Genomic DNA, 65,373 nt, shown 5'->3' with positions numbered 1-65,373 from the left:
CATTATGTATGTATAAGACAATAGAGTGACTGATTTTACTGATTACTATTCTGCTTCAATGTGCAAAACCTGGAAGCAACAATAAATTGAATTTCTTTGGCAGATTATCTTTAATGTCCTTTTGCTGATGGAGAGACAAATTAGAAATCAGAAATTCTGTGACTCAGTAACTTATTGCACAAGAAGGCTTCCTCCCCCTCAGTGTTTCAGAATAACTCTAATCTAATCTTTGCTCTTCATTTCCTCTGAGCAGAGTACCTGGGTTAAGACCAAAAAGTATTGAAAAACAGTGGCATGATGACTCTTCTTGACACACATAATAATGTGTCACACACATTATACTGAACGGAATTAAAAGATTACGATCTGCCGGATGTTTGGAGATGCAAGAAATCCCTCTGGACTACATCATTTTGTAATATTTTTGCAACTCCTATATTGAAGAGGCTTTGCTTCTTTAGCCTTAGCTCAGCCAAAGACTTTACAGTCAGCAACACAACTTCCTGTAGTCTTTTCTGTTCCTTGTTTGCTGGAAATGTCTCGGCTGAATTGACTATGGTTTTGACAACAGTTCTAGCCGGAATGGTTTGGTTCCTACCAGCAAATCCTTCATATTCTCTGACGTTATAGTAAAATATATTGGAAAACAAAACAAAAACTACAAACGTAAACACAGAGGAAATGAAACGGTGTTCTTAAATTAGAGCTGTGTCCCATTGTCTGGATTGTGCATGGATTTTCCAGGAAGTCGCTTCCTTTTCGCAAGGGGCAGTAGTGAAACCCTCAACATGTTGCTGCACTACAACTCCCCAAATCCCTGAAGCCTGGCCTTGCCAGAGGCAGCTGATACTCAGAGGCGGAGCTAGCTGCTTTGGCACCCAGAGTGGCACACATAATGTGCAACTGGGGGTGGGGCACCCACTGCACCCCCTTCCTCCACCAATGCTGAGACTAGCAGGAGTTGTAGTCCCAACAATATATTGGGAAGAGGGGAGAAACTACATTGAACAGCCCTACTTGCACATTCTATCTTGCTGCTCTAACTTAAGCTTTACAATACCACACAAAGGACTTTTGTATTATCTTCTGGTTCATGCCGCTGTACCTTTTACACAATACAAGAGACTGCAAAAAGCCATGTCTTTGGAGATACAGTGGTACCTCAGGTTACATACACTTCAGGTTACGTACGCTTCAGGTTACAGACTCTGCTAACCCAGAAATATTACCTTGGGTTAAGAACTTTGCTTCAGGATGAGAACAGAAATCGTGCTCCGGCGGCAGCAGGAGGCCCCATTAGCTAAAGTGGTGCTTCAGGTTAAGAACAGTTTCAGGTTAAGAACGGACCTCTGGAACGAATTAAATACTTAACCCGAGGTACCACTGCAATTGCCTTCAAAGTAAGTAGCCTTTAGACTTAAGAAATATCAGTCCTGTACTAGGAACCAAGTTTTAAGTTAGCACAGAAAGGCTGTACACACACAGTATATTGATTTGCATTTCTGTTCAACGATCTTGCATTGCTGCCATCATAATCTTGCTTTGCTTTTCATCAACAATATCCCCAACTCAATAAACCCACCTTTTCTTCCAGAGAGCTCTGCCACTGTAGAAAATGTCCTGAACCCCTGACCTACCTGGTGGCAAGTCAGTATGTCAAGTCCCCAGTCCAGGGTCAATCCATGTGTCCAAAGTCCTGCAGGAGTCCTGGAGTATCCAAGCTGAGGTCCATCAACATGAGCAGTTGAGCAGAGACAGCACCTCAGCTCTGGTGCCCCTTTGCATGCTGATTGCAGCATCTGGGCTTGATGAGACAGGTGACCCTCACCTGTCCCAAGCCTACTTCAGGTCATGAAGTGGACCCCTCCTCTTAAAGCTAGTGAGCCCCACCTGTCTGGCAAGTAAGCTGGACTGTGAGCCTTTGCCTGCCACAGCCTCCTAGAGCCCACTGCTCCCTACGCCTCAGAGCCTGACATGTTTGAGGAGACAGGGGCCCCTCTGGATCTGGTGATGGTCCTGCTTTTTTGATTGCTGTGTACTGACTGTCAGGTTGTGCGTGCAGGAGCCAGGCCCTGTGACCAATAGGACTTTTTAGGACTGGGGCCTTCCCAAGTTTGTTCTGAAGAGGCAAGGCGTGGCCTTACAGGTGAGGCCAATTGGTAACTCACAGCACCTGGTGGCAGGAGCTGGGAAGGGATATAAGGTCAGCATTTCCCTTTGCTTCTTTGCTACAGCAACATGCTCCCTACATTGCTACATTTGGCTTCTTGCTTCCTGATCCTTGAACCTTGGCTCTTTGACTCCCTGCTTCTTGATCCTTGCCCTCGTGACTCCTTGCTTTCTGACCCTTGGATTCCTGGCTTCTGGACCCCCGTTCCTGCTCCCATCCTGCCATCTTGCCCCTGGTCCTGATGTCCCCTGCCGGGACTTCGATCTCCCGTGAACCGGACCGTGACACTGATCTCCATCCCCTTGTCACCTTCTCTCACCCTGTGAGTACTTCCTACACCGACCTCTTTCCTCATCCTCAGCTTGCCCTGGTGTGTCCCAGTCCTGGTTACACCCCTTGCCATGATGCTCCTCCTCCTCCTTGTAATTCTGCCAGTTCAGTTCATGACAGAAAATAGTAAACATGGCAATTATGACAGAGGTGGGTAAAATAGGAATCCCCAAACTTCTCACCTGCTGTTTTAGAATCACTTGCTTTTTCTATGTAGTTCACATACATACCATCTACAGCATATTTTCTTGTCCCTGAAGCCCTTCTTGAGAAACTGGTTTAATTCCAAAGATAGGAGTTCGTTGCAGATTGATTCTGCCTTTTCCCTACAGTATGTCCATTTTAAAACAGATGGAAACCAAAATAGGCGAGGTCCTTGTTGGGATTCGCAGGATACTGAATAAGTCTGCAGGCTTCAACAGGATGATGCAATACTCTGTGAAGTGCTGAGTCAGAGTGACTCAGCAGGAGTGTGATTAATGTGATTAGCAATCACCTGTTTTAAAAAGGAAAGCCTGTTTAACAGTGGGTGTGGTTGCTGTAGTGGTTGTGCTGTAGTGTGGTGGTGCTGTGGTGGAGAGTATTCGTTTGTAAGTACTCTGTATGGACTGTCTCTTTTGTAAATACCTGTATATACCTCACATTAAAAGACTGCACTGGGAAAAACCTGGGACTCTTAGCGTTTCTGCTGAAAGCGCCGCGAGGAATTTCGCGACAGTCCTGGCAATGAGGTGTGGGCTGACCTGCCCAATAACATTGTGGGTGGGCATATGCCAAGATTGCCACCACCACTTTCTCCTTTGGGGGAAGGCTTTCAAATCAAAGGGAAGGCTTTCAAGCGTGGATCAAACAACTGCACCTATTCTGATGGCAGGATCTAGGGTAAATCAAGATTGAAAGCAGCATGTTGAGGATTAGCTTGAAAGATTCCAGATGAAGAAAAGCTACATTTTCTGTGCTACAAATGGATATGAGTGTACATGAGCAATTGTTCTGAAAATTGAGAGAACTGTCCCTAGGAAAGAAGCTGGATAAATTGCAGGCAAATAGCCCTATCCATAGGTTTTTGTCTTGAGATTTGATTGGGGGGGGGGGAGGATATAATATAATATCAGGAAAGCATTCTAATTTTGTCCATAAAGCAAAAGCAAGGTGAGCAACAGTTTTCAGCCCACGTAATAGTGATGGCCAGAATAACAACAGATGCAGGCCAACATTGTAGCACAGCACAAACAATTGATTAGCTATTCAGGATAATCCAGTTGCACAGGCTTGGTTGACTTCAAAGGTTGAAAGCAGAGGCATGAACGGGGCGAATTTCTAGACTGATTGTACAGTTATGGTTTTTTAAAATCATACTTCCACAGTGTGCTACCCTGATTGCAGGAAGGAAGATGCTGGAGGGATGCATATTCTGTAGAGCTATTCCACGTCTATCTGCAGATTGCAGGAAATTCTTCTCAATGAGAAGGATCTCGGGGGCTTGAGAGCTCTTGTCTTAATTTTCCAACACTCAAGGACACCAGGAGACAAAGATTTGCTCTGGGGGCATCGCTGTTTATGAAGCACATCAGTTTATTGCAGAAAGTAAAAGGTTACGATAGCTGTAAAAATGCTAGGCAAAGCAGAACCCAATAGTTCAATATGACGTGTAACTAAGATGGTTTGTGTGTTGTGTAAATCCACTAAAGGCTTTGTAAATGGCAAGCTTGGGTGCTGTTTCACTTTCAGCCAGTCGAGCTGTGCTATTCCCAAGCGGAGCTGAAATCTAAGGTTCATAGACTTGGATTATTTGTCAATGGAAATCCAGGCGCCACTGCTCAGTTGCTTTGCAGGCATGGTCCATCATTGCCGGTGCTTTCAATTGAAATGTGTGGTGATGCTGAAGGTAGATAGTAACTTGCTCTTAGTTAGGGATGGGGGGGGGGGATTGATTACATTCACATTTAAAGGTGAACCTACCTGATTCAATCTTTCTGAAACAGCCAAGTAATGTTTTAAAAAATGCATGTACTGGAGTGAAGTGTACATATTAGTGAAAATAACCTACATAAATGTATTACTTTAGGAGAAATTGGTTTGTAAAAATGTGCACATTAAGCCAAATAGTATGCAAAGATCTGTATATTAGGAGAATTAGCACTGAAATGCTGCTGAATTTTCATGAGGACTTTTTATATAAAAACAACAACAACAGCTCACAAACTGATGTGGAAATGTTGAAAACTGGAGTGGAAAAAAATGAGGAACTGAAATGGACAAATTCACCCACCCCTCCCTTACCCTTAGATATCCCATCTTTGGCTCTGCAATATGTCCCACAACATCCTCTTTTCTCCAGAGTAAGTAATAAACCAACCAGACCTAGGAATGTCATTATTATAATTATTATTTATTAAATTTATATACCGCCCTTCAACTGAAGATGGCAGAGCAGTAATGTAAAGGAGTCCACTTTCCAGTTACTGATTCCCATGTGCTTTAGCATCAGTCTCTTACACATTCTATTTTCATTAGCAATGCAAGTGTCAAGTATGGAATATCCAATCCCATCTTGTGGATTGGCCTTAGAAATTTATCTGTGACCAGAAATGTTTGGAGGACAACCCTGGTTTGGGTTCCTTGTTTCCTGCCTGCAAAACTCAGGAAAGATACTGATTTCCCTCAGAATGCTGATATCCTGGATATAAACCCTGCTTCGTAACAAATAAAGGTGCTGTTTCGACACTTCTGTCTCCAGACACTCCTGTCTCGCTCGCAAAGCTAATCTTGCGTGTGCGTAATGAGCCTTAGACAAGCTGCCAATATTACTAAACAAGGGGCTAAGATAACAGTAGCCAGGTTTACAAGATTTCCACTTAACAATGCTGCCATTGGGTGTGAAATAATATGCGCTAGCTGTCAAATCCATCTGTTCAGCTACACAGCCTTTGCATGCAAATCAGTCAGTCTTGCACATATAGAAAGGTGGCTTTGAGACAAAGATTTGACAGTTTAAATTGAATTGGGGTCGTGCAATAGGAATGTCTAAATATGTTTTTATAAAGAGGGGTTTTTAAGTTTCTCATCGCCGAGTTTGGAGAACGGCGCAGAGTGGTATGCGGTTGTAATTTTTGGAGGTTTTGACCATATTTGAAGGTTTTGACCATTTTTCACTTCTCAGTAAGGCAAGGTGACCTTCCAGATGTTGTTGGACTACAACTCCCATCACCTCTAACCATTGGCTATGTTATCTCACGCTGATGGGAGTTGTATTCCAACAACTACCAGAGGGCAACAAGTTCTCTACCCCAGAGATATGGATTGAAAAGTCAAGCCAGCCTCAGGTCAGTAGCCTAGTTAGGAACACAAAGGACCTTCTCATCAGGCCTGGTATCAGAATGGTTGGATAAGAACCAGGGCCTGGGGCCACTGCGGATGACACTGGTGCTGAATAGAGAAACTCGCCGCTGAGAGGCTGCAACACCTCTCCTTCCCCTTAAGAACCTGTGGTATCTGGCATTGCATTGCATAGGGATGTTACGTTGGGGTTGGAGGCAATTGGCCCTTGGAGGAAAGGAGAGAGTGGAAGTCACTCCTGACTCAGGGCTAGGCCCAAGTGGATTTTTTTTTTTTTTTAAAGAATAGCACAGCCAGGCACATCAGCACCTTTCTACCATCTAGTAAGCTCAAGGAGGCAGCAGCAGCAGAGAGTACTTGGATTTCCTCAAAACAGGTACCAGAGCTGAATGCCTTATGGCAAGTCAGACCATTTTTCTGGAGTACAGTATTGCATACACTGGATCAGGGGTAGGCAAACTAAGGCCCAGGGGCCAGATGCGGCCCAATCGCCTTCTAAATCCGGCCCACAGACGGTCCGGGAATCAGCGTGTTTCTACATGTGTAGAATGTGTACTTTTATTTAAAATGCATCTCTGGGTTATTTGTGGGGCATAGGAATTCGTTCATTTTCCCCAAAAAACTATAGTCCGGCCCCTCACAAGCTCAGAGGGACAGTGGACCAGCCCCCTGCTAAAAAAGTCTGCTGACCCTTGCACTGGATGGACAGCTGTACTCCAGGTTTTTGGACAGGGAGAGTTGACCGGCGCAACCAGGAGATGTTGGAAGATGAACTGGGACCTACTACTGCCTGGGAAGCCCATGCTCCACCACTGTGGCACTTGAAAGAGCAAAGCTATGAAAAAGCAGTTGTCCACACAGAGATGGAAGGGAGCAAGCAAGACGGATTTGGGGACTTCTGTTGGGTTGGCAGAGGAAGCAAGTGCAGTACAGTGGTACCTCGGGTTAGGTACTTAATTTGTTCCGGAGGTCCGTTCTTAACCTGAAACTGTTCTTAACCTGAAGAACCACTTTAGCTAATGGGGCCTCCTGCTGTCGCCACGCTGCCGAAGCACGATTTCTGTTCTCATCCTGAAGCAAAGTTCTTAACCTGAAGCACTATTTCTGGGTTAGCGGAGTCTGTAACCTGAAGCGTATGTAACCTGAAGCGTATGTAACCTGAGGTACCACTGTATTGGTTTAATTCTACCTTACATTCATTATGTTTGATTGCCAAACAAACTGTTGACTTCTTCATTACTGCAGAATCTTTACAGGGATCCTAAATAATATGAATAGAGGTGTGAAGGCCCATAAAAAAATCGACAAATTGGGCAGGTTGATTTCCCCCTTGGTTTTTCCAAATTGTTTCCAATATATTATGGCAGGGGAGGGCAAAGAAATGTTTCTCTCCAGCGCTGTCCTCCTGCTGTGCCTTCACACCTCTAGATATGAAATTAATAAGTTGCTGGAAGAACAGTCCAGAAAAAATGTAACCCCACCCCCATCAAAAATCAAAAGTGCATACAAATTTTTGCAAGGAGAGCACGTGACCTTGTGAGCAAGAAAGAGGTGTGTGTGATTCTCTAAAATGCTTGCTTTCATTGGGTACAGGTAGCTTCCGAAAGAGCTGTAGAAAATGTTCATTGAGAGGTTAAGAACAAAAACAAAACTGAAAAAATATGGTGAAATAAATTGACTGATGTTGCCCTGGGTAAAACTGCAGGGGAAAAATATCATTGTATAAATGCAGAGAAAGGAAGAAAAAAGCAAGATGACTTTGACTTTATGTGTTTTATCTATTCAGTTTTGATATATGGTGATGTGCTGAGTAGTCCCTGGGACTTAAGTATCCAGTGCAAGCAATTTATGTTGATTAAATGGCCCGCTAGCTACGAAATGGTGCAGTGCCGAGTCTCCTGGAATGCATAGAGCTATCCTGAATGTCGCCCACGCTTGCATTAGAAGGAGAGCTAAAGGAAATATATATTGTTGCATGCCACCCCAACCTCTGAGTGGCACAAGATTCCAGGGTTTTCCAGGGGTTTTCGTTTCTTTGGAATGAGAGACAGCCGAGACTGTGATGTCTTTATGAAATATGGTATATAGTTTATTGACACACATATACAACCTAAGCCTACAGTGGAGCATTAAGACCCCAAGAGGGTCTTGCTTCTTCCATAGCCACAGCCGTAGATTCCAGCAGCAATCAGGCATGGCTCTGTCTCTCAGCTACCCAGCTTGCGGCCTGCCAGCTTCTAGCTCACTCATATAACTCCCAACTCTAGCCTTTGTGAGTTGTGTTACTGTGTTCCGTGGGGCTATTGTCCTTTGTCCTTGTTCTCTTTGCTGTCTGATGCTAGAGAGAGAGGGAGGCATGTTGCAGTGCTCCGTGTGTGTTTATATGTAAATAAAGTAGATTAGCCAAAATGCTGAGTTGCTGAGGTCTGTTACGCAAACTGCGAACACTCTGTGGATCCCTAAGTATGCTGGTGTCTATTGGCATCGGTCGCTGTGATGTTCAGGCTGAAGAAAGCTTTTGAAGCTGCCGAACGATCGACCAGGAGGGAGGGAACATGCCAGTCGGGCATGTGTCTCTGCCAGGGTCCTACTCGAGTGTAGGCTGAACTCCTGACAGAGGGGACCCACCCATTTGCTATCTGGCACAGAGCCACTTCCTTTGTTATCTTAAGGCCCCATACTTTGTCGTGCAGTGAAGTCAAAACGCAGAGTCTTCACAGTAAATGAATAAAACTTTACTGAGGCAAACCGGCTTCTTCACACAATCTATACAAACAAAAATAAATAAGGAGCCCATTGAGCCCATGTATTTATCCTTCCTGGCTCCGTGTGACTTCCTGTAAATGAAACAATATTTGTATAAGGAATGAGTCAGAGTGAATCAGCTAGAAGAATGAATCTGCACTTTTCAGCATTTTCCAACACTTTACTGCTTCTGCTCTCAAATGACCTTTGTCACATGACATACTTATAGGGCCATTACCTCACCAGGAAGCTAGCCTGGCTATTCCAGCAATTGAATCTGTGCTGGATCCAGGAATTAGAAGGGGGCTCAGGCATATAGCCTACCTCTGCACAAACTTGTAACGCTATATTACCTGATTCTGTACATGTTGGATTCCGGAAAGGAGACTTGTATAGAACAAGTATAATAAAGAAATAGTCTCCTACTTTTATTGATGTGTATTCATTGCCTATCACCTATCTAAGGAAAAGGCTAATCACAGGAAAGTCATCTCTCCCTTTAAGTGCTGTCCTGGACTTGCTTTCTGCATGCTTTTCACTTACAAGGTTCTGGATAATTCAAACCAAAATAAAATCCTGACCTCCTTTCTGCCCGATTGCAATTGTATAGCTTTGGCTTAATACCCTATTACCATCTGGAATCCAGTTGTAAGTGAATCTATGTACATTATATAACTCGTATTGGTTTATACAATGAGAAGGGGGGGGGGGGATATAATATATCCTTAAGCCTTTTTAAATTGGGATAAGTCCAGTGCGAGAAATTTGTTCCTATTATCTAGTCTTGCTAAATTTGGATAAATGCATGAGCACGATTTACAACAACAACAACTGTGTCTTTGTAGATGTCTTATACAGTAGTACCTCGGGTTAAGTACTTAATTCGTTCCGGAGGTCCGTTCCTAACATGAAACTGTTCTTAACCTGAAGCACCACTTTAGCTAATGGGGCCTCTTGCTGCTGCCGCGCCGCCGGAGCCTGATTTCTGTTCTTATCCTGAAGCAAAGTTCTTAACCTGAAGCACTATTTCTGGGTTAGCGGAGTGTGTAACCTGAAGCGTATGTAACCTGAAGTGTATGTAACCTGAGGTACCACTGTATGAGCATTCTCTATACTTTGTTGCTTGTTAATGGGCAGAATAATTTTCCTGTTATCATGTATGGAACTCTGCACATGCTCAGAACCCATTTTATTAACATTCCATTGTTGGCTGCAGGCACCGAAAGCAGGTTGTGGGAGACTAAACCTTGGTGGGTCCTAGTTAGGGATGGGTGCATCTCTTAATTGTGGTTTCTCTTAGTTTCTCATTTTTCCAATCTTAAATTTGGGTCTCCACATTTCCACATCAGTGTTTGACTATAGTACGTTCGCAGCTTACGCAGGGTTATGTTCTGATGACTGTTCCCAAAGCCAAAATTGCATAAAGTCAAAATCCATTAGGTAGGGTTGCCATATTTCAAAAAGTAAAAACCAGGACACCCTGAGGACCCCAAAATCGTTGAACTTTTTTGGGGGGGCACTAAAATTGTTCAGCTTCTTTTTGGATAAAAGCTGAAAGTTGTTGGACAAACTGCAATGCACTCTATGTGGGGCTACCTTTGAAGGTGACCCAGAAACTACAACTAATCCAGAATGCGGAAGCTAGACTGGTGACTGGGAGCGGGCGCCAAGACGACATAACACCGGTCCTGAAAGACCTACATTGGCTCCCAGTACGTTTCCGAGCACAATTCAAAGTGTTGGTGCTGACCTTTAAAGCCCTAAACGGTGTACCTGAAGGAGCATCTCCACTCCCATTGTTCAGCATGGGCACTGAGGTCCAGCACTGAGGGCCTTCTGGCAGTTCCCTCACTGTGCAAAGTGAGGTTACAGGGAACCAGGCAGAGGGCCTTCTTGGTAGTGGCAGCCGCCCTGTGGAACACCCTCCCACCAGATGTCAAGGAAATAAACAACTTTCTGACGCTTAGAAGACATCTGAAAGCAGGCCTGTTTAGGGAAGTTTTTAATGTCTGATGTTTTAATGTATTTTTAATCTTTTGTTGGAAGCTGCCCAGAGGCCAGATGGGCAGGGTAGAAATTAATAATAATAATAATAATAATAATAATAATAATAATAATAGTTGTTGTTGTTGTTGTTGTTGTTGTTGTTGTTGTTGTTGTTGTTGTTGTTATAAAAAGGCCCTTTTCAGAATTTCCCCCTGGATGTCAATTCTGCTTTTGAAATCCCAGTAATGTCTGGGAAAAATCCGGACATATGGCAGCTCTACATTAGGTTCAATGGTGGATGGGAGTGTCAAAGTCATTTTTCCCAGAATGTCACCCCCTTTCCACCCTTTCTTAATTTTTCTCTTTTTCCCATTTTGCCAGCCACATAAAGCTGAATGAACAAAAGTTAAATGCAAGTAAGTTGTGGGCTTACTGAATTATTATTTTTAAAAATCCTGAAAATTCATCTACACTTCAGTGCAGATTTCTCTTAATATACACATTTCTGCAAAGCAATTTTGCCTAGCATAACGGATTCTTGTATGTTATTTTCACTAATATATGTATTTTTATGCACACTTTACCCTAGTATGTGCATTTTTTTGCTCATATTGTTTGGCTGGGGATCTGCATTGCAAAACTCAGAGAAGTGCAAATTTCAAAGGGTTCCACCTGCCCTGTGGAACTCCCTGCTAGCAGAGCTTTGGCAGCAATCACCCCTGCTTACTTTCAGCCATCTGGTGAAAACTGTATTATTCAGACAGGTCTTGGAAATCTATATTTCTCTTTCTTCCCAGCCAACTTTTATGGGTGCTTTTCTAATGTTTTGATGTCTTTATAGTTGTTGTTTTTAATCAAAGTTACTGTAATTTTCTATATTTTGTACTGCCTTGCTGCATTTCTATGAAATTTCTGTGATATACACATATTGAAATAAAATAGATAAAAATAAAATCCCAAAGCTGACCCAAGCAGATGGACATTCTATGCATCCCCTTACCCTGAATCCTGATGGGGACTGAAATCAGACCCCGCCTCCCCTGTAGATCTTAAGAATAAAGTTGCCAGGTATCAGAGGAGCTGTTCCTACAGATATATGTGGGTCATGCCTCTATACAGCTTAGTAACCCAACACCTTGAATCAAGTCCAGTGCAGGCCTTTTAGGACAGGTGATACATGATCCCATCTTGCTATCTTCACTAGGGGTGGCTTTCAGATTGTTTTCAAGTGCAGCCCCATGTAAAAGCACATTGCAACAATCCAAACATGGGATCCCGAAGGCCTGGGTAACTGATAGCAGGCTATTCTGATCCAGGAATGGCCACAACTTGCAAACCAGCTGGCGCTGTAAATAGACACCCTTTTCCACTGACGTCACACACAATATCTCAATAGCTCCAATAACAGCTGTGGCTCAAGGAGTACACCGGCTGAGACCCTACCTGCCTGTGCACTGTCTCGCCAGAGTGGTGCCTGCTCTGGTTATCTCCCTCTTGGACTACTGCAGTGTGCTTTACGTGGGGCTACGTGGAAACTACAACTAATCCAGAATGCGGCAGCTAGACTGGTGACTGGGAGTGGCGGCTGAGACCATATAACACCAGTCCTGAAAGATCTGCATTAGCTCCCAGTGCGTTTCCGAGCACAATTTCTATATGAAAATCCTTTCATTAGCTTGGGTGTGGGGATAAATAATAAAATATCCTAGTCCTAAAACCATGTCTTTGATTGGTAATGTGTTTAAGTATTTTTAAGTCCATTTGAGTCCTATAGGACAGTATCTTTCCTGTTCTCCTTCTGAGTATTTATTGTGATGGCAGACGACTCAAATGCAAACAGCATCTTAGACCACAATACTGACCGCACTTACCTGGGAGTAAAGGTAAAGGTAAAGGACCTCTGGGAGTAAGCCCCATTGAACTCAACAAGACCTACTTATGAGTAGGCATGGTTAGGATTGTGTTGTTAGGCCAAGACTTGAAAAGATACAAACCCTCTTAGCATGAAATTTCAAAGCAGATGTGTTAAGTGCTATAGAAAATGTCAACAATGGTCGGGTTTATAAATCATTAAATAATGAAATGCATTAATATTTCAGAGCAAATATATATATATATATATATATATATATATATATATATATATATGTAAAAGTTGCATCTGACATCACATGCACATTACCTCTCAGTTGTATTTTACATGCTGTATTCAGTATTAATCCCTCCGCCAGCTTAATCACATGCATCACTAATTCAATTAGTATTCATCTGGAAGGAAACATCCTTTGGCATTTGTAGCATTTGAACTTCGAGGGCTATGGGTTTAAAAATAGCTAAGGAGGGGAAAAGCCATTCTGAACAACTTGGGGAACGCCTAATAATATTGCTATTTGAAATTATTATTTAACGAATACCCCCCCCTCCCGAAAAGAGCCACATTTTAAAAGGGTATAGGATGTCAAACAGATCAACCAAAGGCCTGGTTAAAAAGGAACGTTTTTGCCAGGCGCCTAAAGGTGTATAATGAAGGCGCCAGGCAAACTTCCCTGGGGAGAGCATCCCACAGACGTGGAGCCACTGCAGAGAAGGCCTGTTCTCATGTTCCCACCTTCTGCACCACTCGAGGAGGAGGCACACGAAGGAGGACCTCAGAAGATGATCTCAGGGTCTGGGTAGGTTCATATGGAAAGATGAGGTATTGCGGTCCTGAGCTGTTTAAGGCTTTATAAGTCAAATTCACTCTAGCACTGATCCAGAGATGGTTACAGTGGTACCTCAGTTTTTGAACGCAATCTGATCCAGAAGACTGCTTGAGTTCCAAAACGTTCGAAAACCGAGGTGCAAAGGGCGGTCTGCAAATTCAATAGAGAAAATTGGGGGGGGGGGAACTCGACAGAAGCTATTCAACTTCTGAGGCACGTTCAAAAATGGAAGCGTTTGAAAACCGAGGTACCACTGCATCACGTATAAAAATGTGCTCTGCATGTGTGGTTGAGAGATCAGAGGTGGGTAGCCCTACACCTCTTGCTGCCAAAGCGAATAGCCATACACTGCCAAAATCATTCACTGACAACCCACCTGAATTGCTCCAACGTCTACATGAGAACAAGGCAAATGGGACTGGCTGCAGTCCTGTAAACTGTGGAATACTCAGTGGAATACAGCATCCTGCGAGAAAGAAACAAAAGACAGTGCCAGCCTCTATATCAATCATGGCGGCCATATGCCTTCCTGTATAGTGCAAACCCTCTTTTCGAAGGGCTTCTTTATCTGAAGGGCTGTCCAGTTCCAATTTGGTTTAAAGATAAGGAACCCCAAGTAGGGAGAGCCGCAGGGACCTTGAAGTTGCCTGCTCAGTCATTCCCACCATGCTCAGATGTATTGCATTACTATTTATATCACAGCCATTGTTCCTAAATGTGCATTGACACCTTTATGCTGACACATTCTCCTCTTCTTCTCTATGGTCTTAGCTCCTGTGTTTCACGGGCTCCAGGCTAGGAGAGAACCCTGCCTGAAACCATGGAGAGCAGCTACTGGTCAGTGTAGATAATATGGAGCTAGATGGACCAATGGAATGATTCGGTATAAAATCAGCTTCCTGTGTTCCTGTGATCGTCGTAATGTGCCTTTTTTTAAATGCCCGCCCCCCAGCATTTCAGCTGTCTAGTTCAACATACTGATTGAAAAAGAAAAACCTAAGCAGCAAAGCACTGACATTTCCCCCAACTTACCATTTGCGGTGAATATGAGGTCCTTGATTGCCATCTGCTGGTAGCAATTTCAAAATTATCTTTCAATCTGAATATGTTGTAAAGGCATGGGTGGGGAAATAAGTCACACTTTGTAGTCTTTTTTTCTCTGATACACTTTCCCCCGGAAGTTGCAAGTCTTGTACACTGCAGCCACTTCGCCCAGTAAGTCATGTGTACCAGCATGAGTCTGACCAAGCTGCGGGGGGCAGTGGAGGACAGGAGTGCCTGGCGTTCTCTGGTCCATGGGGTCGCGAAGAGTCGGACACGACTAAACGACTAAACAACAACAACAACCAGCCTTGATGCTTTTAATAAAACTCCTGTCTCAATTGATAGTGATAGCTAACCTTCCTTTGAAAGAATAATACTTGGTTCCTGTGATCAGAAGGATCCACCCAGGATAGGTGACATGCAATAGCAGTTTAAAAATACAGCACCAATCATTCCTGTGTTTACAGATGGCACTACTAAAACCTAATCAACAGTTCAAATGCAGATGCTATATAGATATCACTATTCATATAAATGTCTGGCAAGCCCTGATGCCCTGAGGGGCTTACACTCTAAAACAGGGCCAAGCAACTGAATCAGGACAGTAGACCGGATCCTTAACTGTGAGTGCTGGGGAAGGCCGCTCCCTCCTGCAGGCCCACTCCATCAGACCCAGGGGGCGGGCCCCAGACTCACCACCGTCATAGCATTAAGGACACTGGTGCCGCTGTGGCAAATGTCAAAAATGTTTTTATATATTTTAAAGTGTTTTAAAAGTGTTTTTACTTTTTACTTTGTTGTACCACTATGAATGGTGGTTTTTATTCATGTATTTTTATTTTGTTTTGTTTTATTTTGGTTTGGGGTGGGATGGATGTTGAATGGGGTGGGGATTGGTTTGCTTTGGTATAATTGTTTTTGGTTTGTTTTGTTTTTCTGTTTTGTAAATGGAGGCTAGTATGGGGCTTGGGATTGCTACTGTGGAGGGGCGAGGAAGGTATGGCGGTGGGGGCAGATGTCATAGGCGAAGGGGATTGAGATACGGATATGCTCGTACCCCTTCCAATCTGCGCCCCATCCCGAGGGACGAGGGTAGGGTGAGCAAGGATTACTCACCTCCATCACTGGTGCTGTGCAATGCCAGGTCTATAGGCAACAAAACCGCCACCCTGCGAAATTTCTTTACCTCGCAGGGGGTTGACCTGGCTTGTGTGACGGAGACTTGGGTGCGCAAAGGGGAAACAGTTACCCTATGAGAGATGGCGCCCCCGGGTTTCTCTGTCCTCCACCAGTCGCGGACTGTGGGCCGGGGGGGGGAGGGGTGGCATTATTAATCCGGGAAGATTGTTCTTTTAGGGCTCTACCATTGCCATTGATCCCCGGCATTGAATGTGTTGGTCTAGTGTGGGGCTCCGAGGTGAGCTTGGCTGTCTGGCTGGTGTACCGGCCACCTAGCGCACCAGCAGCCACCCTGTCAGGCCTACTGGAGGCGGTGGCCGGCTGGGCCTTGGAGTTCCCTAATCTATTGGTATTGGGGGATTTCAACATCCATGCTGATGACACTCCCTCCTCACAGGCTCTGGACCTGGTGTCTTCCATGGTGACACTAGGGCTCTCCCAGTTTGTTTCGGGCCCCACACATCAAGCAGGCCACACGCTGGATTTGATCTTTGGCGTAGGTATAGATGTGGTCATGTCTCCTTCGATGAAGGTGCCATGGTCTGATCACTATGCTCTGAAAGCCAGGATTGACTTTCCACCCCCACCCTGCTTAGGTGGCGAGCTGATTTGGGCTTGCCTGCAGAGGCTGATGGACCCTGATAGATTCCGCCAAGCCTTGCGGGACCTTGCTCCCCCTGGCGACTCATTGACTGAGCTTGTTGAGGGCTGGAATACCCAGCTCCTGGCAGCCATCGATGAGATCACACCTAAGCGCCCTCTGCGACCCCGCAGAAACCGGGCTCCCTGGTTTACCGAGGAGCTCCGAAAAATGAAGCGGGACCTCAGACGGCTAGAGCAAGTATGGCGGGGTGCCCGTGATGGAGCCTCAAGAACATCTTATAGGGTTTTTATGAAAACCTACGAAATAGCAGTGAAGGCTGCTAAGAAGTCTTACTTCTCGGCCTCCATTGCATCCGCTAGCTCTCGCCCGGCACAATTATTTCGTATAATTAGGTCTTTAGCATCCCTTGAGGGACAGCCAAATTTAAATAATAATTTGACACACAGTTGTGAGGCATTTGCGAGCTCTTTTGCGGAGAAGGTCCTGTTGCTCCGCCATGACCTCCCTGCCAATTTGGATACAATAAAGGAACTGGAGGCCCCTCGACTGTCCTAGGGTCCAGTATTGGACCACTTTGACCAGATATCCCCAGCCGATGTGGACAGACTCCTCCGAGCTGGAAAGCCCACCACCTGTCCTCTTGACCCGTGCCCGTCCTGGCTGATTAGAGCGTGTCCAGACGAGGTGTGGGCCCACCTAGGGGATATCATCAATTTGTCCCTTGGCACCGGGACATTCCCAGGGGAATTGAAGGAGGCAGTGGTGCACCCGCTCTTAAAGAAAACATCATTAGATCCTTTAGATCTATCCAATTACCGCCCGGTTTCGAATCTTCCATTCCTGGGTAAGGTGATTGAGAGAGCGGTTGCTGAACAGCTTGGTGGGTTTCTGGATGAAACATCAGCCCTGGATCCATTCCAGTCTGGCTTCCGTGCTGGTCATGAGACCGAGACGGCTCTGGTTGCCCTAACAGATGATCTCCCTAGGCAGCTGGATCGAAGCAGGTTGGGGCTGCTGATTCTTCTAGATCTGTCAGCAGCTTTCAACATGGTCGATCACGAACTCCTGGACAACCGCCTTGACGACGTGGGGATTCAGGGCATAGTCCTTCAATGGCTGCGCTCGTTTCTCTCTGGTCGGGGACAGAGGGTGGCGCTTGGGGGGGGAACTGTCATCGCGCCACTCCTTGGTGTGTGGAGTGCCTCAGGGTGCAATACTCTCCCCAATGCTTTTCAACATCTTTATGCGCCCCCTCGCCCAGCTTGTCCAGAGTTTTGGGCTGGGCTGCCATCAGTATGCTGATGACACCCAACTCTATCTGTTGATGGATGGCCATCCTGACTCGGCCCCAGACACACTGATCAGATGTTTGGAAGCTGTGGCTGGATGGTTACGTGGGAGCTGGTTGAAGTTAAATCCTTCGAAGATAGAGGTCCTTTGGCTGGGAAGGGACGATATGGGATTGGGGGGGCAACTCCCATCTCTTGTGGGGGTGCAATTAGTGCCAGCCCCGTCCGTTAAGAGTTTGGGTGTAATCTTCGACACCTCCCTTTCCATGGAGGCGCTTGCAGCTACAACAAAGTTGGCATTTTTTCATCTCCGCCAAGCTAAGCAGTAGGCTCCTTACCTCTCTCACCCTGACCTAGCCACTGTGATCCACGTGACAGTCACCTCCAGACTGGATTATTGTAACTCGCTCTACGTGGGGCTGCCCTTAAGACTGACCCAGAAACTCCAGCAGATGCAGAATGCCGCGGCGAGACTCCTTACGGGGTCTTCGCTGTGAGATCACATTCACCCGGTGCTATACCAGCTGCACTGGCTCCCGGTGGGGTACAGGATCAGGTTTAAGGTTTAATTGTAACTCGCTCTACGTGGGGCTGCCCTTAAGACTGACCCAGAAACTCCAGCGGGTGCAGAATGCCGCGGCGAGACTCCTTACGGGGTCTTCGCTGTGAGATTACATTCACCCGGTGCTATACCAGATGCACTGGCTCCCGGTGGGGTACAGGATCAGGTTTAAGGTGCTGGTTTTAACCTTTAAAGCCCTATACGGCCTAGGACCCTCGTACCTATGGGACCGCCTCTCCTGGTATGTCCCACAGAAGAACTTACGGTCTTCAAATAAAAACATATTGAAGGTCCCAGGCCACAGAGAGGTTTGGCTGCCCTAAACTAGAGCCAGGGCTTTTTCGGCTGTGGCTCCAATCTGGTGGAACACTCTTTCACAAGAGACTAGGGCCCTGTGAGACTTGACATCTTTCTGCAGGGCCTGCAAGATGGAGCTGTTCTGCCAGGCCTTTGGTCGGGGTTCAGTCTGACTCCCTCTCCCCTTTCATAAGAACATGCATGAAAGTGGCCTCCCAATTTTTCTCACAGGCCCATATAAGTTCAGCACAAACAGTTGGGCCTGGTGAGCATTTAAGGTCCCCAACCCTAATCTGCGGGTTGCCATCCGATTGGATTTTATTCTGATCCTGATCTGATTTGAGGATGTATTTTAATTGATTGTCTGATTTTATGTTAATCTATTATACATTTGATGTTAGCTGCTCTGAGCCCGGCTTTGGCTGGGGAGGGCGGGATATAAATAAAATTTATTATTATTATTAATTCCCACCCTGTGTCAACTTTAACAGGTGGGGAGGGCTGAATTGGCAGTTACGACAGGCCCCTTTGAAGTCCGTTTGCAGGTGGTTTGGGTTCATATCGCACTTGCAGATCAACATTTTCTCTCTGTAGACAGAGATAAGGTAAAGGTTAAAAGTAAGATAAAAGACCCCTGGACGGTTAAGTTCAGTCAAAGGCAACTATGGGGTTGCGGCGCTCATCTCGCTTTCAGGCTGAGGGAGCCGGCGTTTGTCCACAGACATTTTTCCAGGTCATGTGGCCAGCATGGCTAAACCGCTACTGGTGCACAGAGGACTGTGACGAGTGCCAGAGTGCATGGAAACACCATTTACCTTCCTGCCGCAGCAGTACCTATTTATCGACTTGCACTGGCGTGCTTTCGAACTGCTAGGTTTGCAGAATCTGGGACAGAGCAATGGGAGCTCACCTCATTGGGGGGTCTCGAACCGCCGACCTTCCAATCAGCAAGCCCAAGAAGCTCAGTGGTTTAGACAACAGCATTACCCGCATCCCTATAGACAGAGATGAAAAGATGTACCTTTAACCCTAATGGATTGCTGCTGTGGGTCACTCTGCCAAGAAAGAAGCACTCAAAATATGGCATAATGTCATGACAGCGGCTGCCTCAAAAATTGCTCCAGGATCTCAAAATGGCTCCACTGGGTGGGATGATGGTATTGTGAAAAGAAAATGCAATGGATAAAGGAGGAATAAATGAAAACTTTTCTGAGAGTGCAATTCTAAGAGGGTGAAGGGCTGTGTACTAGATCTATCTACTAAGTCCTTCAAGCTTGCAACAACCAAGGTAGGATGTATGGGGGTCGTATCCTCACCATATATTTAAAGCACTCTTATACCACTCTAGCAGCCATAGAGAATCCTAGGAACTGGACTGTATTGAGAATGCTGACCTCACAGAGCTACAATTCCCAGAACCCTTAACAAACTAATCTTCCCAGGATTACCCATGACAGTTAAAGTGGTTTATAATAGTGGTTTAAATGTATGGTGTGGATGCCACCCCTCTCTCTTTCTCGCTTTGTGGACTTTTTTATTTTTCAACTCCTCCTGAGTAGTCACAGAATCTCAACAACAAAAAATTGTTTTTGAGCTACTTTTAAGGAAATTTGCCAAAAAATCAATATGTCTGGATTTTTTTGACATTGGGAATTCTGCCCAGGCGTGATTTCCGAAGGACGAATCCAAGATATATCTGGGAAGACCTGGACATACGGCAGCCCTAGAGAATGCTCAGTTGTGAGATATTGAACCCAGTAGCCCCAAGGCCATCACCTTCTTGCCCCACTACTCACACCCAGAGAATTTCTAATTTTCAACCCTAGCACTGGCTATCACTGGTGGAAGAACTACCAGTGGTAGTTTTACACCCATAGAACTATTCAAGGACCTAGCAGAGGTTTCTGTGGTAGATGTCTTCCTTCACTGGCAAAGCTCTTTATCTGTGGAGATGCATCTTCACTCCTCCTTAATGACCTGCAGTCACTGTCACCGGTTCTGGGATTTTGGATTGCAGTGTTTATTTACTTGCAGGTTTTACTGGGTCTTCCACTACATGCTATTTTCAAAGAGGTTTCCCACATCTTCCTCTGTGAAATATTTTTTTTTCTGCCTCTGCAGGGAGATGATTGGGTAAGAGCGGCTTATGTTTTAACTCTTTCTGTTGTCTGTGACTAATAAAATCAGGAGAAAAGTGTTCAGACTTGATGAATGCGATTATTAAGGTATTAAGGTCTTGCTTTCTACTACACAAGACCTTTGAGATTCATGGTATGGGTGGTACTTGCTTGCTTAGAGCAAGAGCAGTATTCAGTTCTGAAAATCCCTTGCATAACAAGTTCCTTCCCTGAGTTTCTTTCAACTTTGGTTTTGCCCTCATGCGGAATTCTGCTATTTCAGTTTGCTATTTCAATCTACATTCGACAGGCTGCTTTGTGAAATTCCAGGAACCTGCTTACAGCGATGCTGAACATGAACTTGAAATTGGCTTATCTTCTTCTAGCTCTATGCACAGCCATCATATTCATCTTGGTCTGGGCTTTCCAAAACAGAGGAGGGAAGCCCATGCTTTGTGACAGCCATCTTCAGGAGATGGGACTGGAGGAAGGAGGCCATGGAATCTACAGCCAGGTATTTGCTGATTTAACTCCGGAAGAGTTCGTGGAAGTGAAAATCTACCTGCAATACAACCTGGGGGTGCCATTGGTAGAACCTCCTCAAGCCAAGCCATCGGACAACTGCATTTTTTCTATCACCCTTCAGCTTCCTCCCAAAGCTGAAGTGCTGCAATTCCTGGACCACCAAGGGATCAGGCCTGCACGGCAAGCTCTGGCTGTACTCCATTTTGGAAACCAGGAGGACCCAAATGTCACAGAGTTTGTGGTTGGTCCTCTTCCAAATCCAATGTACCACCAAGATGTCACAGTGCAGAAGTATGGAGGGAAGTTGCCTTACTACAGAAGGTTTTTTTTGGAGAATGAGCTGAGAGAGATCCATACTTTCTTGAAGAATAGGGAATACCCCAAGGCTCCAAACTTTATGCAGAAAGTGCTTTATTACAATGGAAGCAATTTCGGATACTCCTATGGAATACCACCTGGACTAAAATCAGGAGACCGGAAAATCTGGGTTGCTCATTTCCAGAATGTACCTGGTAGTTATCTGCATCCAGTAGGATTTGAAGTCCATGTGGATATTCACAGCCTAGATGTTTCTCACTGGAAGGTGCTAAAAGTCTTCTATAATGGACAGTACTTTGAGGACATGGAAGATATTGAGAGACAATTCATTATGGGACATGTTAAAGTAGCCAAGGTGAAAAAGGCTCCTTCTGACGGAGGATATTCCTCATTGAAGCAGAGGGTTCCACACCAGAGACTAGGCCCCTTGCACTATGAACCTCGTGGTCCCCGCTACCGCATCTGGAATAACCAGGTTTTCTTCATGTCCTGGAGTTTTGCCTTTGGCATAGATGCTAATAGGGGACCACAGGTCTTTGACGTAAGGTTTAAGGGTGAGAGGATAGTCTATGAGTTAAGCTTGCAAGATGCATCTGCCATCTATGGCTCCAACAATCCAGCACCCATGCAAACCAGATACATGGATGTTAGCTTTGGCATGGGTGCACGTGTCTCTACACTCACCCAAGGTGTGGATTGTCCTTACCTGGCGACCTATTTGGACAGGAACATTTTTCTTGATTCCTCGTTGCCTGTCACTCGCAAAGGCTCTATCTGCATCTTTGAGCAGAATGTTGAGGTCCCTGTGAGACGGCATTATGACCGCTCAGAGCCTCCATTTTACGGAGGGTTGGTTGATTCCGTTCTGGTCTTTAGGTCCGTAACTGCAGTAAATAATTATGATTACGTTTGGGATTTTATTTTTCACCAAAATGGAGCTATCGGTGTCAGGGTCCATGCCAGTGGATACATTCAATCTGCTTTTTACTTCGGCAATGCCTTGGAATTTGGTAACAGGGTGCAAGAGTGGACCCAGGGAGCGATTCACACTCACAACATTAATTTCAAGGTGGATATGGACATTGGTGGTAAGTGGATGTCTCTTCTGTGAATTTTCTGTGCTTGCTTGCTAAGAGCCAATTGCTGCTTTTTACACAGGTTCCGGTGTTATTTTGCACCCCTGTTTCTGTGATTATTTTGTTAGATTTCATGGAGCATTTCGTTAAATTTGCCTTTAAGTATTTGATAAAAGGCTGCCTTTTATTTTCGCTTTCTGAGAGCTAGAAGTGGCATGATTCTGTATCTGTAGCTCATACATATGTTCTCCTTGTTACAGTTTTCATGAATGGCTTACCAGTGGTTTCTTCATTTCCATGCCTCTCTGTCTATGAAAAGCACCAGAAAACACACATAAACTATCACTGAAGGCTCAGTGATGGACAGTTTGCAGAAAATCTGAGATGTTCCTTATCTCCAACACCTGAAAGTCACTACCACAGACATAGAGTTTGGGCTGTCCTGTGGCTAAGACCAGCTTGCAGCTTGCACCCTAATGCTGCAGAAACCTGCCAGCTTTCACTGTGCAACCCCACATCCCACAAAAGTTCTTGACGTTTCTCTTGGCATCCATGCTGGAACTCATCATTAATATTTATCCAGGTAACCAAGTAGCATAAGGGAGCTGAACGTATAGATTATGTATGTATACTAGGGACAATGTAGCTGATTGTCTTTTGTGCATGTGAGCTCGTTGGGCTGCTCTTTGGGCTGCTCCAGATGACCTGTTTATTGAACACTCATCCTAATTTGCCTGCATAAAGTTTAGCTGGAGGTTAGATTATAGCTGGTCTTCATTGAGCATTATTTTCATTTGTTTGCTGGGCAGATATACAGCAACAAAAGTCCATCCTGACTTTAATAATAATAATAATAATAATAATAATAATAATAATAATAATTTATTATTTATACCCCACCCATCTGGCTGGGTTTCCCCACCCACTCTGGGTGGCTTCCAACAGGATATTAAAAACACAATAAAAGATCAAACATTAAAAACTTTCCTAAATAGGGTTGCCTTCAGATGTCTTCTAAATGTCGAATAGTTGTTTATTTCTTTGATGTCTGGTGGGAGGGCATTCCACAGATGGGCACTACTACCGAGAAGGCCCTCTGCCTGGTTCCCTGTAACTTCGCTTTTTGCAGTGAGGGAAGCGCCAGAAGGCCCTCAGCACTGGACCTCAGTGTCCGGGTTGAATGATGGGGGTGGAGATGATCCTTCAGATATACTGGACTGAGGCCGTTTAGGGCTTTAAAGGTCAGCACCAACACTTTGAATTGTGCCCAGAAATGTACTGGGAGCCAATGTAGGTCTTTCAGGACTGGTGTTATGTGGTCTCAGTGGCCACTCCCAGTCACCAGTCTTAGCTGCAGCATTCTGGATTAGTTGTAGTTTCCAGGTCACCTTCAAAGGTAGCCCCATGTAGAGCGCATTGCAGCAGTGGCGAAGCTGCATGCTAGACTACTGGGGGTGGAGAGCAGGCAGGGGCATGGCTGGCGCCCCCAGGGGGGGCGTGCCGCACATCCCAGGGCGTGGTATGCTGCTGGCAGGTGCGTGGCGCAAGTTCTGGCGGTGTGACGCCCTGCCTGTGGGGGCGTGGCACCTGGCATGCATGGGGTGTCCGCGGAGCGTATCTGGGGGGCACGCTGCAATGGCTCCCTCCCGGAATAGTGGTGCCAGGGGTGGTCTGCTCCCTCCACACTCCCATTCCTCTACCAGTGCATTGCAGCAGTCTAAGTGGGAGATAACTAGAGCATGCACCACTCTGGCAAGACAGTCCGCGGGCAGGTAGGGTCTCAGCCTGCGTACCAGATGGAGCTGGTAAACAGCTGCCCTGGAAACAGAATTGACCTGCGCCTCCATGGACAGCTGTGAGTCCAAAATGACTCCCAGGCTGTGCACCTGGTCCTTCAGTGGCACAGTTACCCCATACAGGACCAGGGAGTCCCCCACACCAGCCCGCCCCCTGTTCCCCAAGAACAGTACTTCTGTCTGGTCAGGATTCAACCCTACCTGTGGGCTCCTTGTGCAACTTCCCATTACCCATTCATTCATCCCACACAATCCAATGCATTTCCTAACCACAAAATCTCATCTAAAAAAAATTTAAAAATCAAGTGGGTTTGTTGCACCAGCTACCTTTGATCCACTTTAATTGCACAAACCTGAAGTTCCAGTATGTGCTTGAATCTTTCATACTGGCAGTCTGGAGGCACACTGAATCAAGGCATCATACGTTAAAATTAAATCCAAGTGTACTGCATCTTTAGCAGGTTTCAGGGGCAAGCAAACCTGATTTTTTGGCAGTACTGCAGCACTCCCAATGCTGTTTTGTTCCCATGAAAATCACCCCTGCTCAGAAATTCACCAGGGGGTGGGGTGGGGAAGATCCCATTGGTGCCAAGGATTTCCACCCCACATGGGTAATTTCATGCAGGATAGGATGTCAGCTTAGCAGAATTAAACATAACTTACCTGTGGACTGCAGTCCTAATACTAACTGGGCCCTCCCAGTTGGTATTAGTTCATTTAAAACAACAACAACAACAACCCTGTACATAATGCTGTGTATTATGAATTTTGTGCCATGTGTAGTTAGGCTGTAAGTGGCAATGGCTAAAAAAGAGAAAATTCCACCTTTGTAGTTCTCCTTGGTTGTCAGGTCAGTGTGGTGTACAGGTTAAGAGTGGTGGACTCGTAATCTGGTGAACCGGGTTCGCTTCCCCACTACTCCACATGAAGCTGCTGGGCTAGTCACACTTCTCTGAAGTCTCTCAGCCTTACTCACCTCACAGAGTGTTTGTTGTGGGGGGGAGGAAGGGAAAGGAGAATGTTAGCCGCTTTGAGACTCCTTCGGGTAGTGATAAAGCGGGATATCAAATCCAAACTCCTCCTCCCCCTCCTCTTCTTCTCCTTTAGCACCCTTTCTCTAGCATCCAAAGTTTCCCATCTCACCCTCTCTGCTGCAGTGTCAGACACTCCTCCAAAAGGCTTCTGCTGGAGGAGTGGGAACCCACAATTCCTTTTACTTGTGTAGCAAACAGTTACTTTTGCATTAGTTAATTGATTTATTAAGTGATTCAGTCAAGGCCAGTGTTGTGCAGGTTTACTCACAAATGCAGATATCTTGCTGACTTGCATTATGGGTCACCTGACGCATGCCTGCCATCTCATGCCACACTCTCTACGATCTCCCAATCTTATGTTCCCCGCCATGCAAAGCCGTTTCTACATGACTTTCCAGAAGCTGTGAATGTACCAAGGGCACAGTTCAAAGATAGCTATCGAATGCAATGAAATGTGAGCATGAGAGAGCTGTCTCCATTGAAACGAGAACTAAGGATGATCTGATCATAGAATCATAGAATCATAGAGTCGGAAGAGACCACAAGGGCCATCGAGTCCAACCCCCTGCCAAGCAGGAAGCACCATCAGAGCACTCCTGACATATGGTTGTCAAGCCTCTGCTTAAAGACCTCCAAAGAAGGAGACTCCACCACACTCCTTGGCAGCAAATTCCACTGTCGAACAGCTCTTACTGTCAGGAAGTTCTTCCTAATGTTTAGGTGGAATCTTCTTTCTTGTAGTTTGGAACCATTGCTCCGTGTCCGCTTCTCTGGAGCAGCAGAAAACAACCTTTCTCCCTCCTCTATGTGACATCCTTTTATATATTTGAACATGGCTATCATATCACCCCTTAACCTCCTCTTCTCCAGGCTAAACATGCCCAGCTTCCTTAGCCGTTCCTCATAAGGCATCGTTTCCAGGCCTTTGACCATTTTGGTTGCCCTCCTCTGGACACGTTCCAGTTTGTCAGTGTCCTTCTTGAACTGTGGTGCCCAGAACTGGACACAGTACTCCAGGTGAGGTCTGATAGGAATAACTGAATGTAAGCAGCTTTTCTGTGAATTGCCCTCTAAGCTGTGCTATAGTGCTTGTCACTTAAAGCATCTACAAATTCTCTCATGTACTGAACAACATGGGAATTGTAATGTTGCATATGCACCATACATTTAAAGCATACCGGTGCTGGGAATTGAAGTAGTGATGGATAAACTACAGTTCCCAGGATTCTTTGGGAGATACGTGGTTTAAATGTACAGTGTGTATGCAGCCTAAGTTAAGCCAATTTATACTTTGCTCTTCTTGTCTCAGTCTTCCTCTGCCCCCTGGAGGTAATGCTACACTAAGAGTCAGAAGGAGGAAGTCAGTGTCATGCTATTTTGAATATTCAGTCAGTGCAAGATTTTCAGGTTGCCGCACAGAACAACCCCTCTTCTCCTTCCCCATTGTGCTGCTCTGGGGGTCCCCCCTTGTCACTTTTGCAGGATGGGGGTAGGAGATGGGAGAAGAAAGCCCTATTGTGCAAATGCAGGTCCTTACACAGGGCTTCCACTGACCGAGGCTGACCCTATGATGTGGCAGAGTGAGACAGCTGCCTCAGGCAGCAGATGCTGAGAGGCAGGGAAAGAGTTGTGAGTGACATTTGGTCTGCCCTATACCCTCTATAAGGGATGCGGGTGGCGCTGTGGGTTAAACCACCGAGCCTAGGACTTGCCAATCAGAAGGTCGGCAGTTCGAATCCCCGCGACGGGGTGAGCTGCCGTTGCTCGGTTCCAGCTCCTGCCAACCTAGCAGTTCGAAAGCACGTCAAGTGTAAGTAGATAAATAGGTACCGCTCTGGCGGGAAAGTAAACGGCGTTTCCGTGCACTGCTCTGGTTTGCCAGAAGTGGCTTAGTCATGCCAGCCACATGACCCGGAAGCTGTACACCGGCTCCCTCGGCCAATAAAGCGAGATGAGCGCCGCAACCCCAGAGTCGGTCACAACTGGACCTAATGGTCAGGGGTCCCTTTACCTTTACCTATACCCCGTATGCCCTTGAGTGCAGTGGAAGATACCTTCCTTTCCCCTATATTGGAGTAAGATTCAACTGCCAATCAAACTTGGAGGAAGCTGCCATCTTGCCCTTCACCTCAGGCAGCAAAATGTCTTGAGCTGGTCATAACACTGATGGGGCTTGTTAGGTGAATCTCACTCTGTAATATGTCAGGATTAAATAAGTTGGATACTAAATAAATAGGATACAGCTCTGAATTCTGGCAATCTGCCAAGCTTGTTTTAAGTTGCAGGGCACAAGCAAAACCAGCTAGGTAACTATTCAAGAATTACCAAAACATCAAGCTTGCTCTGCCTTTCTCAGAAATTATGCTGATAAATTCAGTCGCTGATTAATTTAAGGTCAGTGCTGTGCAGGATTACTCACAAGTGACGGACTCTTGCTGACTATTGTTTTGTGTCACCTGATGCTTGCAGTCTCCTGCCTCTCTCTCTACGATCTATCAATCTTCTATTCCCCACTAGGCATAGCCTTTTTCTCTCTGATCCAAACAGTCAGCATATAAGGAAAGCAGAGAGTCAGCTTTAGTGTTTTCTCCAGTCTACAGAAGAATGGGACTGGGGATGAAAAACCAAGTGCAATGGAAATTAATTTGTAAGCCGGCACAGCAACATGAAATGCCATAACGCATTTGCATGCTATGGAGATTGAGGCGGGTGCTATAATGTACACTTCCCATGCTCTTTAGTGGTTGAGTGAATATATAAGCAGTATCACTCTTCTATTGAATCAACAGTGGTTTTGATCCTATGAAATAGTACCGAGATGTAGAATACCAGTCATAGAGAATCATAGGAACTGTAGCTTGTTAAGGCTGCTGACCTCACAGAGCTACAATTCCCAGCACATTTACAGGATTCTCCATGACTGTTAAAGTGGTGTAATAGTGCTTTGAGAGTGCACAAGGTGGGTATAGAGAGCATGCACAATTGTGGGCTTCTCTGGTGAATGGAGAGGTCTTGAATCCAGTAGATCCAAGGCCATCGTCATCTTGCCTTGCTCGCACAATGTCAGCTTTCAACCCTAACACTGGATACTGGAGCTCTATGCTGATGGATCATTAATGAGCATCTTCTATTGGCAAAGCTCTTCATTATCGGAGAGGCAGCTCCACTCCCTCCTAACGTAAGGTTACCAGTTTTTTTTCAATGAATCCAGGGGCACTTTTCAACTTCAGTTGGAATGATAGAATTTTGTCAGGGGACTGATTTGTAAATCCAGGGACTGTCCCCGGGAAACGGGGACGTCTGGTAACCTTATCCTAACCACCTCCAGTCTCTGTCAGCAGTCCTGAAGATTTGGACTTCAGTATTACCCTTCTGTAGAAAATTCAGTAGAATTCAGGGATGCATCAACTTCAAGAATCAGGCACATGCGGATCAGTTGGCTTTCACATTTGATCCTGTTTTCAAATATATTCCCCACACCTTCCTCCTCTAAACATTTTTTTTTTGGCTGCTTCTGAAAGACAATTGCTTAATGGCAGTTTATGTTTCAACTGCTTGTGTAGGCTGTGTCTAATCCAATTACGAGAAAGGTGTTCAGACTTGACAGATAAGCTAATTAAGGTGTGAATGTGTACATCATTCCTTTGCTCTGTGAAAGACCTTGAAGATGCATCACATTAGGTGGTGTTTGCATAGATGAAGAAAACCACGCAGTTTTGAAACTCACTTGCAGAGCTGGTATTTCCCCCTACTTTCTTCGAAATTCAGGGTTTTTTACTTATTTATAATAAAAAAAAAACTCCAGGAACCTGCTTACAGCGTTGCTGAACATGAACTTGAAATTGACTTATCTTCTCCTAGCTCTATGCACAGCCATCATATTCATCTTGGTCTGGGCTTTCCAAAACAGAGGAGGGAAACCCATGCTTTGTGACAGCCATCTTCAGGAGATGGGACTGGAGGAAAGAGGCCATGGAATCTACAGCCAGGTATTTGCTGATTTGACTCCGGAAGAGATCATGCAAGTGAAGATCTACCTGCAGTACAACCTGGGGGTGCCATTGGTAGAACCTCCTCAAGCCAAGCCATCGGACAACTGCATTTTTTCTATCACCCTTCAGCTTCCTCCCAAAGCCGAAGTGCTGCAATTCTTGGACCACCAAGGGAGTAGGCCTGCGCGGCAAGCTCTGGCTGTGCTCCATTTTGGAAACCAGCAGGACCCAAATGTCACAGAGTTTGTGGTTGGTCCTCTTCCAAATCCAATGTACCACCAAGATGTCACAGTGCAGAAGTATGGAGGGAAGTTGCCTTACTCCAAAAGGTTTCTCCTAAATAATGAGTTCAAAGAAATCCATACTTTCCTGAAGAACAAGGAATACCCAAAGGCTCCAAACTTTATGCAGGAAGTACTTTATTACAATGGAAGCAATTTCGCATACTACCATGGATTGCCACCCGGATTAAAATCAGGAGACCGGAGAATCTGGGTTGCTCATTTCCAGAATGTGCCTGGTAGTTATCTGCATCCATTTGGATTTGACATCCAGGTTGATCTTAGCAGCCTCAACATTTCACACTGGAAGGTGTTAAAAGTCTTCTATAATGGACAGTACTTTGAGGACATGGAAGATATTGAGAGGCAGTTCATTACGGGACATGTTAAAGTAGCCAAGGTGAAAAAGGCTCCTTCTGATGGAGGATATTCCTCATTGAAGCAGAGGGTTCCACACCAGAGACTAGGCCCCTTGCACTATGAACCTCGTGGCCCCCGCTACAGCATTTGGAATAACCAAGTTTTCTTCATGCCCTGGAGTTTTGCCTTTGGCATAGATGCTAATAGGGGGCCACGGATCTTTGATGTTAGGTTTAAGGGTGAGAGGATAGTTTATGAGTTAAGCTTGCAAGATGCATCTGCCATCTATGGCTCCAATACTCCAGGGGCAATGCTCACCAGATACATGGACTTAAGCTTTGGCATTGGTTCAAGTGGCTCCACTCTCACCCAAGGCGTGGATTGTCCCTACTTGGCTACCTATTTGGATAGGCACTATTTTCTTGATTCCTCATTGCCTGCCACTCGCAAAAACTCTATCTGCATCTTTGAGCAGAATGCTGAGGTCCCTGTGCGACGACATTATGACCGCTCAGAGCCTCCGTTTTACGGAGGGTTGGTCGATTCCGTTCTGGTCTTTAGGTCCATATCTTCAGTTGCTAATTATGATTATGTTTGGGATTTTAAATTTCATCAAAATGGAGCTGTCGGAGTTAGTATCCATGCAAGTGGGTACATTCAATCTGCTTTTTACTTTGGCGATGCCTTGCAATTTGGAAACAGAGTTGAAGAGTGGGCACTGGGAGCGATTCACACTCACAACATTAATTTCAAGGTGGATATGGACATTGGTGGTAAGTGTACACCTCTTTTGTAACTTATGAATTACCTTAATTTCTATTGCTGGTAGAGGCTAACTTGCTGACAGCTAATAGCTGCTTTTTAAGTGGTTCTGATGTTATTTTGTTTTCCAGTTCTGCAAATGGACCCATTTTCAGGTTTCATGGAGTATTCATGAGTGGGTGTTTCCCCCCCCTCACCTGGCAGGATGCTGCATCATCCTAGGATGTAGATTATAGGCGAAGTGTGTGGTATGTGTGTAGGAGGGAATTGTTGTGTGAGAAAGTTTGGGCTGATTCTGGAACCTGGAGACAGAGACATGTGCTGAACCCAAGTTGTGTCAGGGGGGGGGGGTTTCCCTGGATGCCTGATGGAGAAGCATAATCTGTTAATGCTGTGCTCCCATCCATCCTATGCTCAGGTTCCACATATGTGTAAATAATACCAAACATTCTATAGACATCACTGTCTCCACTGACCTTCATTCCATGGAAACAGAACCCTGGAAAAAGTGCTTGACATTCCTGAAGTCTCTCCTCAAAACATGTCTTGAGGGAGGCAAATCCATGTCTGCTTCTTATTTCAATGAATTATGAATGCACATCATTGTCAAAGTATTATATGGGCCCTTTGGGGCCACCGATTGAGCCCAATATATTTCTATTTAACCTGTTTTAAGACCAAGGTCCATCTAGTGGCAGGCAAGTGTCACTTCACTTTTGGTAGTGAAACAGAGCAATATCCACAGCAGGGTTGAAGGGCTTCCTATTGGATAGATTCAGGAGTGAATTTAAAACACAATGGTACATTCCGAGAGCATTTTGCTATGATTACTTTATATTAATCAGAGAAGTATATGCTCCTCAGAAATAGATAGCTAAAACATAATTGATGGAGATTGCCTCCATGTAAGTTAGGTTCATTCATTTCAAGGGGTCTTCTCTGAGGAAAACTTAGTTGAATGGCTACCTTGCTCTGTTTTTTTACATGAACTACTTTTTCTCATCCATAGGCAATTTGTAGACATGATTTACCTATTTTATTTGTTATGTTAAGGTCCCATCTTTCCTCCAAGATTAGGGGGTTGCACTAGGTGACCCTCGGGGTCCTTTCTAGTTCTATGATTCTATGAAACTCAATCTAAATGGTGTACTTGGCATTCTGCAAAAATCTTCCATCTGGCCACTTGACCAAGATCTCCCTCATTTTCCAGTAAGGGCTGCTTTGTTGCCATGGGCAGCCATCCAGGGAGGCCCAGGAGCCATGGGACCAGCCAGTAGCCAGGGCTGAAGCCTAAGGGTTATATTCAGTGTAGAACTAAGGACATGCTAGACATCCAGGGCAAAGACCAAGACAACAACAAAGGACTAAACAAAAGAAGGGACTAAGGTGTAAACCAGTAATACTGGAGCACACCAGAAGATCTTGTTTGACGGAGACCAGCTGTCATAAAAATGGTGCATAGCATAGAAAAAGGACACAGAAAGACAAAAGTATTTTCAGGGTGGAGAGCAGCTCATTCTGAACTTTCCTCCTCTCCGGTCTATTTTATTATCCGTTGTCTCACAGCCAGCATGGTCATCATGCCAATGTCTCACGTTACATCGCCCGATCATGGTTTTACGACACCATCACCATAAAAGGTAATTACTGCCGAGGGGGAACACAACTCCATATATGGTTATACTGCTGCATCACTGAGCTCAGTGAGGGACTACGTAGCATTACAAGCTACTAGTGGCTGCATGGCTCCCACACTTGTTATCTGAGTACAGCTTAGCAAGAAATAGTCTTTCCTGTCCAGGATAATCCAATGGCTAGTTTGGAGTCAGCCCATGGTCTGAAGAACTTCACTGAGAAGCTCAGACTTGCCATCCAATGGTTCACCACATGGTGGTATTGCACCGAGACTGAGCAGTTCCTGACAATTATGTGTCTTCAGGTCATGTCTTGAGGAATCCACCCACCCACTCTGCTCCCCACTAGGCTTTCTCATTCAGTTTTAGAGTAGCTGCTGTTTTAAAAAGAATTCAAATACTGTTGCTTCTTTGGCTATGTCCCCCTGAAATCCTGCTGATCCAGGACAACAGAGAAGGATAAATCTCTTCTCCACATAAAATAGTTTCCTTTTATGAAGATGATTATTTCCCACTAGAGGGTGGTAAAACCACTTGAGATCCGAACTGCCATTGAATTACATAAAGGCCTACTATGTAGATTTATTCATGACCTTTCAGAAGCTGCAAACGTGCTAAGGGCACAATCCAAAGAAAGCTCTTGACTTTAATGAAATCTAAGCATGAGAGTAGGGACGTGGGTGGCGCTGTGGGTTAAACCACAGAGCCTAGGACTTGCTGATCAGAAGGTTGGCGGTTCAAATCCCCGCGACGGGGTGAGCTCCCATTGCTGGGTCCCTGCTCCTGTCAACCTAGCAGTTTGAAAGCATGTCAAAGTGCAAGTAGATAAATAGGTACCGCTCCGGCGGGAAGGTAAACGGCATTTCCGTGTGCTGCTCTGGTTCGCCAGAAGCGGCTTAGTCATGCTGGCCACATGGCCCGGAAGCTGTACGTCGGCTCCCTCGGCTAAGAAAGCGAGATGAGCGCTGCAACCCCAGAGTCGGCCACGACTGGACCTAATGGTCAGGGGTCCCTTTACCTTTAAGCATGAGAGTGCTGTCTCTATTGAAATCATCCAGGGGTAGAGACCTTTTACCTTTACCATTACCTATATGCACTGTACATTTAAAGCACATTTAAAGTATTTCCTTCTACCCGAGGGATTCGGAGAGCTGTAATTTGTTGTGGGTGCTGGGAAATGGTAGCTGTGATGGATAAACTACAGTTCTCAGGATTCTTTGGGAGAGATGTGCTTTAAATGCACCGTGTGTATGCTGCCTAAGTTAAGGCAATGCCAGGCTGCTTTCACTTTGCTCTTCTCGTCTCAATCTTCCTCTGTCCCCTGAGGGATCTACATGACAAGATACTTTCATTTCCCCAGTATTGGAGTAAGATTCAACTGCCAATCAAACTGGCTTCTGTATGTGCCTTGGGGGTGGGTGCCATCTTGTCCTTCACCTCAGGCAGCAAAATGTCTTGAGCTGACCCTGCCACTGATGGGGCTCGTTAGGCAAATATGCCAGGATTAAATAAGTCAGCTACTTTTAAATTCTCAGCTCCGAATTCTGGCAACCGGTCCCTTGCAAAGCTTGTTTTAAGCTGCAGGGCACAAGCAAAACCAGCCAGGTAACAATTCAAGAATTACCAGAACATCAAACTTGCAGTGCCTTTCTCAGAAATTGTGTGGATAATGGAGTGGTTAATTAATTTAAGGGCAGTGCTATGCAGGCTTACTGACAAACACAGGACTCTTGCTGACTAGTGTTTGGAGTCACCTGATGCTTCCTTGCTTGTGGTCTCCTGCCTCTCTCTCTGTGATCTTCGATGAACAGCCTTTCCCTCCCAACACATGACATTCTCTCTGACCCAGATATTCAGCATATATGGAAAGCAGAAGATCAGTGCGCAGCTCAGCTTCAGTGTTTTCTCTAGTCTACAGAAGAATAGGACTGTAAATGAAAATTAAGTGTAAATACATGGAAGCCGATTTGTAAGTCAAAACAACAAAGAGAGATCAACACCAGACATTTTAAGCACGATGATACCACTTGGACGGTTATAGAGAACCCTTGGAACTGGTTTAGGATGGATCTTAGCTCAGTGGTAGAGCATCTCCACATAGGGCAAATCTCCACCTGTGATTACTTATGTCAGCTCCAAGCTGTTATATAGAGAAAGCCCCATTGTGGGCCTCTCTGGTGAATGAATGGGTCTTGAATCCAGTGGATCCAAGGCTATCTCCATTCTTCCCAGCCTCCAGAATGTCTAATTTGGAACTCTAACAGTGCGTGGTGGTGGTGAAAGAACCACTCTAAATCCATGGAACAATTCACGGGCATAGCTGAGGTGTATGTGGCAGACGTGCTCTTTCATTGGCAAAGCTCCATCAATAGACAGGCACTTCCATTCCCTCCTAACCACCTCCAGTCACTGCCAGTAGTTCTGAGGGTGTGGCCTCAGTGGAGTTAAGTGCTGCATCAGTTGGAAGACTCAGCCACTAGGAAGTTCTGCTGGCACTTTCTTTCTGCAAAGCTTCCTCTTCCAAACATTTTTTTTGCACCCACTGCATAAAGAAAATTACTTAAGAGTGGTTTGTTGTAGCTCTGTAGGCTGCGTCTAACTCATTTAGGAACAAAGGTGTTCAGACTTGACAAATCAGGTTATCAAGGTGTGACGGAATACATCATTGCTTTCCTCTTTACAGGAAAATTGAGCTGCATCATATGGTCAGTGGTTGCCTACATAAAAAGATTATTGGGGTTTTGAAGCTCATTTGCATAGCAGGACTCTCACCAAAACTTTGATTTTGCCCTCACCTGGGATTCTAGATACTCTGTTTGCTGATTCAATCTGCATTCTACAGTCTGCTTTGTGAAATCCCTGGAACCTGCTTACAGCGTTGCTGAACATGAACATGAAATTGGCTTATCTTCTTTTAGCTCTGTGCACAGCCATCATATTCATCTTGGTCTGGGCTTTCCAAAACAGAGGAGGGAAGCCCATGCTTTGTGACAGCCATCTTCAAGAGATGGGAAGGGAGGAAAGAAGCCATGGAATCTACAGCCAGGTATTTGCTGATTTGACTCCGGAAGAGATCATGCAAGTGAAGATCTACCTGCAGTACAACCTGGGGGTGCCATTGGTAGAACCTCCTCAAGCCAAGCCATCGGACAACTGCATTTTTTCTATCACCCTTCAGCTTCCTCCCAAAGCCGAAGTGCTCCAATTCCTGGACCACCAAGGGAGCAGGCCTGCACGGCAAGCTCTGGCTATACTCCATTTTGGAAACCAGCAGGACCCAAATGTCACAGAGTTTGTGGTTGGTCCTCTTCCAAAACCAATGTACCACCAAGATGTCACAGTGCAGAAGTATGGAGGGAAGTTGCCTTACTCCAAAAGGTTTCTCCTAAATAATGAGTTCAAAGAAATTGTTACTTTCCTGAAGAACAAAGAATACCCCAAGGCTCCAAACTTTATGCAGAAAGTACTATATTACAATGGAAGCAATCTCACAAACTTCCGTGCCTTACCACCTGGACAAAAATCAGGAGACCGGAAAATCTGGGTTGTTCATGCTCAGAATGTCCCTGGCAGTTATCTGCATCCGGTTGGATTTGAAATCCTGGTAGATCTTAGCAGCCTAGACATTTCTCATTGGAAAGTGCTAAAAGTCTTCTATAATGGACAGTACTTTGAGGACATGGAAGATATTGAGAGACAGTTCATTATGGGACATGTTAAAGTAGCCAAGGTGAAAAAGGCTCCTTCTGATGGAGGATATGCCTCATTGAAGCAGAGGGTTCCACACCAGAGACTAGGCCCCTTGCACTATGAACCTCGTGGTCCCCGCTACCGCATCTGGAATAACCAAGTTTTCTTCATGCCCTGGAGTTTTGCCTTTGGCATAGATGCTAATAGGGGGCCACAGATCTTTGATGTTAGGTTTAAGGGTGAGAGGATAGTCTATGAGTTAAGCTTGCAAGATGCATCTGCCATCTATGGCTCCAACACTCCAGGGGCAATGCTCACCAGATACATGGACCTAAGCTTTGGCCTTGGTTTAACTGGCTCCACTCTCACCCAGGGCGTGGATTGTCCTTACCTGGCTACCTATTTGGACAGGCACTATTTTCTTGATTCCTCGTTGCCTGTCACTCGCAAAGGCTCTATCTGCATCTTTGAGCAGAATGCTGAGGTCCCTGTGCGACGACATTATGACCGCTCAGAGCCTCCATTTTACGGAGGGTTGGTGGATTCTGCTCTTGTCTTCAGGTCCATATCTACAGTTGGTAATTATGATTATATTTGGGATTTTATATTTCATCAAAATGGAGCTATCGGGATCAGGATCCATGCAAGTGGATACATTCAATCTGCTTTTTACTTTGGCGATGCCTTGGAATTTGGAAACAGAGTTGAAGAGTGGGCACTGGGAACGATTCACACTCACAACATTAATTTCAAGGTGGATATGGACATTGGTGGTAAGTGTACACCTCTTTTGTAATTTATGGATTGAAGTAATTTCTACTGCTGGTAAGGGGATGTCTCTTTTGTGGCTTTTCTGTGCCTGTTTGTGGCTTGCCTGCTGACTGCTTGTAGCCCATACAGAAAGAATCACAGAATGGTAGACTTGGAAGTGACTCCAAGGGTCCTCTAGTCCAATCCCCTGGACTGCAGGAGTCATAGCTATTTAATCCCTGACAGGTGGCCCTCCAACTTCTTTTTAAAACCTTCAAGGAAGGAGAGCTCACCAGCTTTCAAGGTAGTGCATTGAACTGTTGAAGATCTACAGCACTCTCAAAAAATTCTTCCCAGTGTTTAGTCAGAATCTCCTTTCCTGTAATTTGAATCCATTGGTTCATGTCCTATCCTCTGGAGCACCAGAAAACAGGCTTTCTGCACTATCCATGTGACAGCCCTTCATATATTTTTAAGAAGGCTATCATCTCTAGGTCTTCTTTCTTCCAGGGTAAACATATCCAACTCCCTCAACCATTCCTCATAAGCCTTGGTTTCCAGATCCTTGAACATCTTCATTGCTCTGCTCTGCACACATTCCCATTGTTAATATCCTCCTTAAACTGTTGTTCCTTCTTATAATATGTTTTCCTTGTTATGGTTTACATGAACAGCTTACCAGAGGTTACTTCCTTTTCATGCCACTCTCTCTGCCAAGAGTAATGGAAAAACAGGCATTCAAGGCTCAGGGAACTGTTGGAAAATGCCCTGGGGTATTGGCAGCCCCCCATTTCTCTGGGCGTCCTTCAGTGAGCGTGGTTCTGGAAAAGCTACTCCCTTCTTTTCCAGACGCTCCAGCGACACAAATCATAAAGATTTATGCGCACTAATCTCCTGGCATCGTACAGCAATAAGCAGGAGATGCTGTAGTTCTATTCTACGTTTTATTTACAGATTATATACAGAGAAAGCATAATGGCTAGCGTTCTCTTCAGCTTCGAGAACAGCGAAAGTACAGTTACAAAGAACATACGCAGCAGGAAGAGATAAGACTGTTTCTTCCTGTTCCCACACTCTCTCAGACAGTCATGTGAATTATACCAATCACAAAATGCAGCCTCGGTGGACTGATTTACTAACAGGAACAACAGTTTGAGGGACACCCGAGCTGCTGCTCATCTCCAACACTTGGAGTTTGCTGCCACAGACATAGATTTTGGGCTGTCCTGAAGCAAAGTCCAGCTTTTGGCCTGTAGGTATTTGTTATGTACTGAGTTGAATAGGATCCAAACTGCAGCAGTCTGATTGGTCCTAGAACAATAGGATCCAAATTGCAGCAGTCTGATTGGTCCTAGAACAATAGGATTCAGAATGCAGCAGTCTGATTGGTCCTAGAACAATGCAGCGATATGATTGGTTGGCAGGAACCACCCAATCATGCTCCAGATATAAGTGAATCCACAACATGATTGGCTTACAGTAGAATTCCAGAATTACCCAATCATGTGCAGCCCATTCTGTAAATAATGTATATAAAGCAGATACTTTGAGGGGACATTCATTCATTCCTCCTCACCACTATGAGCTGAATAAAGAGCATGAAATCACTTTGCGACTCTGAGTATATTTCAGTATTCTTGTGACTTGTACGTTTATAGAGTCTGCAATCTCTCTTGAGATTTCAGCAACAGGCTCACTCATTCTGTGTAAGGCCAGGTGGGAGAGGCTGGAGCTGATGGATGACGTATGATGACAGCGCAAACATGAATATGTGTTTGAACAGTGTGCCACGACAACATTGTCTTAATGGCATGGAAAATGGGGCAGGGATATATTTATTAAGCATGTACCATAAATATAAATTATGGATTGGAGTAATCTGGGGGAAAATATTCCTGTATGTACAATTTCTTCTCTTACTGGGTTACCTTAAAATGAACAGGGCTCATTCTCTTTGTGTCCTTTAGGAAACCAAATAATCGCCTTCAGACTGTGGCTTAGAAGGCTGCATCTTGCTATGCAATTCTCTTCACTTGTCAGGTCTCCTCTAACACTCTTTAACTTGCATCCAAAACAAGAACGTTCCCGATCCCACCTTCTCCCCTGCAGGGCCTGATACCCCTTCTCTGAAGGGTTGAAAAATGTGGAATGGGGCACAGTGGTCTACTGAGGGATCAAGAATCCCAAACTGGAGTTGGATCTGAAAATTGGCTCTAGGTTAACCTAATGTGACATTCCTTTTAATTGTGCAGCAAGCTGCTGTCTGTGCGGATTTTCTTTATCCAATTACGGATTACCCTCCTTTCCCAGATTTCCATTGAGACGGTTGTGCTTAGTGAGGGCAAGATTAAGCCTTCCTGCTTTAGCCATGATCCTGATAAAACCTGGCTCCTCACATGGTTATGAGGCTTGGGGACGGGAAGCTACCATTTGGCACGAATGATTGCTTGCTTGCTTGCTTCCTCTCTTAAGTCTCATAGCTGTGCAAAAAACTAACTTTCGTTCAAATCACATCTGGGGAGGGAAGGGGTTAACCTCACCTCTGCATGTGCTATGGCCGCAATGGACTTAAATATCTGTAATTTAAATGGGGGGGGGACCAGTGTGTACACTATGCATTTAGAGTAATGTGTAGTTTGACCTTCTGGCAGTCTCCCTGTCTTCCCTCCCAGCCTATCAGGAATTATTCAGGAGGGTCCCAACCCTCCCACGAGGCTCTTTTGGGGCACCACAGTTGTTTATCCCACACTTTCCAGCTAATTGCCCCATCACTTTCCTACAGTTATGTGTAGGTGGAGGAAGGGATGGGAAGCCTTCCTTTGGTGAACTTCCTGAGGTTATTTTATCTTAGGATCTAAGCTTTGATTTGTTTTTATTAAAATATTTATAGCTTGCCGCAAGGCAGCTAAGAAAACTCAAGCCAAATAAAGTACAGTAGACGTTTTAAAATAGCAAGATAAAAATGAGTTAAAGCTCAGCGGAACATAATGCCACCAAATTTAATCATCTCTTCACATCTGTCTGGAGCCTGACAAATGCTGTCTAGATCTGGAATCAGCACATTACGTGTCTCCGCAGGTGTCAAGGAACCTGATTTGCAGCCATGCTGAAGGTGATTCTGCAAGTTATTTGCATTTGTTTATTTTGCTGAGACCATTGAAGACTCATTCTTCTACAGGGAAGAGCGAGCTCAGCAGCCTGTGAGATCTACTCCCACTTCTAGATGTGTGAAAATAGATGAGATTATGACCATAGCATGGTCATTGCTGACCTCGGTCCAGCAGATAGGATCCAAGTGTAAGGTATTTGGCATGCAACTTGGGTGGCTTCCAGCCAGAACGACCACCCAGGTAACTGCATTTATAATTGTCCAGCAGATATTTCTGGACCATAGTGGCTACTTTCCCCCTACACAGTTTACCTGGCTGTGATTTGTTTCATAAACCAAGCAGTGAGCCAGTGTGATGTACTGGTAAAGAGCAGTAGACTCATAATCTGGTGAACCGGGTTCGCTTCCCCGCTCCTCCAAATGCAGCTGCTGGGTGACCTTGGGTTAGTCACACTTCTCTGAAGTCTCTCAGCCCCACTCACCTCACAGAGTGTTTGTTGTGGGGGAGGAAGGGAAAGGAAATTGTGAGCCGCTTTGAGACTCCTTAGGGTAGTGATAAAGCGGGATATCAAATCCAAACTCCAAATCCAAACTCCAGTTCCAAATGCCACAGAGTGTATGACCTCTCCCATAACTATGATACCACCATGATGCCACAATGTAAGGGAAGGGCTGTAGCTCAGTTGTAGAAAATCTGCTTTGCATGCAGAAGGTCCCAGGTTCAAGCCCAGGCATCTCCAGGTAGGGCTGGCAATGAAGGAGCAATGGAGAGCTCAGTCAGTATGTACAATACTGAGCACAGCCCCAGCGGCCAGCAGCCCCTGTCCTCTCCCTTCCTTGGCCAGGAAGGATGGGGGAAGCTACCCCAGTAGCGGCGGCAGCAGCAGCAGGAGCGTCCAACCACTGAGCCACACCCTGCCATACTCGGCTCCAGTATCAGCCTCCTCTTCCTTGTCTTGCTGTGCCACTGGCTGCTTCCCCCGCCCCACCCCATGTGGGGGGAGGAGAAGGAGCCACCAGTTGCTAAAGCTGCATCACGCTCGGCTCTGCATTTGCCATCTGAACATTGGGGATCATTAAAAATATTTGGGGGACACAAAGTGCCTTAGGCCCTAGGAGTTGGCACTTGTGGCTGCTTTTCTATGTCAACAAAAGCTGCGCTTGTGTGGACATGACCAAGCAGCTGAAAAATATGACGCCTCAACAGTTTTCTTCATTTGTTTTCTGTGCTAGGTGTGAAAAATTCCCTGGTAGCCAATGACATGGCTTTTGAGACAGTCAAGGCCCCTTGGAGTCCAGAGAATAAGATTCACCGGATGAAGATAGTAAGGAAAGTCTTGGACACTGAGAACAAGGCCGCCTTCCGCCTTCACGACAACATGCCAAGGCACATATATTTTGCTGCCAACAGCACAAACAAGTGGGGCCATAAGCAAGGCTATCGGATCCAGATGGTCAGCTTTTCTGGAGACCACCTGCCAGAAACAGATCCAATGGAGCGAGCCATCAGTTGGGGAAGGTAAGTGACTAATTTTTAGATGCTGAAACCCAAATGGGAAACCCAGATCAGAGACACGGGGACATAGGTAGCTGCCTTATACTGACCTTGGTTCACCTATCTCAGTATTGTCTACTGTACACTGACTGGCACGTCTTCTGGGTGTCAGACCATGTTCTCTCCCAACCCTACCTGGAGATGCTGAGGACTGAAACCGGGGCTTTATACATACCATGGCCCTTCCCCATGAAATTGGGGCTCCTTAACTCTAAGGGTGTTGAGATTTTGAGTGCTTTGGTTTGTGTCCACCACTCTGTCTCTCTCCCGGCTCCATCTGAGTCCCTGCAGTTACAAGCTTTGATGATGTCTGAAACTTTGCCAGGGGGGAAATGTCCAATGCCAGGGCTCAGCAGAATATGTAGTCACGTGGTCCTGGAAACAAAATTTAGGCCACTACATAAGAAGTTGAAAACCAGGACTTTCAAGGTAGCTTTCTCGGAAATGCTACCTGTCCCATGTAGACAGGGCAAGCTAGACAGGCACAGCTCAGAGGTCTCAATATGTGGTGTCAGGAGGAAGGTAAGGGATTTGTTATGGTCTGGGGAATGTACAAAGGAGAGGAACCAGACTGCTGGTGCGTGATTGATACTGAGAGAGAGAGAGAGAGAGAGAGAGATGATATATAGATATAAAGTAGCAGAACCACTTTCATTCTGATCATGGGATGAAAGCCAACAGAAGCTGAGGAGGGTCCAGTTTGGCACAAATCATTCCCTAGGGATGAGGGTGAAAATGTTAATGATTGTCCAGAATGTACAGGGGAGAACTAGACATTGAAGGCACAGGAGCACATGATAGAAGTTCAAAGCACAGCAGGGCAAAACACATGTGCCAAAGATATGTGGAGACACACACAATGTATATGTGTCAGAGCTGCCCAAGGTCCCAGCTCACAAAGGACCAACGCCAGTTCTGGCTATATACAAAAGTCTTTATTAAGGTTCAGTTTCCATTTCAAAGCCGCGGCGTGCAGCTCTACGTCTCCACCCTAGACCGCTGAAGCTCCATCTGAATCTCCTCCCCCTCGACACCAGTTCAAGACCCTAGCCTTGCTCCACCTCCTCCTTTGCTCCTTTCTCCTCTGGGTCCTTCTGCCCGCTGGGGTGTCGCCCTTTCTGGACTCTTCTGATGCTGATTCCCCGGATTCTTCCCCCTGCTTCCGGCGTGCTTTAGGACCTGGCTCCCAATCCGACCTCCCTGCTGTCCCGCACTCCTGTACATTTGAACTTGGCGCGCGCGCCCAGCCGGCAACCTTCCTCCTGACCGTTACACTGCTCCTGTCACTGCTTCCCCCTTCGGGGGGGCTAGCTGGATCTGACTTCCCCTCCGTTCCCTCACTCAGCGATAGGGGCGTGGTCAGCCCTGCCTCATCTTCTCTCCCCACTGGAGGGGAAGCCGGCCCTGACACATGGGACTCTTCCCCCCCCGCTACGCCCTGGTGGGGAAGCTGGTCCCGATCTCCAGCTGCTGCTTTGGGAGTCGCCGCTGGCCCCTTGCTTCTGGTGCATCCTTCCCGGGACCTCCCTTGCCCTGGCCATCGGTGCCCCCTTCTGGGAATCTTCCGAATCGCTGGAGAAGCTCATGGAATCTCTCGGCCCACTGTCATACTCTCCTACGCTGCCCTCGGATTGTTCCCCTTCGCTCTCCACTTCCTCTCTCCCCTGTGCCTCTGCTCCTGAACCCCTGACATCCATCCCCCCTCGAAGCCCCCCCTTCCCCCCTCCCCCTCTTCGGATGTGGGTTCCGGGTGCTCCAGTGTTGTGGGGGTGAGTGCGGGATACAGTTCTTCCCCTCTGGTGTGCAGCTGGCCGGCTGGGTCCGGCCAGTCCGGAATGGGCTCGTCGACGTCGATCTCCTCTGCTTCCATCTCTCTGCAGCTGTGCTCGAACCCAGGATCCTCCCTCAACACATCCATGTCCGTCTCCCCCCCGGTCGCCTCGGGGGATGCTGCCTGCCAAGGCCCCTTCAGCAGTTCCCTGCTCCACCCCACCTCCAGTTGATCGTCCCACCAATAAGAGCGGTCTGTAACAGACCCCGAGAGTGATCCCTCCGGGGAGCGTGTGTCGGGTGCTGGTTCCTCATCTGATGAGAACCCCTGGAACGTGCTGGCTGAAAGTGTGGGTGTGAAAAGATATTCGTCGAAATAATCTGCCGGCATAGCTCTGTGTGGGAAGAGTGCATGGAACTCGTCTTTGAGGTAGTGCTCCTCCACCGCGTAGTACGGTACCCAGCTGTTGGCGCTGGCCAGGGTACCTTCCCTGGTGAGGAGATATTCAACCCCCTCTTCCCCCCATCTCGAGTCCAAAATCTCCGTGACCTCGTTGAGTGGCCCTGCTCTCGGTGACCCCCCCTGTCGGCGATTTGCGGGGTGGGTCTGGTGCGTTCCCTGGTGCCTGGAACCTGTGGGGTTCCTTGTAGGGTGTGAGCACTGATCTATGAAAGACTGGGTGCATTCTGGAGCCCTCCGGGAGTGTCAACCGGAAGGCTACCGAATTAATTTGTGCCTCGACTTGGTAAGGCTCTAGCTGTTTGTGTCTGAGCTTCTTAGCTAACGTCCTGGCCGGCACTGCCTGGGCTGCTAACCAGACCCAGTCCCCCACCTGGATGTCTTCCCCGACTCTCCTCTGCCTGTCTGCCTGCACCTTGTATGCTTGCTTTGCTAGTTCTAAATTCCTTCGGAGCTGCTCGTGGACCTCCCTCAATTCCTCTGCCCAAGCCTCTGCTCCCTGTGTGTCCCCCTCCCCCACTTTCTCTAATCCCGGGAAGGTTCTGGGATGCCGTCCATTGTTGGCGAAGAACGGTGTCACCCCCGTGGACACGTGCTTCGTATTGTTGTAGGCAAACTCGGCCAGCGGTAGGTAGTCCACCCAGGTCGCGGGCTGTTGATTCGCGTAGCATCTCAGGTACTGCTGCATGATGGCATTGACCCTCTCCGCTTGTCCGTTGGTCTGTGGGTGGCGTGCCGACGCTAAGTTGATCTTGACGTTCAGGATGCCCAGCAGCTTCTGCCAAAAGCTCGAGATGAATTGACGACCCCGGTCGGACAGGATGAACCGCGGTAAGCCGTGAACCTTGAACACGTGGTCTATGAACAGCTTGGCTGTCTGTTCCGCTGTGGCCACCTTTGCGCAAGGAATGAAATGCGCCATCTTGGTGAACAGGTCTACGACCACGAGTACCACTGTTTTGCCTCGCGAACTGGGCAGATCTGTGACAAAGTCCAGGGCCACTTTCTCCCATGGTCCGAGCGGCGTCTGTAGCAGTTCCAACAGTCCCGCCGGCGGCCTGTGTACTGGTTTGGCCCTTTGGCATGTGTCACACCTAGTGACGTAATCCGCGACTTCTCCACTCATCTTGGGCCACCAAAAGTCTCTGGCTACTAATTCCGCCGTCTTGTCCTTGCTGAAATGCCCAGCGCTGGGCGCGTCGTGTAACTGCTGCAGCACTTTCGCGCGGAGGTCGTCTCCCGGCACGTAGAGGGCCCCTTTGCGGATGAGCAGTCCGTCGCGTATCTGGAACTCGTCGTCCTTCGCAGTGCCTCTTCGCACCTCCTCCATCTTGGATTGTGCGAACGAATCCACCTGCAGCGCGTGACGTACCGCGTCCAGGTCCACGATAGCTGAAGCGCACGCCCACGCCTTCGGTGCGAAAATGTGCTTGGCCGCCACCGGTGCCGCTTCCTCGAGATACTGCGGCTTCCTGGATAGCGCATCTGCCATGACGTTGCTGTCTCCCAGGATGTATTCTATCCTGAAGTCGAAATCCGCAAAGAATTCTGCCCAGCGGATGTGTCTCTGGTTCAGGAACCGCGCCGTGCGCCAGTACTCCAGGTTCTTATGGTCCGTGCGGACCTGCACCGTGCGTTTGGCTCCGATGAGGAAGTGCCGCCACACTTTGAAGGCTGCATGAATGGCCAGCAACTCTCTGTCCCAGATGGTGTAGTTCTGTTCCGACTTGCTGAGTTTTCTGGAGTAGAATGCGCACGGCCTCCAGTCCCCTCGCGGATCTTGCTGCAACAGGACCGCCCCCACCGCTCTGTCCGAGGCGTCCATCTCCACCCTCATTGGTTTGCTGGGGTTGACGTGTAGCAGCTGTTCTTCGGACGCGAAGAGACGCTTGAGTCTCTGAAAGGACTGCTCCGCCTGGTCCGTCCAGGTGAACTTCTTCTTCTTGGAGCTGAGGGTGTCCGTGATGGCTGCCGTCTCCATCGTGAACCCCTTGATGAACTTGTGATAAAAGTTGGCGAAGCCGACAAACTTCTGGACCTCCTTCCGATTGCGCGGGCTCTTCCAGTCCAACACCGATCGGACCTTGGTGCTGTCCATGGCGAGTCCCTTGTCGGACAGCTTGTAGCCCAGGAAATCCACCTCCGTCATGTCGAACTGGCATTTCTCCAGTTTGGCGTAAAGTCTGTGCTCCCGTAGTCTCTGCAGGACTTCCTTGACGTCCCTCTCGTGAGCCTCCTGCGATTCCAAGAAAATCAGGATGTTGTCTAGGAAGCAGACACACTTCTTGTAGAGGAGTCCCGCTAACACGTGGTGCATGAAGGCTTGAAAACAATGGGAGCCATTTTGTAAACCAAATGGCATAACTCGGTATTCATAGGTGCCCAAAGGCGTAAACATGGCTGTCTTCCACTCATCGCCCTCCCGCACACGTATGAGGTTGTACGCTCCTCGAAGATCCAGCTTGGTGAAGATGCATCCCTTCCTCACCGTCGCGAGTAGGTCGTCGATCTTGGGCATGGGGAATGCCGTGGGCTTCGTCCTCGAATTTATGACCCTGTAATCAACTACAAGCCTCTTTTGGGGCGTGTCTTTTTTCTTCACGAAAAACACGGGACTGCCCCCCACTGCTTTGGATTCTTGGATGAATCCCCGCTTCAAGTTGTGATCTATGAACTCCCTGAGTTCCTGCAGTTCGTCCTCAGACATGGAATACAGTTTCCCAGTCGGCAGCGTCGCCCCCGGCAGGAGGTCAATCTTGCAGTCGTAGGGCCTGTGGGGAGGCAGCTTGTCCGCTTCCTTTTCACAGAAGACCTCTAAAAACGCCTTGTACTTGTGGGGTACCGCTTGCAGCGTGCCTAAGTGTAGCTGCGGGTCTTCCTCCTGCCCCTCATCCTCTTGGCTAGTCAGGATGCAGTGTTCTGCGCAGTAGGAGGAGCAGAAGGTCAATTGACGCTGGTACCATGCTAATGCCGGGCTGTGCCTGTGCAGCCAACTCATGCCTAATACTATGGGCGTGTCTGACAGGTAGGTGACATTGAAGCTGATGACTTCCCGTGATTTCCAATTCGCATCACCATTGGCGGCATTTGCTGTACCACCTGTCCTCCCAGCAATTCTCTTCCATCGACCGTGACGACTTTCAGGGGCATCGTGGCAGGCAGGAGCGCTATGCTATGTTGCTTGATGAAATCCACTCCTATAAAGTCTGCATTACTACCAGAGTCAATGGTAATGGGCACTTCCATAGTGAGTCCATTGGGTAGCTGGAGCGATGCAGTGAGTTGCACCACCGGTTTGGGCGGGAGTGGGTCTGTGGGCTGTAAAGTCTCTGGGGACTGCTTCACTGACTCGCCTGGCTGGGCCCCAGTGCCTCTGCCTCCAGCCAGGCTTCGTCGTTTCCCTGTAGCTGTTGCTCCTGCTGAACTGTTCCTTTTACTGTTGCTGAGGCTGCAGTGTGCTTTTGGAGCCTCTGGGGGCGCTCCTTGGCCATGTGCTGTGCACTGTCGCAGATGTAACACTTCCTGCTCCCTCTAGGAGGCTTCGCCTTTACTGCTCCTGGTGTTTGGGCTCTGGTTGCTGTCTGAGCCCTGGCACCACCTATCTCCATCGGCTCTTCTCCCCCTCCCAGTGGAGGCGTGGACTGGGCGCGCTCTGTCTCTCTGGGTAGGAAAGGAGTTGATCTGGCTGGTGTGCGTCCCAAACGTCCGTCATCCTTGCTCCAAGGGCGTTCTTCCAGACGCACCCCTATCGCCAGCGCTCTTTGGACGACTTCCGTGGTGCTGTTGGGTCTCTCCCCCCTCGCAATTTCATCCTTCACAGCCCCATTCAGCCCCTCCCAGAACAGGTCTCGGACGGCAGCTGAGTCTTTCTCCCAGCCCAGCGCATTTACCAACGCAAAAAAGCGGGAGTGATATTGTCTCACAGTGGCTTTCCCCTGCTTCAAACCATGCATTTCCCTCCTGGCCACATCCACATCAACCGTTGATTTAAAACAAGCGTCCATAGCCTTGATAAAAGCTGTAGAATCTTTGAGGGCGGGGTCATTTTTGCGCCATAAATTGCGCAGCCACGATTTTGCTTCCCCATGCAGATGAGTTATTATGAACCCCACTTTCTCCTCCTCATCTCTAAAGTCTTTCCGAAGCAAATTGAGCGCGAAAACTATGTCTGCCCTGAAGTTAGGATACTGCTGCAGGTTCCCGTTGAAATGGCATACGATGCTGCCCCCCCTCTTTCCGAAGCCAATCCCCTCCGGCTTGGGACCTGGCAGCCCCTCCTTGCTCAAAAGTTCCCACCTGGTTTGCAGATCCTTGCAGAACGCTACTGCTTCCTCCTCTCTCTTTCTGGATGCTGCTACTTCCATGGAAAGCCTCGTGACTGCTTCTTGCAGGGCTGTCACTTTCTCCTCTGTAGCCATCCTTGCCGATCTTCGTGAGCTCACAAAACACCAAGTTTTGCCCCTCGCTGCGCCAACTCACGCTGCGAAGGTTTTATGGAGATGGAGCTTACTGTCAGAGCTGCCCAAGGTCCCAGCTCACAAAGGACCAACGCCAGTTCTGGCTATATACAAAAGTCTTTATTAAGGTTCAGTTTCCATTTCAAAGCCGCGGCGTGCAGCTCTACGTCTCCACCCTAGACCGCTGAAGCTCCATCTGAATCTCCTCCCCCTCGACACCAGTTCAAGACCCTAGCCTTGCTCCACCTCCTCCTTTGCTCCTTTCTCCTCTGGGTCCTTCTGCCCGCTGGGGTGTCGCCCTTTCTGGACTCTTCTGATGCTGATTCCCCAGATTCTTCCCCCTGCTTCCGGCGTGCTTTAGGACCTGGCTCCCAATCCGACCTCCCTGCTGTCCCGCGCTCCTGTACATTTGAACTTGGCGCGCGCGCCCAGCCGGCAACCTTCCTCCTGACCGTTACACTGCTCCTGTCACTGCTTCCCCCTTCGGGGGGGCTAGCTGGATCTGACTTCCCCTCCGTTCCCTCACTCAGCGATAGGGGCGTGGTCAGCCCTGCCTCATCTTCTCTCCCCACTGGAGGGGAAGCCGGCCCTGACACATGGGACTCTTCCCCCCCGCTACGCCCTGGTGGGGAAGCTGGTCCCGATCTCCAGCTGCTGCTTTGGGAGTCGCCGCTGGCCCCTTGCTTCTGGTGCGTCCTTCCCGGGACCCCCCTTGCCCTGGCCATCGGTGCCCCCTTCTGGGAATCTTCCGAATCGCTGGAGAAGCTCATGGAATCTCTCGGCCCACTGTCATACTCTCCTACGCTGCCCTCGGATTGTTCCCCTTTGCTCTCCGCTTCCTCTCTCCCCTGTGCCTCTGCTCCTGAACCCCTGACAATATGTTTTGATACGGTTACGCTAGAAGCCTCACAGTCAAACTGGGATGCTTGATCTTAGAGTAGCTGGGGAAAACCAGCCAGATGGGTGGGGTACAAATAAATTATTGTTATTATTATTATTATTATTATTATTATTATTATTATTATTATATAAAGTGGGTATAATGGGAATCTGGCAGCTTGGAGAAAGCTGGTGGGACATGGTTATTATCTCTGGATACAACTCAACAGGAAGGACAGGGAAGAGCATACTGGAGGTGGTGTTTCTGTTTGTCAAACAGGATATGGATTTTAACAAGCTAGAAACCCCCAAAGTGGCAAGCAGCTCTAGAGAAGCTAAATTTGGGAGTCTATCCACCATCTTGAGAGAATGACCAAAGTCAAGCACTACAGCAACTGTGGGGAACCCATAGGCTTCCAAATGTTTTTGGACTACAACTCCCAGCCAGCCATTGACCATGTTGGCTGGGGTTGATGGGAGTTGGAGCAGAACACCTGGAGGAGAGCATACTAACTACCCCTCTTCTGTAGCTTACCACTGGATCTCCTTCCTAGGGTAGTTGGGATTCCACACACTAGTCTCAGCAGTGCTCTGCTTTTCAGGTACAAGCTGGCTGTCACCAAACGGAAAGAGAAGGAACCATTTAGCACCAGTATCTATAACCAGATGGACCCATGGTCACCTTCAGTGGCCTTTGCTGACTTCCTAAACAATGAGAGCATTATCAATGAGGTGAGTTGTGATCCCTATGGGCACTGACAGATCTATCACCTTGAAGCCACACAGCGACTGGAGACTTTGGATATATTTTAAAATATACAGGATGAGCAGATTTCATGGGAGTGCATCAACAGTTGCTCATTATATCTGAAGCTTCTCCTGCACCATCCTTTTCTCTCACCAGGCCTTTCCCTTAGATAGCCATTTAACATGGTCCTCTGTGTCTCCCTTTGGCAGGACCTGGTTGCCTGGATCACTGTTGGCTTCCTGCATATTCCACATGCTGAGGACATTCCCAACACTCCAACGCTTGGGAATGTGATTGGCTTCTTTTTGAGGCCTTACAACTATTTTGATGATGATCCTTCCATGGATTCTCCAGACAGCGTTTTCTTCAGCAGCCAACAGGACCCCACTTCCTGCGACGTCAACTACCTCGCCTGCATGCCAAAAACAGCTGTGTGCTTGCCCAGCTTCCCGCCTTTCACTTATGAGGGCTTCCAAAACATGACGACGCTCTGATGCCTTCTAATTTTGGGATGGGTGGGGATGTTTTGAGTTAGGGAGAGTGTGGGTGGCTGCTGAACAGCGCAGCATGAAATCTGTGTATACCAAGAACAGTGAATCCCAGCTCCGTCCAGTGTCTTTGAAACCCAAATCTTAAGCCTTGCTTCCACACATTGCACATGTTCACTAGTTGTATTTGTAAGAATCTTTTGCCGGGACTCTGTGCTGGGCAGACAACTAGATCACCACACACTTTACATCGCTTGCTGTTTGCCACACAAAGTTGCAGTGTGCTAGCCTGTGGCTGTGATAGCACAAGTGACCATATTTGCCTAGCACACTATCAATTTACAATGCCATTTGCCTTCCAGTAAACTCAAGCCTATTACCAAGAAATTTAGTATGTGGCTGCTCACAAATGGCCTGTCAGGAAGATTTATGCACATCAGTTCTGCCAGTGTCAATCCAAAAACAGATCTGTTTAGCAAAAAGCAGGGATAGGGTAGGAGGAAATTGAAGTCAAAAGCTAAGCAGTCCATTGGGTTTCTCTTTTTAATACACCTGGATTATATGTAAATTTTTAATTTGCTATTTCTGCAAGTAGCAGTGCTGATTATTGTTTTAATGGAAGCACACCTCCAAAACTCAATTAATTTGGTGTCTTTGGCACCGTTTTGCTGAATTGCTTTTCAATTTAGCAAAAGGCAGACTAGATTGCTATGCTTAAGTGAATGGGGTTTTGTAGTGTCTCATTCCACAGACGTCAGGAAAAGTCAAGCATCACTCCACCTGTCAGGCTCAAAATTTAAGCCCTGTCATTTTTAAAAAATATACCGGGGCATCTTTATTATGGGCACTGTCAAGCTGCCACATTAAAAGACTTAATCCAGGTTTTACCAATAATTGTGTATCTGTTTCTTAGATATATGTCCACACCTCCTGAACATTGGAAATTGCAAATGTTATTAAAAATACATCTCAGTCATTCTTAGTGGCAAAGAGAATAATCTTTCAGCAGAGGAAATGCAGGTTTACTCCCTCTGACCACCACTGGGAACCTGAAGACATTTTCTATTTCTGAGTCTGCAGCTTATCCAAGACAAATATGGTACCTTTCTGGACATCTGGGCAAGTCTACATCAACCTTTGCCAACCTGGTACAGATATGTATTAGACACATCTGGGTTGACACCAGCATCTTGCAGTAAGGAAAGAACATGAGACTTTTAATCTCAGGGTTGTGAGTTTGAGCCTCACATTGGGTGAACTATTCCTACATTGCGGGGGGTGGATGGCATGACCCCTGTGGTCCCTTCCAACCTGTGGTCCCTTCCAATTCTATGATCCATTGAGCTATGATCCTTTTAACCCGCTAAAACCCAGTGCTATAAAGAGAAGGTCTGACCTCTTCCTGTGCTGCTCAGCATTACATCTGAACCAGGAATTATGCTTTGTTTCACTCAAACAAACCATGATAAGTCAAGGTATGTTATTGGCTTAGAATTATGCTTTAGAGTAAACAAACCATGATCCCCGGTTGGGAAGTAAAGTGGGAAATAATAGTTTCTTTCTCTCCCACATGACTTAGGAGCAGCAAAGTGGCTGCAATAGGCTAGGAATGGGAGGCGCTACCAATTTCAGTTTCTCATTTTTTCCATACTTAAATTCAGTTCTCTACATTTCTGCATCAGTTTCTTTTTAAAGTGCTCATAAAAAAATTCGTTTGCATTTTAGTGCTTATTTCTCATATTCTGGGATCCTAGGGGAGGAAGGGTGAGATATAAATTTTATAAATAATAATCTTTGGGGCTTTTTAATGTTTAATTTTTTTATTTTTTTACCAACAACCAAAACAAAAACAGTGAAACCACCCAGGCGACTGATACACTGGGTATACATAATCAATAATATAATAACATAAATAATATTCTTTGTATGCATTTTTGCCTAATGCATACACTTTTTAACAAGCCTTTCCTCCAAATCTATGCATTTAGCATGCATTTTTGCACACATTATTTGCCTGGGAAACAGCATCACAAACGTCAAAGAAGTGTGAATTTTGAAGGATGGCTGTGATTCGGTTCACACATGGTTTCAGGAAGCACAAATTGGGTAGATCAGCCTTTAAATGCAAACTGGAACAAATTCATCCCCCGTTCTTCTAATCAGCACGTGCACAGTAAACAACGGTTCACCCTGATGTCCAAACTTGGCCAGTGGATTTTATTATTACATTTTGATTGTATCTGATAAGATATGATTCATGGCACATGAAATATACTCGGAGTCGAGAGTGGATTTCATGCTCTTTATTCAGCTCATAGTGGTGAGGAGGAATGGAAGTTCCCCCAAAGTATCTGCTTTATATACATTATTTAAACAATGGGCTGCACGTGATTGGCTAATTCCGGGATTCTCCTGTAAGCCAATCAGGTTGTGGATTCACTTCCATCTGGAGCTGGATTGGGTGGCTCCTGTGGACCAATCATACTGCTGCATTGTTCTAGGACCAATCAGACTGCTGCATTCTGAATCCTATTGTTCTTTGGACCAATCAGACTGCCGCATTTTGGATCCTATTCAACTCAGTACATAACAGCACAATACATCTATGCTTTAAGTTTAGGACTGCACTGTTTTTCTTGTCTAGAAATTGCATGCTCACATATAGCAGGCCTTTACTTCTTTACTTATGTGGACGTCAGAACACATGTTTACTGTCAGGCATGCCAGCTCTTAGGGGACAAGGCAATTTTGGCCACCCCAAAATATTTTTTGTGGGGGCGGAGCCCCCTCAATACTCAGGGGGTGTTAGGCTCCACCCCTTGGCTCCTCGCAGCATTACACATGTGACATTAGGGCATCGCATGGTGTTACCCCCTCAATCGTCCTAAGAAGATGGCACCTCCATTTAGTCCAGACCATCCCATATTTACAGAAGCCATCCCAGCTTCTGATTTGATCCCAAAATGTCCCACTTTTCCTTAGGACGTCCCTATTTTCATCAGAGAAGGTTGGAGGGTATGGAGTTATCAGATCCTGAGCCATCTGAAGGCAGCCCTGTATGGGGAAGGGTTTTTTTTTTTAATATAAAAACAATTTTAATGTTTAATTATTATTTTTTGTTGGAAGCCCCCCAGAGTGGCAACCAAATCAGATGGGTGGGGTATAAATAGTATAATTCTTTTTCTTATTATTATGGAATAGGACGTCCCTGTTTTCATCAGATAAATATTGGAGGCTATGCAAGTTGTTTCTGCTTGACTTTCATAACTTTCCTTAAAATGGCTTGCATTATGTCCTTAAACTTTGCACGTTCCAGGTCTGGTTTTGCTGATCTGCATCCCCCCCCCCCCCCGAGCTTTTAACTAAATGAACATACTTAAATAAACTGCTGCTGGGAATGTTGACTCCATGTCCTTGCTCAGAACAACGAGGACTGGAAAGGAACCAATCTGCAAAGGTCAACACGTCTTGTTGGGAATACATTGTTCGTGGCAGAAATTATTTCCACTAGATCAGGTGTGTGTGGTATATAATTAGCTGAAGCACAACAGATAGGGTTGGCATGGCACAAGCACCCTGGCCAAAGAGGTTCCTTTGACCCGTGAATTTTGAAATAAGTATTTCTGTGTTATAAAGGGAAGAGAACCATATATCTTTCTACAAGGCCCAGGATCCTCTTCTCTAAAGGTCTGTTATCTCCAGTGTCAAATTTAACCTGCTTATCTTTGTCTCCTGGCATGTCACAATACACCAGGCAACACTCGGCATATGTTTAGCGTGAGAACACAGAACAACAGCCAGTGATATGTTTTACAGACTGCCTGAATCTATTCAGATTTGACCATCATTTAATTTGCCTCTGTGCCACCTTCTGTGGAGGTGAAGGCAATCATTTCATGGCCACTCCCACCATTAGTCAAAGCCGGGATTGAGAATTTCAGGCCTGGGGGTGGAATGTGGCCCTTCAGGCATCTCTATTTGGCCCTTAGGATCCTCCCTAAGGAACACCTTCGTCCCAGGCTGCCCTGATCATCAGCCCTGCTCCACACCTTCTTTGACTGCTTTTGCCTGACTGAAATGCGCCCTTGACCTGTAGTAGTGCTCTTGCCTGCCTGGGTGAAGGTGTCTGTGTGTGTGTGTGTGTGTGTGTGTATATATATATATGAAGAAGAAGAAGAAGAGTTTGGATTTGATACCCCGCCTTTCACTCCCCTTCAGGAGTCTCAAAGCGGCTAACATTCTCCTTTCCCTCCCTCCCCCACAACAAGCACTCTGTGAGATGAGTGGGGCTTAGAGACTTCAAAGAAGTGTGACTGGCCCAAGGTCACCCAGCAGCTGCATGTGGAGGAGCGGAGACGCGAACCCGGTTCCCCAGATTACGAGACTATCACTCTTAACCACTACACCACACTGGCTCTCAAAAGGTAAAGGGACCCCTGACTATTAGGTCCAGTCGTGACCGACTCTGGGGTTGTGGAGCTCATCTCGCTTTATTGGCCAAGGGAGCCGGCGTACAGCTTCTGGGTCATGTGGCCAGCATGAGTAAGCCGCTTCTGGTGAACCAGAGCAGCACACAGAAATGCCGTTTACCTTCCTGCTGGAGTGGTACCTATTTATCTACTTGCACTTTGATGTGCTTTCAAACTGCTAGGTTGGCAGGAGCTGGGACAGAGCAACTGGAGCTCACCCCATTGTGAGGATCCGAACCACCGACCTTCTGATTGGCAAGCCCTAGCTCTGTGGTTTAACCCACAGCGCCATCCGCGTCCCATATCTATATCTATATCTATATCTATATCTATATCTATATCTATATCTATATCTATATCTATATATTTCTGGGTTTTTCCTCCCCAAGGGTGTCTCTGGCCACACACACTAGGGGCAGTCCAGCCAGATCGTTGGAGTATGTATAAATAAATAAATAAATATTCTCCCAGAAAACTATCCACAAGGCAATGTGGCTCTTGTGTTTAAAGTGGATCGTCATCATGAGGAAGATGGTTCAGGCATCAGATGCTTTGGGGTGGTGGTGATAACAAGAAGCAGCAAGGTTTTGAAGGCACAACTATGTGTGCTATCCGGGCCGGTCTGGTCCGCCTATGTTCCAATGCTACCCATGGGTGTGCTAAAGGATATTGTCCTATCACCCATGTTGAAATACAATTCAACCAGGCCTCCTCCAACCAGGGTTTGGAATGCTCTGCCCATCATCACCAGGTCTAGAGCTTTTTCAGTTTTGCTCCTCTGGGCTTGTGAACTTCCTCGTTGCACTGACTTCCAATTCTTAGAAAGGATTTAAGAGACTAGCAATCACCTGTGCAACAGACTTCACTATACTTCTCTGCCTTATCAGGAATAGAATTTGTATTTCCCTGTACTTAATGCCAAATATCAGCATTCCTTGCTTGCCAAGGAGATGGACATTTTATAATATGCCTGCTTACTACTTGGAAAAAAAATGGAACTTTTTTTAGCTCAAGGCATATTATCTAGTTACAAACTTTATAGATGTCTACTGAGGGAACCAGTCAAACAGAAGTTAATGCCATTAACAACATGAAAGTGTTTGGCAAAAGAGGATTTTGTCTATTAAGGTCATAAGTTGTAACAGAATTAAAGTTTTCTTGCAGGAAAAAACAAAACAAAACAAAACAAAACAACAAAACAACAACAACAACAACAACATGGGGCAGACCTTGGTCTTTCAAATTTCAGTGGTGCCCTGTGTGGGGCCAAAATTTGGCTCCCCAAGCCTCGCACCTCAATTTAATACGTCATAGTTATGACACCTTGTGCCACCCTCAAGGCTAGGTGCCCAGTGTGGTAGAACCAGTTGTACTGCCCTAAATCCAGCTCTGTTGAGGAAGGATACATTTTGTGCATCTCTCCACTGAGATAGATGTGTATAAATGATTTTGCTTGAGACTGAAAGCCTTAATCAGCTGTGAATCCTGTTCCTGCTTCTGTCTGATTGTCACATTTGAAACAGCCAAAATATTACTAATTTACTCCTTTACTTATTTACTACTCCTACACCTAAATTAATAAAATTATTACCCATTGCTCACCAGCAGGTCCTAGGGAGAGTGACAACAATTCAGAATTAAAACTGATTTACAGCCACAAGAATTCTCATTTGTTGCTAGAAATGGATCGTTTCACTGATGTCTTTATCAGGACAGCTTTTGAATTATTTGCAGTATAAACTTTGATATCAAACATATCCCGAGCAGTCATCAGACGAGAGCCAGTGTGGTATAGTGGTTAAGAGCGGTAGTCTCGTAATCTGGGGAACCGGGTTCGCGTCTCCGCTCCTCCACGTGCAGCTGCTGGGTGACCTTGGGCCAGTCACACTTCTTTGAAGTCTCTCAGCCCCACTCACCTCACAGAGTGTTTGTTGTGGGGGAGGAAGGGAAAGGAGAATGTTAGCCACTTTGAGACTCCTTAAAGGGAGTGAAAGGCGGGATATCAAATCCAAACTACTACTACTACTCTTCTTCTTCTTCTTCTTCTTCTTCTTCTTCTTCTTCTTCTTCTTCTTCTTCTTCTTCTTCTTCTTCTATAGAGATTTATGTACAGCTCTTTTTTTCCATTTCCCCCAAGTGTTTCAGTCCTCATGCAAGTCTCCCTTTGCACTTTGTGCCCAAAAGCTATAAAATAGGATTGCGTAACAGATCCATTTTTTCCAGATACCACACAATGTCTTGTCCAAGCTTAAGTGCTGTCAAAATACATGTATATATATATGAGAAATAGTATTTCATCTAACAAAATGTGCCAGCCCCTCTCACTAATCTTCATTTATATACAGGATCCTGCTTAGCTGTTCTATGGAAGTCAAATCATGGATTAGATTGCTCATTAGGGCTTAAGTGTGAGAGGGAGTGAGTTTTGTCTGGCATAATGAAGGTAATGCAGGCAAGCCTGAGAGACAGGAAAGAAAATGCAATGAATGCAGTGAATTTTAAACTGAGACCAGGAAGAACTCTACATGCATATTTATTCATTTGCTGCTTTTTTCGTTTTTCTGTCTGAAGTGCCCCCTCCCCCCATATCTAGGTACATAGGAACCAAGGCTAGTCAAGTTATTTTTGCATCTGAGGTGGAAAATCCCATAAGCACTTCATGTGCAAGGAAAACATAAGAAGTGCCTTGCTGGGTCAGGCTGGTGGTCCATCTATTCCAGCATCCTCTTCTCACAGTGGCCAAGCAATATGCCCATGGGAAGCATGCAAAGCAGGACCTCAATACAGCAGCATTCTCCCCATTTATGATCCCCAGCAATTGGTATTCAGAGCTATACTGCCTCTGAAAGTGGAGGTGGTAGAACATACAATACAGTAACAATAAACTATATGACCAACAATCTGGTTGCTTTTCATGGTACCCAAACTCAGCTGCCTGAAATGGCCATCTCACTTTGCCTAAGGGTAGGGGTGGCCCACATAAGTGCTCAAACTGAAACTACAACTAATCCAGAATGCGGCAGCTGGACTGGTGACTGGGGGCGGCTGCTGAGACCATATAACACCGGTCTTGAAAGACCTACACTGGCTCCCAGTATGTTTCTGAGCACAATTCAAAGTGTTGGTGCTGACCTTTAAAGACCTAAACGGCCTCGGGCCAGTATACCTGAAGGAGAGTCTCCACCTCCATTGTTCTGCCTGGACACTGAGGTCCAGTGCTGAGGGCCTTCTGGTGGTTCCCTCGCTGTGAGAAGCTAAGTTACAGGGAACCAGGCAGAGGGCCTTCTTGGTAGTGGTACCCGTCCTGTGGAACACCCTCCCACCAGATGTCAAAGAGAAAAACAACTACCAGACTTTTAGAAGACATCTGAAGGCAGCCCTGTTTAGAGAAGCTTTTAATGTTTAATAGGTTATTGTATTTTAATATTCTGTTGGAAGCCTCCCAGAGTGGGTGGGGAAACCCAGCTAGATGGGCGGGGTATAAATAATAAATTAATATTATATTATTATATAATGTTGAATTCTGCACCATAATCTAAATCCTATGCAATTTAACGTGTGGAAAATACATTCATATCAGACTTGGTTATATCTTATAAATTCAAGTCAGCCTTTCCCAACCTGATATCATCCAGGTATTTTGGATTACAACTCCCATCATCCCTGACCATTGCCATGCTGGCTGGGGCATGATGGGAGTTGAAGTCCAAAATATCTCAAGGGAACCTGGTGTGGTCATTAGCATTACACCAGAACAGAAACTACCTCCTAAAATAGGAACAGAAGCTTACGACATCCAGAGTTTTGTGATTCCTTGTTTCCATAATCCCCATTCTCCTTTTGGTCCAGCTAAAGTTTATTCTGTTTTGGCCTGGTGATAAAAGTGAAATGACACTCAAGATGAAAGAGTCAAATATAAGTCCTCCACTTTGGAGCAAAGTTTTAAGCAAAGCTTCATTTAATGCCTAATCCCAGTGAGAAAAAGCATCAAGTTTGTGGTTATATCCATGCAGGGATGAACTGCATCATGACATGTTCTCAGGGATAGTCAATGTGTGCCCTCAAGATGTCATTGAACTACAACTCCCATGCAATGGGATAAAAGACATTGTGAAAAACTTAGAAGTGACAAAAAGAAATCAGAAGAGGGAAGGAGGGAAGGAGGGAAATCAGCTCATAGGAGCAAATTACAAATGTAAAATGTAATATAATATGTATTTAAAGTGTGGAATTTGGAAAACTAATAAAGATTATATTGGGGAAAAACAAACAAACTACAACTCCTATCATGCTTGATCATGCTGGCTGGGACTGAGTTGTCATCCAAGAACATCTGAAAGGCCCCATTTTGACTACCTCTGCCTTAGCTTTATTAGAGTCATTATAAAAAAGGTATCAGAATTTGCTTGACTGACCGGCGAAAACACCACGTGAGAATTCTCAAAGCACTGCTCTACACTAATAATGGACAGAATGACCTGTAAAGTGTAAGGGCCCAAATTCCTGTCTTTTTCAACCATTGAATGCAGATAACGTACAGCTTACACTAGTGAAAGAAGCAGGTGCAATGCATTCCAGATTTTGCTCTATTTAAAGCTCCAGAAGCTTCAGAGATGTAACAGCAGAGTCGAACATTAAATCAGTTCTGCTTAGACACACAAGAGAGGAATGGAAAAATCAGGTATGGTGAAAAACCAAAATGTTTTAGAATTGTTGATCACCAAGAGCTTAGTCCTTCCTCTTTAAGTTTGTGGTTGGGCTCTTTTATTTTTAGGGTACTGCAATTTCATTTATTAGCAACCTAGTCTTGTTTTTCATTGGATTATTTAAAAAGTGCTTTTTCTTTCTTCTGCATTACTTTGATTGTTTGGTAATCCTGCAAGCATCCTTTAGTAGGAGTGAGAAGCTGAATACTTTTCCTTTCTCAACAGAAAGCTAAAGTTACTAGCTCTACAGATGAACCCAATGCATGTAATCTTAAATGGTACTGTGATTTAAATGTAGCTACCATGCTGTAAAAATTAAGTTTGAAAATGTAGCCAATGTAAGCACAGTACAGTGTGTACCTTTAAGGAGAATTGAGCATCAAAATTCTGTTTTACATTGCTTTTGATTATTGATTAATAATAGAACTTGAAACTATGAACAGAGTGGTTCCGCTCCTTTCTCCTGGGCCATGTCCAGAAAGTGGTGTTGGGGGATGAGTGTTCAGACCCCTGGGCTCTCACTTGTGGGGTGCCTCAGGGTTCCGTCTGCTCCCCCATGCTTTTTAACATCTACATGCAGCCACTGGGAGAGATCATCAGGAGGTTTGGGCTGGGTGTTCATCAGTATGTGGATGATACCCAGCTCTACCTCTCTTTTAAATCAGAACCAGTGAAGGCAGTGAAGGTCCTGTGTGAGTGTCTGGAGGCAGTTGGAGAATGGATGGCGGCTAACGGATCGAGGTTGAATCCTGACAAGGCAGAAGTACTGTTCTTGGGGGACAGCGGGCGGGCTGGTGTGGAGGGCTCCCTGACCCTGAATGGTGTAACTGTGCCTCTGAAGGACCAGGTGTGCAGCCTGGGAGTCATTTTGGACTCACAGCTGTCCATGGAGGCACAGGCCAATTCTGTGTCCAGGGCAGCTGTTTACCAGCTTCATCTGATATGGGACTGGGAGTGGCTGCCGAGACCATATAATACCGGTCCTGAAAGATCTTCATTGGCTCCCAGTACGTTTCTGAGCACAATTCAAAGTGTTGGTGCTGACCTTTAAAGCCTTAAACAGCCTTGGTCCTGTATACCTGAAGGAGCATCTCCACCCCCATCATTCAACCCGGACACTGAGGTCCAGCACTGAGGGCCTTCTGGCAGTTCCCTCACTGCGAGGTTACAGGGAACCAGGCAGAGGGCCTTCTCGGTAGTGGCACCTGCCCTGTGGAACGCCCTCCGAGCAGATGTCAAAGCAATAAACAACTATTTTACTTTTAAAAGACAACTGAAGGTGGCCCCTGTTTCGGGAAGTTTTTAATGTCTGATGCTGTATTGTTTTTAATATTTAGTTGGAAGCCGCCCAGAGTGGCTGGGGAAACCCAGCCAGATGGGCGGGGTTTAAATAATAAATTATTCTTATTCTTATTCTTATTCTTAATCATATTATTAATTTTAGTTTCAATAGTAAGTAAGACAGAAATTTGGTATTTAATATTTACTGACAGCAGCAACTGCGTTGGATGGAAGTGAGTGACGCAGCCTCCCCATGCCATCCAATACTGTCCTTGCTGCTACTAAACGTTCATCATGAAGGCAGGATCATTTTTGTTGCAACAAGCAGTCATTCATCCCCTCCCTACCTAAGCTTATTTTTGTGGTTGGCATCCATTTGTCTCGGGAGACAACGGAGGAGTGTGCCTTTGGGAGTAAAGTCAAACCATCGGAGAACCACAGAGCTTGCTGTGGTTCTAGAGACTGATGCAGAAGAGACATGTTTCATTGCAGCTGGGGCAAATGAAGGCATCCGGTTGTGCTGCTGCAGATGCACCCTGGCATTTCTTCTCTCTGCGCTCCTCCCAGTGGTCATTCCTGCTCTGGTCACTGCTGTGGATACGTGGCCTGCTTGTTGCAATCATACCTCCTTAAAAAAAAAAAAAATCATTTATTTGGTTTTTCAGATTAACATTTTACAGTCACATCTCCATCATGCAACAGAAAAACAAGATTCCAAGGAATCTCTTGGACTTCCCTCTTCCCCTTTGTGGGTCCTATTGTAAACCATTTTCTCCTGCATCTTTTATAATAATCAAAATCTTTTATCTCTACATTGTATCCAAAATTCACTATTAAACTACAAGTGATATTCCAACTGTACTAGCAATTTTAACTTTAAGATAAGTTATAAAGTTTCCCGATTTTGGTTTTCCTAATTTCTGACTCTTCCGGTCATTTCAGCCCTTTTGGCACAGTCCATTAAATTTATCTGCCATTCCTCTTTGGTAGGAACTTTATCTTCTTTCCATCTCTGAGCCAATAACATCTGTGCAGCTGTAGTCGCATACATAAATACTATTTTCTGCTCCCTTGGGATTTTGGCAGCTACGATTCCTAAAAGGAAAGCTTTAGGTTTTGTTGCAATCATACCTCCTGTTACCTGGGAGTAAGTGCCACCAGTTTCAATGGGCTTACTTCCAAATGGGCATGTATAGGCGTGCACTGTAACTTGGTAGTTTTTATGACCGTTTTAATTATTATGTTTTTGTACTGAAGTTTTCTTAACTGAGAGAGAGAATGCACAAATGTCATCTCTGGAATGAAGAAACCAATGAACTCATTTTATGTATTACCCCAGAGGGAGTGGCTTCTGGGGATATTTATTCTGGCAACCTGCACTGATGTCTGCCCCATTTATTTGTGTGCCATTGGCAGGCCTTCATGCCTTTAATGATTCCCCTGAAACAGTATCTCTCCCAGCCAGCTGCTCATTGCCTCATGACATATGGTGGGTGTTTCAATGTCTCTGACTCTTCCCCTTTCATTGTCTTCTTTCAGCTAAATTGGATCTCGGTTAAAGAGCATGTTTTATGGCTTTGCTCTCTTAGACCTCTTCTGAAGGCAGCCCTGTTTAGGGAAGCTTTTAATGTCTGATGCATTACTGTATTTTAATATTTTGTTGGAAGCCGCCCAGAGTGGCTGGGAAGGCCCGGCCAGATGGGCGGGGTATAAATAATAAATTATTATTATTATTATTATTATTATTATTATTATTATGCAGTTTTCCACTACCCTGTTAAGGAATATTAAGTTAATAACTCTTTTTATGTATGTATGTGTATGTGTGTGTGTGTATATATATATATATATATATATATATATATATATATATGAATGAGTGAGCGCCGTGTATGTAAGGTTTGCATATTGCAAAAATGTCTGTGAAGTGCATTGCATTTCTGGGTGCTCTATGCACCCTCAAGCAGCAGGATCCTTCCCAGTGATGCACAGGTAACCCACTGTGTTGTAACAGTGTCCAAAATAGCAGCATTACACTGTGTCATGCATTCTTGTAATGAAATTGTTTGCTTAATGCAGAACACAAGACTGCCAAGAGGGAGTACTGCTGTACCAATCCCAGAGCTTTCTTTGATTTTAAAATAAATATCGAGCCCTCGTAGAATGAAAGTTATGAAACAACATGTTCAGGCAACATTCAGAGCAAATGCTTTCTGCAATATTAGCCTGTTCCCTTCTTTCGTTGTATTTAACCAGAGTTGTTATTGCCTCAGGAATTCCCTTCTCCAAATAATGGAGAATGGATTTCCCAGTTCATTTTGAAGCTCTTTTGGGGCTTTCCTTGCTACTTGTGACTCTATTTTTTCTCTAGATTCAAACAATGTGGTACTGCCAGATGAAGCTTAGTCTGAGGCAAGACCTAATAACATTAACCTTGAGTTCTTTGCATGGTTTAGGGTTGACGGGACCCTTGTACCTTTAACAGCTTTGTGGCACACAGACATTCAACTGTGTAAGTTTGATTAAAAAATAATAATCAGAGATGGAGGATTTCTAAAGGAGCTGGGCAGCCACCTGAGACACTTGACAGGGCAGCAGTGCCATTCGGACTGGATATGTGAAAATTCCAGGCAAATAACACAGTACCAATAAGTCTGTGGTGACCTCATGCCAGAGGAAATCAATTTCAGCTGCAGTGCTGAAAAGCACTGTCTCTCAGCCTAACCTACAGGGTTATCGCAAGGATAAAGCAGAAAGGGGAAAAAAGTACATCATCTTGAACTCACGGGGGTGGATGGGATAGATGTGTAATACACTAATAAATACACAAGGAGACCTGTGGAATGAGACTTTTTAAATAGGCAGCTATTGAATTGATGTTTTATTTTATTATTGCTTATACAGCTAGACATAGTTGGGGCTGTTATGGGTGGGGAACAGGGGAGAACTATAATTGTTGGGTATTTGCTCCTACATTCACAACGGATAAATAAATAAATAAATAAATAAATAAATAAATAAATAAATAAATAAATTGGCAGTCCTTTTAGTGGGCAAAAAGTGAAATCTCTTCACTGTACGTAGTAATGACTATGGCTTATATCACCCACCTCTTTTAGCAACCAAACTAAGCTGCCGGTTTGCCCACTATTAGCAAGCAACATGTCCGGTACAAAAATGGCATCAAAATGTGATTATATATTCCCCGAGCTCATTGTTTTTAATTGTTAGTTGTGAGGTGGTTTTTAAAGTGTGGCTTTAATTGAGGTTCATATATTTACTTTGTAAAATTTATACACTGCTGAATTGCAAAACAACAACAACAACCCATCAAAGCAGTTTACAGAAGTAAAATTATAGGTGAAAATGGTTAAATACAACCGTTTAGAAGATTAAGATCAGCAGTAAACCAAAAACAACATTCATCACCATTCCACATATCTATATATGCTGCTTATATACTGTTTTAATTTGTTATATTGGCATGTGTGTGTTTACATGTCCCACCCTGGGACCATACAGCGAAGGGGAGGTTATAAGTATTTGTAACAATAAGTAAGTAGATCCTTTTGGTTTCAGTAGGAGAAATATAAGCAAGTGCTTCCTCTGTGTTAGGAAACTGAGTGGATCATAAAGTGTTTGGGTTTGTGGGGACTTGGATCAGAGCCAGTGCCAGACTGCTGATGCTCGCCCAATGAAGTTGTGCAGCATTCTTCCCCTGCCCCTCCTGCTCTTGTCATGGTTTCCTTGAAAAACTCCTCCCTGCCAGACCCCAAGGTAGTCATTTTAGCAATGGGCAGGTGGTGACGCCACTTCTGAATGTGAGCCAAGGTTAGCTCCCTTTTGCAATGGCAGCGCCTTAACTTAACCCAAATGAAAGTCCACGGACTATAGGTCAATGGAATCAACAGCTTTCATGGATCTACCGTATTTTTCGCTCCATAAGATGACCTGGCCATAAGACGCACCTAGTTTTTAGAGGAGGAAAACAAGAAAAAAAATATTCTGAATGAAACAGTGGATGTATGATTTTTGTGGTTCATGCTGTGGCCAAAGATATGTGACCTGATAGTGAATTTTGGGTGACCCAATGCAAAAATCCTGAGGATCCATGTGGATCCGTGCTTTGTAACCACATTTTTGCACCATTGCAGGCCCAGGAAACAGTGGATATGTGATTTTTTTGGTGCAGGCTGTAGCCATGGACATGCTATGTGATCTGATTGTGAATTTGGGTGACCCAATGTAAAAATCCTGAGGATCTATGGGCTTTTACCTCCCCCCTCCCAGCAGCCTCTGCTAGCGTCCCTTATCTCTCCTCCGATCCCACTGATCAGTTGTTTCCTTTCAACACTCTCTTCCCTCTTGCTTGCCTTATTGTCTTTTCCTTAGCTGGAGCAGTTTTTTGCTCCTCCTTTTCTTCTAATTTCTCTCCTTATTGCCTTAGTCTTCCTGTTTCCCCCTTTTGCAAGTTTGCTGTCTTTACCTCTCCCTTCCCCAGCAGCCTCCTTTATCTCTAGTGTCCCTTATCTCTCTCCCGGATCGGCAAATGATCAGCGACTTTGTTTCAACACCCACTTCCTTCTTTCAAAAAACAAAACATGATCTGCTTTTTGCCCCTGGGCAATTCGGCTCCAGGGACCACACATTTGCTCCATAAGATGAACAGACATTTCCCCTTACTTTTTAGGAAGAAAAAAGTGCGTCTTATGGAGTGAAAAATACGGTGTATGGCAGGGCATTGCAGTTCGGATGCCTTAACCATCACGGTGGATGGGATGAATGCTTGGCTCCCAACGTGGTACTTCTGCCTGCTAAGGCAGAGAGCAGTGATTGGCGGCACAGCAGGGTTGAGCCACAGTGAGACTC

At 45.9% G+C, this 65,373-nt stretch overlaps 1 protein-coding gene and 2 pseudogenes across 3 annotated transcripts; all 3 read left to right on the top strand.

Annotated features, from left to right (window-relative positions):
* The first annotated feature begins 20,698 nt into the window (after positions 1 to 20,698).
* On the top strand, positions 20,699 to 22,318 carry LOC307217419 (amine oxidase [copper-containing] 3 pseudogene; annotated as a pseudogene). Its single transcript has one exon. The product of its transcript is annotated as an amine oxidase [copper-containing] 3 pseudogene (transcript).
* A 6,456-nt stretch (positions 22,319 to 28,774) lies between these two features.
* On the top strand, positions 28,775 to 34,053 carry LOC307217418 (amine oxidase [copper-containing] 3 pseudogene; annotated as a pseudogene). The gene is made up of 2 exons (XR_013844020.1): positions 28,775 to 30,519; positions 33,992 to 34,053. The product of XR_013844020.1 is annotated as an amine oxidase [copper-containing] 3 pseudogene (transcript).
* A 40-nt stretch (positions 34,054 to 34,093) lies between these two features.
* On the top strand, positions 34,094 to 51,025 carry LOC307216956 (amine oxidase [copper-containing] 3-like). The gene is made up of 4 exons (XM_079977847.1): positions 34,094 to 36,605; positions 40,925 to 41,210; positions 49,415 to 49,544; positions 49,770 to 51,025. Exons 1-4 carry the CDS (start codon positions 35,030 to 35,032, stop codon positions 50,052 to 50,054), a joined length of 2,277 nt encoding a protein of 758 aa, XP_079833973.1. The 5' UTR covers positions 34,094 to 35,029; the 3' UTR covers positions 50,055 to 51,025.
* Positions 51,026 to 65,373: the final 14,348 nt, after the last annotated feature.

Source organism: Podarcis cretensis, assembly GCF_951804945.1.
Source record: "Podarcis cretensis genome assembly, chromosome: 5".
Lineage (NCBI taxonomy): Eukaryota > Metazoa > Chordata > Lepidosauria > Squamata > Lacertidae > Podarcis > Podarcis cretensis.
The sequence above is the reverse complement of the archived record's forward strand: the minus strand, read 5'-3'. Positions and strand labels throughout refer to the sequence as shown.

Excerpts from the sequence above, each read along its gene's own strand:
- LOC307216956 (XM_079977847.1), top strand. The coding sequence starts at position 35,030 with ATGAACATGAAATTGGCTTATCTTCTTTTAGCTCTGTGCACAGCCATC. Across the intron at positions 41,211-49,414 it reads CGAGCCATCAGTTGGGGAAG|GTACAAGCTGGCTGTCACCA; the intron begins GTAAGTGACTAA and ends TCTGCTTTTCAG. Across the intron at positions 49,545-49,769 it reads ATGAGAGCATTATCAATGAG|GACCTGGTTGCCTGGATCAC; the intron begins GTGAGTTGTGAT and ends TCCCTTTGGCAG.